We start from the raw sequence: 60,948 nt of genomic DNA, 5'->3' as shown, positions 1-60,948 counted from the left end.
CTTTAATGACTGACAAGCCATGCCAGCATGAAGCCTGCTTGTATAAGGAGCGAAACGTCATCTAGGACAAACTGAACAATTCGTTTCATGACCTGAGAATACAATGACCCTGAAGAAGGAGGACGTCCATTGACTTTATTTGTTGGATGAGATAGAAATGTTCCCATGACATTAGGTATTAGCACACTGAATGAGATTCAGTTCAATGATGTTATTTAAACAGAATTTCGCTTTAATAGATCGCTCAACATTAGACATCAGGGGAGCAAACACATTATCAATCAGGGAGGGTAGGTACATCCGTGATCGTATAGTGGTTAGTACTCTGTGTTATGGCTGCAGCAACCCCGGTTCAAATCCGGGTCATGGCACTTTACCCTTTAAACTGCCTTTTTTTCAAGCATAGTTCTTTTACACTTGAGGACTTAATTATTAACCCCCTAAGAACTTTTGAAAATTTCTGAAAAATCTGCCAAATGTTTGCAATAATCATGACATTCTCAGTAGTAAAACATTCTTCAGAAGCATTTTGGTACATTTTTTAGAGACCCTGAAATGCTCAGTCATGGAGTGTAGGACATTCTTTAGACTAAGCTTTGAGACCCCCTGGAAAGGCCTCCTTCCACCCCTCAAAAGTCACCAATAGGGCAGACCTTGGTTAGATTTGGATATGTGAACCCAAGATCCATTCATAAAGCTCAAATAGCTCAGTTGGGAGAGCGTCAGACTGAAGATCTGAAGGTCCTTGGTTCAACCCCATGTTTCAGCACAACTCTGTGAACTTCTCAATCAATTCTTGTTACTAATACACGTTCTGTGGCTCTTACAATATTGAAATGGTCTCCCTGACCTGCCAGCCTTGCTGGTGGAATCCTAGCAACAGTTGTTACAAACCTTTCCTCCATTTTCAATTTGGACAACCGTTACGTGGTTTAACTGTGTATCGTTCCTTAAGCCAATGTTTGGTCTTTAACTGACCCTTACATTGGGCTGTTTCAAACACAAATTTGTTGCCTTAGGGGTATTTTTTGGACTGTATAACTTGAAACTGAGAGTAATAAAGCTGGGGGATGAGTGTGAAGTGAGGGTGCATCCAACACACCTACAGCAAAAGATTAACCACAACTTTCATACAGATACACTGTCTAACAATTTATGTTTAAGGTATTGAGGTTAAACCTTCAGATGATCACATTTTAACGCTCTCCCACCAGAGCTTAAGTGGATGTGAGGAATGTTTTTGGATTTCAGTTTTTCAGATGAAATAGAGAAAAAACAATCGCTGTTGAAAACTATAAATGCAGTTAAAATAAAGGTTAAAATGACTGCTGCAGTGTGGCAAAGGGATGTCTCTGGAGAAGTGTAAGGAGGTTGGCATCAGTTGCCTGAATAGGGACTTGAACCCTGGACCCTCAGATTAAAAGTCTGATGCTCTGCCGACTGAGCTACCCAGGCCTTTATCAATGCTGATGTTCTCAACATCTGAGAGAACAGCAATATTGTCAATCTCAAGTGAAGGTGAATTAGTCAGCATGTTCAGTGACAAACTGGGAACTGTCAAAGCTCAAGCTCGCCAGTTGCTTGAATCCAAAGCTCATTTTTGACAGTTAGGCCAGTTTTACATCGTCATCAACAAAGAAGGTTTTTACCGAAAAAGAAGCTCCTCTCCGAAGTTGCCAACTCTGAGCTGGATTAGACTTAGACTTCCTTTTTATTGTCATTCAAATTTGAACTTTACAGTACAAATAAGAACGAAATTTCGTTGCATTAGCACTTGGTAGTGCAGGATAAAAAAAAAAAGCAATAAGGTGCAGATATAAATAAATAGATTACTGTACAGATAAATACATTGCACTTTTTCATATGCATCCAGGTTTATGGATGTATGTTATATTGTCTTTTTTATTCTAGCGAGTTAATCCATTTTGGGGGGAGTTGAGGTGATCATTTAATTATGATGCGTTCAAGAGTCTTACGGCCTGAGGGAAGAAGCTGTTACAGAACCTGGAGGTTCTGCTACGGAGGCTGCGGAACCTCTTCCTAGAGATCAGCAGTGAAAACAGTCCTTGGTGGGGGTGGGCGGAGTCTTTGCAGATTTTCTGAGCCCTGGTCAGGCAGTGGCTTTTTGCGATCTCCTGGATAGGAGGAAGAGGAGTCCTGATAAACTTTTCCGTCGTCATTGCAGGCTCCAGTCCGGACAGAGATTCAACTAGGATGCTCCCCAGAATTTTGCCAAAAGCATTTTTCTTCAGTTTTTAGTGGAGGTTAGCTGCAACAGGTAGAGCTGGTGAAGGCCCAGGCTGCAACAAATAGAAGGTCACTAGATTTTAAAGTCCAACATAAGCAGTCAGTAAAGCTCTGTTTTGGTAGTAAGCCTAATGTAAACTGTGTGTTCCTTTGGCGTAAGATGTGTACAATACACAAGCTGTACTGCAGTACATTTTTTGTTTACCTAGGGCTAGTGGTGCAATGGCTAACGCGTCTGACTACGGATCAGAAGATTCTAAGTTCAACTCCGGTTTAGCTCATTGGTTTTTGTTAGTTGAACTGAAACAAAATTCAGTGCCATTTCTTCTGGTATTTTTTTTTAAATTTAAAATAAATATGTACTAACTGGAACATGCATTTTTTTAATTTTTATTTTTGGGAATAGTTAACAGCTGTAATTGTGTATTGGTTAGTACTCTGTGTTGTGGCCGCAGCAACGCTTGTTCGAATCCGGGTCATAGCACTTTACCCTTTCTTCAAGCTGTTTTATGATGATTTTTGAAAAAAGAGGTATCTTGTTCCCTCTGGTAAGTGGTTGAACAAGATGTGAAACCAACCAGGTACTCTGGCAATATTAAAACTATCAATTGTATTTCATTACAATATTGGCCTTGATGCATAATTTAATATGACTGATGTGTGCTTTGTGCTGTTACTTTAAAACTTGGTAAAATTGCATTATAAGCTCAGTCAATCGATCAATACTTTCTTTCTTTTCTTTCTTTCTTTAGTTTATTTCGAACATGAACATACTTACAACATAATACATCAGACAATTTAATACCATTTCACATTACATCATGTCCGAAAAGGAGTAGGAAGAAGCTACATTTATTTCATCCTACACCTTTCCACTTCAGAGCGTTTACAAATATATACATTCATTTACTGACCTTTTTTATAGTAAAATAGTTAAATCACATCCGTGAATGAGTAATACGACAGTTTTGTAATATGTAATTAATTAATTCAGTCATTATTAGCATACTGAGATGAAGAATATTTTATTTTCAATAAGGTTGAAAGTCTTTCTTATAATTCTTCTTCTTTGTACTTTGTAAGCACTATTAATTTGAACAACCTCTTAAACTGGATCATATCAGTACAATGTTTAACTTCTTTACTTAATCCATTCCATAATTTATTTTCACATACTGATATGCTAAAGGTTCTAAGTGCTGTACGTGCATACAAATGTTTTAAATAAGATTTTCCCCTTAAGGTTACATTTCTCCTCTTTAATTGGTAAGAATTGTTGTACATTCTTTGGTAGCAAGTTATAGTTTGCTTTGTACATCATTTTAGCTGTTTGCAATTTTACCAAATCATCAAACTTTAATATTTGTCACTCAATAAATAAAGGGTTTGTATGTTCTCTATATCCAACAGTATGTATCAGTCTAATTGATCTTTTTTGTGACATGGTTAACGAAGGAAGTGTACTTTTATAGTTATTTCCCCATATTTCTTCACAATAACTCAGATATGGTGACACTAGCGAGCAGTAGAGAATAAGAAGTTATTTTTGGCCCAGGACGTATTTTGCTTTATTCATTATTGAAATGTTTTTTGCCACCTTACGTTGTATATTTTGTATATGAGATTTCCAGTTCATTTTATCATCCATTAATACTCCCCAAAATCTGGTTTCTTTTACCCTTTCAATGTCTACTCTACTCTGTCTATTTGTATTTGTGTATGAGGCCCTTTACTACTGATGTCAAATAGCATTATTTCAAAGATAGTCTGTTTTTGTCAAACCATTTTTTTTAATTTGTTCATTTCTTCTGTTATTATTTGTATTATCTTCTGTGTGTTCTCTCTGCTGAGCAGAAAGCAGTTGTGTCGTCTGCAAATAAAACTAATTAAGTCCTTTGTAACTTTACAAATGTCGTTTATATAAAGATTAAACAATTTTGGTCCCAGTATTGATCCCTGGTGTACACCACAAGGTATATCTAGCTGTGCTGACATATTTTCACCCATCTTCACATATTGCTTCCTGTTGGTTAAATAACTTCTTACTCAGTTCAAGACCAAACCTCTGATACCATATCGTTCTAATTTTTGTATTAAAATATCATGAATAATTGTGTCAAATGCTTTTGTTAAGTCCATGAATACTGTGGCCGCACATTCTTTACCATTTTTGCATTGGTAATATCCTCTGTTATTTTCATTAATACTATCGATGTTGAGATATTTGATCGGAATCCATATTGGTTCCCCACAAGTGTCCCACTTTTGTTGATGAATATATTTAATTGGCTATTGAATAGTTTTCCCATGATTTTGGAGAATTGTGGAAGTAATGAAACTGGTCTGTCTTTATTAAACTGGTGTATGCCTCCATTCCTATAAGTTGGTACGACTTTTGCCATTTTCATTTTGTCAGGGAATTTGCCGGTTAGAAATGACACATTGCTGATATATGTCAGAGGTTCTGAAATGTCTTCTATAACCTTTTTTATTGTTACCATATCTATTCCATGACAGTCGGTTGAGGTCTTAGATTTACAATTTTTTCCAATTTTGATTACTTCTTCTTTGGTCACCTTCTCAAGAAATATGGAATCGGGATTTCTGTCTATGATCTCACTCAAGTTCTCAACTGACCCATCATCTGCATTTGGAATTCTTTGTTCCATATGTTTTCTTATATTAACATAGTAATCATTAAAACCTTCAACTATTTGGTTCATATTGTCATTTTTTTATTTCCATCTAGAAAGTACTGGGGGTAATCATTCCTAGCACCATTTTAACGATGCTATTTAGGATGCTCCATGTAGCTCTCATGTTGTTTCTGTTCTTGTTTAATAATTGACTGTAGTATTTCTTCTTACATGTCCGTAGTATACCAAATAGCTTGTTTTTATATTTGTATATTTTATATTTTATATTTCTGCCTCTTTAGATCTCTGTATTATAAATATTTGAGATAATGTGTTTTTTTTGTAGCGAGCATTTTTCAGTCCTTTTGTCATCGATGGTTGGTTGTTCTTATTTTGCTTCTTACTAAGTTCTTTCCACGGACAATGTTTATCATAGAGTGTTAGAAAAGTGTTTAAAAAAATCCCATATACATCATCTACATCATCTTCATTGTATACATTGTCCCAAATTTGTTTCCTCAGATCCTTCTTGAAGGAAATCATTCCTTCCTCTGTGGATAGTCTTTGAAATATCTTTTTGTCAATGTTCTTCTTCCTGTAGTTCCCATCATAAATAGTAAAAACTGGCAGATGGTCGCTGATGTCGGTTGTAAACAGTCCACTTTTTGTATTATTATCAAAGACATTAGTAAAGATATTGTCAATAAGTGTAGCACTGTGACTTGCAATTCTGGTTGGCCTATTGATTTGAGAATACAAACTTTGTTGTCTTTGTTGTAAACAACAATAATACGTAACAACAACATTTTATGGAGCATAGTTCATCTACACTTGGAGACTTAATTATTAGTCTCCTAAGTTTTTTTTAACATTTCTGAAAAATCTGCCAAATGTTTGCAGTAAAACTTGTTAGCAGTAAAATTTACTTCATAAGCATTTTGTTTAATTTTTTAGAGACCCTGAAATGCTTAGTCATGGAGCGTAAGACATTCTTTTTGAGCTTCAGGGATTCAATTCCCTACTCTGCTAACCAATACTAGGCTCTGAGACCCTATGGAAAGGCCTCCTTCCAACCCTCGAAAGCATTTTGCTTAATTTTTTACGGCCCCTGAAATGCTCAGTCATGGAGCATAAGACATTCTTTTTTAGTTCCCGTGATTCAAGTACTTGTAATAGGCTCTAAAATCCCCATGCAAAGGCCTCTTTCCTGCCCTTAAAAGTCACCATTGATTGATTGATTGATACTTTTATTAGTAGATTGCACAGTACAGTACATATTCCGTACAATTGACCACTAAATGGTAACACCCGAATAAGTTTTTCAACTTGTTTAAGTCGGGGTCCACGCTAATCAATTCATGGTACAAATATATACTATCAACATAATACAGTCATCACACAGGTTAATCATCAAAGTATATACATTGAATTATTTACATTATTTACAATCCGGGGGGTGGGATGAGGAGCTTTGGTTGATATCAGAACTTCAGTCATCAACAATTGCATCAACAGAAAAATGTGGACATTGAAACAGTGTAGGTCTTACTTAGTAGGATATGTACAGCCAGCAGAGAACATAGTGAGTTCAGATAGCATAAGAACAAGTATATACATTAGAAATACATTTGAGTTGTTTATAATCCGGGGAGATGGGATGTGAATGGAGGAGGGTATTAGTAAAGTGTTGAAGTTGCCTGGAGGTGTTGTTTTAGAGCGGTTTTGAAGGAGGCTAGAGATGCACTTACTTTTACACCTGTTGGGAGTGCATTCCACATTGATGTGGCATAGAAAGAGAATGAGTTAAGACCTTTGTTAGATCGAAATCTGGGTTTAACGTGGTTTGTGGAGCTCCCCCTGGTGTTGTGGTTATTGCGGTCATTTACGTTAAGGAAGTAATTTGACATGTACTTCGGTATCAAGGAGGTGTAGCAGATTTTATAGACTAGGCTCAGTGCAAGTTGTTTCACTCTGTCGTCAACCCTGAGCCAGCCCACTTTGGAGAAGTGGGTTGGATTGAGGTGTGATCTGGGGTGGAGGTCTAAAAGTAACCGGATTAGCTTATTCTGGGATGTTTGGAGTCTAGATTTGAGGGTTTTGGGGGTGCTGGGGTACCAGGATGTGCAAGCGTAATCGAAGAATGGTTGAATGAGAGTTCCCGCTAGAATCCTCAAGGTGCTTTTGTTGACCAGAGAGGAGATTCTGTAGAGGAATCTCGTTCTTTGGTAAACCTTTTTGATCAACTTGGTTGCCATTTTATCACAGGAAAGATTAGCCTCTAGAATGGAACCTAGGTAGGTGATCTCATCCTTCCTGGTGATAACAATGTCACCCACTTTTATAGTGAAGTCACTGACCTTCTTAAGTTTGATATGGGACCCAAATAGGATGGATTCCGTTTTACCTAAGTGTATGGATAGCTTGTTGTCAGCGAGCCAGGTGCAAATATTGAGGAGTTCAGCACTGAGGATTTGTTCCACCGGTGACTTGTCCTTGCCGGATACCAGCAGGGCCGAGTCATCCGCATACAGGAACAATTCACAGTGGCATGCTGATGGCATGTCATTTACGTATATTAGGAGCAGTAAAGGTCCTAGTATACTGCCTTGGGGGACTCCACATCTTACTGAGAGGGGAGGGGATATGGTGCCGTTCACCACTACCACCTGTTTCCTCCCCTCCAAGTAAGATTGCATCCAGCTCGATGAGGTTTCGTCGAATCCGATTGTTCGGAGCTTATCCAACAGTATAGCGTGGTTAACGGCGTCAAAGGCCTTCTGAATGTCCAGCATGACCATGCCACAGTATTTTCCCGCGTCCACCTCATGTTTGATGTGGTCGGTCAGATAGAGAAGGCATGTGTCAACAGGGCAAACCTTGGTTACATTTGAAAAAGTTAACGCTATAAAGGATGTGTTGGCTGAAATAGCTCAGTTGGGAGAGCGTCAGACTGAAGATTTGAAGGTCCCTGGTTCAACCCCGGGTTTCAGCACAACTATGGGTTCTTCTTAACCACTTGGTTTTACTAAGGACACTTCTGTGGCTCTTACTCTACTGAAGTCATCGGCCAGCCTTGCTGGCGGGAATCCTGGCATCAGTAGTCATGTTTCTCGGACAACAGTTACGTTGTTTAACGGGATGGTCCCTTAAGCAAATATCTGGTCTTTAACTGAACCTTACATCAACTGCCATAGCCTGGATGTCTGCCCGCTTGATTCTGGCCTTGTTCTGGCTATATCCCGGGCTTAAGTTAGACTTAGCTCGGCTGTCAAACCGCTGCACCCTGGGTTTCTGGATTTAAAATCATCCCTCAGAACTGCTGGCACGGCTTGTCAGCTATGAGAGTGACTTAAATTTTCTTCTGGAACTTTCCCTTCACTTCTTCGATTCATACAGCTGTTAAGGTTCCTATTTTGTGTTCACCTCAAGTCACAAGACACAATTTTAATTCTTTATTGTTTGACTAACCATACTTCCAAATATCTCTGCTAAGGAGGGGCAGCAAAGTGGACATAAGCATATGAGTAGAGTGACCATCTTCAGAGAAATGCCAAACATTTTTAGACAACCAAACCTTCTCTCCGGCGCCTTTAGAACAAAACAACATTGGATGACTTCGCCCTTTAGAGGCCTACTGAAACCCACTACTACCGACCACGCAGTCTGATAGTTTATACATCAATGATGAAATATTAAAATTGCAACACATGCCAATACGGCCGGTTTAGTTTACTAAATTGCAATTTTAAAATTTCTCGCGAAGTGTCCTGTTGAATGATGACGCTTTTGTTGACGCGTGCTTGTGACGTTATTGGTTGTAGCGGACATTTTATCCCAGCCCCACTCACGGCTAAATGTCATCCGATTTAATCGCATAATTACACAGTATTCTGGACATCTGTGTTGCTGAATCTTTTGCAATTTGTTCAATTAATAATGGAGACTATAAAGAAGAATGCTGTTGGTGGAAGGCGGTGTATTGCAGCTGCCTTTAGCAACAAACACAGCCGGTGTTTCTTTGTTTGTTGTGAAGCTTTAATATGGAGCAGAGAGGTCCAGTGAACATGTTTCTCTACCACATGTCAACCGGCAGTTTTCGGTGAGAAAATTGTGGTAATAAGTCAGCTTTTACCAGAGACATGAGCGGAGCTTGCGCCCTCCTGCTGCTGTCAAAGAGGCAGCTGTGACTCTCTTGGCTTCCATCAGAGACACTGGCGGTCATCACACCTCTCCGACTTTCAGGTATGACTTTATAATCTCACTATAACACTAGTAACACAATAAGCTGATAAGGGATATTCCAGAATTATCCTAGTAAATGTGTCTAATAACATCTGAATCGCACCCACTACCCTTTCTTTTTTTTTTTTTTTATTATTCACTCTAACGGGCTTCACGGTGGCAGAGGGGTTAGTGCGTCTGCCTCACAATACGAAGGTCATGCAGTCCTGGGTTCAATCCCAGGCCCGGGATCTTTCTGTGTGGAGTTTGCATGTTCTCCCCGTGAATGCGTGGGTTCCCTCCGGGTACTCCGGCTTCCTCCCACTTCCAAAGACGTGCACCTGGGGATAGGTTGATTGGCAACACTAAATTGGCCCTAGTGTGTGAATGTGAGTGTGAATGTTGTCTGTCTATCTGTGTTGGCCCTGCGATGAGGTGGCGACTTGTCCAGGGTGTACCCCGCCTTCCGCCCGATTGTAGCTGAGATAGGCGCCAGCGCCCCCCACAACCCCAAAAGGGAATAAGCGGTAGAAAATGGATGGATGTATTCACTCTAACTTTCCTCATCCAAAAAGCTTTCATCCTTTCTCAAATTAATGGGGAAATCATCGCTTTCTCGGTCCGGATCGCTTTTGCTGCTGGTGGCTATGATTATAAACAATGTGAAGAAGTGAGGAGCTCTACAACCAGTGACGTCACGCGCACATTGTCTGCTACTTCCGGTACAGGCAAGGCTTTTTTATTAGCGACCAAAAGTTGCGAACTTTATCGTCGATGTTCTTTACTAAATCCTTTTATCAAAAATATGGCAATATGGAAAATTTATCAAGTATGACACATAGAATAGACCTTCTGTCCCCGTTTAAATAAGAAAATCTGATTTCAGTAGGCCTTTAAAACTTGTCCCTTTATCCGGATTCTTTTGCTGTCTTGCGGTAGTTGACCATGACCCACCAAACACAGCCCACCAGAGGACTTCACAAATGAAGGTAAAATACTTGTTTTTCTTTTGATTGATTGGTAATTCTAAAATATTTTGTTGTTGCCGTCTTGCACAAGAGTACAGCTAAGTATTATTGAGGGTATGCTAAATGTTTTAAGAATGTTTGTGTAGTAAGTTTGAACAAAGTAATACACCAACACACACACGGTTAGGAAAAAAGAATAAGTGTCCAACCAAGATGATATTCTAACTAAATGCAATAAGACCTAAACGGTAGGCCGGCATGCTAAAACCCCACCTGTCTTATAGACACAGGTATCCTTAGAGGCCAAGGTCCTAGCGGTAATGGTTTTGAACGGACGTCCTCAGGATGTCAGACATTATTTTTATTCTGTTTTGAATGACATCACATAAAAACGTAATGGTCTATCCCTCAAGGCGGATTTGTTCCAGCTACCTAGGATTTCAGCATGAGCAACGCCAGTCCTCCACTCTACCAACTGAGCTAGCAAAGGGTCTTATGAGACTCATACTTTAGAATTAAATTTATAGATAGAATAGAATAGAATAGAAAGTACTTTATTGATCCCTGGGGGAAATTCAGCGACACAATTCGCTCACAATAGACAATAATAATAATAAATAATATATAACATATATTATATATATAATATATGCACCTGGGGATAGTTTAATTGGCAACACTAAATGGTACCTTGTGTTTGAATGTGAATGTGAATGTTGTCTGTCTATCTATGTTGGCCCTGCGATGAGGTGGTGACTTGTCCAGGGTGTACCCCGCCTTCCGCCCGATTGTTGCCAAGATTGCCACCAGAGCCCCCCGCGACCCCAAAGGGAATAAGCGGTAGAAAATAGATGGATAGATGGATGGAGACAGATATTTCCCCACAACATTAGGTATTAGCACACTGAATGAGATGCTCTTACATGATGTCATTCAAACAGAATGTGGCTTGAACAAATCATTTAACATTAGACATCAGGAGACCAAAGCCATTATCAATCAGAGGATGTTGCTACAGCCGTGTTCGTATAGTGGTTAGTACTCTGTGTTGTGGCCGCAGCAACCCCGGTTCAAAACCGTGTCACAACACTTTACCCTTTCTTCAAACTGCCTTTTTTTGATGATGATTTTTGAAAAATAGGTATCTTGTTTCCCATGGTAAGTAGTTGAACAAGATGTGAAACCAACCAGGTACTCAAAATATATTTTGTGTTTCATTACAGTATTGGCTTTGATGCATGATTTGATATGACTGATGTGTGCTTTGTGCTGTTAGATTATCCCTTGGTAAAATTGCATTAGAAGCTCAGTCAATAGATCAACAGTTTATTGTCTTTGTTTTAAACAACATTAATATGCCAAATGTTTGCAATTATCATAACATTATTGGTAGTAAAACATTCTTCAGAAGCACTTCGCTTAATATTTTAGGGACCCTAATATGCTCAGTCATGGAGCGTAAGACATTCTTTTTGAGCTTCTGGGATTCAAGTACCTGTTCTGCTAACCAATATAAGGCTCTGAGACCCTATGGGAAGGCCTCCTTCCAGCCGTTAAAAGTCAGCAACAGGGCAGACTTTAGTTACATTTGAAAAAGTGAACCCAAAAGGAATTGGTATGGCTGGAATAGCTCAGTTGGGAGAGTGTCAGACTGAATATCTGAAGGTCCCTGGTACAACACAGGGTTTCAGCACAACCCTGTGTTCTTCTTTCTTGCTTGCTTTATCTATTAACCCTTTTGTGGCTCTTACAATACAAAAATGGTCTCCCTGCAGCCAGGGCCGCTGGATTTAAAATCATCCCTCAGAACTGCTGGCACGGCTTGTCAGCCATGTGATTGCCCTTAACTTTTGGACATTTCCCTTTACTTCCCACATTCATACAGCTGTAATGGTTGCTATTTTGTGTCAACCTCAAGACACAAAACATTATTTTGATTGTTTGTCTGAGTGAACATACTTCCAAATATCCCTGCCAAGGAGGGGCAACAAGGTGGACAAAAGCATATTAGATTTTAGATTAAAATTTAGATTTATTGGTCCCCGTTGGAGAAATTAATTTTCACTGCCGTACATTTAAACAGTAGACATTACACATCACAAACAAAAATAATCAATCAATCAATCAATGTTTACTTTTATAGCCCTAAATCACTAGTGTCTCAAAGGGCTGCACAAACCACCACGACATCCTCGGTAGGCCCACATAAGGGCAAGGAAAACTCACACCCAGTGGGACATTGGTGACAATAATGACCCAGTGGGACGTCGGTGACAATGATGACTATGAGAACCTTAGAGAGGAGGAAAGCAATGGATGTCGAGCGGATCTAACAGGATACTGTGAAAGTTCAATCCACAATGGATACAACACAGTCGCGAGAGTCCAGTCCAAAGAGGATCCAAGACACAGCAGCGAGAGTCCCGTTCACAGCGGAGCCAGCAGGAAACCATCCCAAGCGTAGGCGGACCAGCAGCGCAGAGATGTCCCCAGCCGATACACAGGCGAGCAATACATGGCCACCGGATCGGACCGGACCCCCTCCACACGGGAGAGTGGGACATAGAAGAAAAAGAAAAGAAACGGCAGATCAACTGGTCTAAAAAGGGAGTCTATTTAAAGGCTAGAGTATACAAATGAGTTTTAAGGTGAGACTTAAATGCTTCTACTGAGGTGGCATCGCGAACTGTTACCGGGAGGGTATTCCAGAGTACTGGAGCCCGAACGGAAAATGCTCTATAGCCCGCAGACTTTTTTTGGGCTTTGGGAATCACTAATAAGCCGGAGTCCTTTGAACGCAGATTTCTTGCCGGGACATATGGTACAATACAATCGGCAAGATAAGATGGAGCTAGACCGTGTAGTATTTTATACGTAAGTAGTAAAACCTTAAAGTCACATCTTAAGTGCACAGGAAGCCAGTGCAGGTGAGCCAGTACAGGCGTAATGTGATCAAACTTTCTTGTTCTTGTCAAAAGTCTAGCAGCCGCATTTTGTACCAACTGTAATCTTTTAATGCTAGACATGGGGAGACCCGAAAATAATACGTTACAGTAGTCGAGGCGAGACGTAACAAACGCATGGATAATGATCTCAGCGTCTTTAGTGGACAGAATGGAGCGAATTTTAGCGATGTTACGGAGATGAAAGAAGGCCGTTTTAGTAACGCTTTTAATGTGTGCCTCAAAGGAGAGAGTTGGGTCGAAGATAATACCCAGATTCTTTACCGTGTCGCCTTGTTTAATTGTTTGGTTGTCAAATGTTAGAGTTGTATTATTAAATAGAGTTCGGTGTCTAGCAGGACCGATAATCAGCATTTCCGTTTTTTTGGCGTTGAGTTGCAAAAAGTTAGCGGACATCCATTGTTTAATTTCATTAAGACACACCTCCAGCTGACTACAATCCGGCGTGCTGGTCAGCTTTAGGGGCATGTAGAGTTGGGTGTCATCAGCATAACAGTGAAAGCTAATACCGTATTTGCGTATGATGTCACCTAGCGGCAGCATGTAGATGCTGAAGAGTGCAGGGCCAAGGACCGAACCCTGGGGAACTCCACACGTTACCTTAACGTAGTCCGAGGTCACATTGTTATGGGAGACACACTGCATCCTATCAGTAAGATAAGAGTTAAACCAAGACAGGGCTAAGTCTGACATACCAATTCGTGTTTTGATACGTTCTAATAAAATATTATGATCGACGGTATCGAAAGCAGCGCTAAGATCGAGGAGCAGCAACATAGATGACGCATCAGAATCCATCGTTAGCAATAGATCATTAGTCATTTTTGCGAGGGCTGTCTCCGTGGAGTGATTTGCCCTGAAACCGGATTGAAAGGTTTCACATAGATTGTTAGACGCTAAGTGTTCATTTAACTGCTCCGCAACAATTTTTTCAAGGATTTTTGAAATAAAGGGAAGGTGAGACACCGGTCGGTAATTTACCATGAGGTCAGGATCGAGGTTAGGTCTTTTAAGAAGAGGATGAATAACCGCTTTTTTGAATGCTAGGGGAACAGTGCCCGAGGAGAGTGATAAGTTTATAATATTTAGCACTGATGGACCTAATAATACAAAGAGCTCCTTGATCAGTTTCCCAGGAAGAGGGTCAAGTAAACATGTTGTCTGTTTTATTCCATTTACACGTTGTAACAATTCCTCTAATGTTATTTCCTCAAAACGAGAGAAACTATTTTGGAGGGCAGTATCCGCCGTATATACAATCGTGTCAGTGTTAATAGAACCCCGTTGTAGCTGGGACGCATTGTCTTTAATCTCCTTTCTAATGACTTCAATTTTCTTACTAAAGAATTGCATAAAGTCATCAGCTGAGTGGGTTGAGCTACTGGAAGGAGTCCCTTGTTGGGTTAGCGATGCTACCGTACTAAACAAAAATTTAGGATCGTTTTTATTACGGTGGATGAGATTTGAGTAATATTTAGCTTTGGCTAAGGTAAGCATGCGTTTATAAGTTATTAAACCATCACTCCATGCTTGATGGTGCACCTCAAGTTTAGTCGTGCGCCATTTGCGTTCCAGCTTTCTACATAATAATTTCTGAGCTCTAAATAACAAAAAGACATCATACATGACCAACACATACAGGCTTGTGAGACAGGTCGGCCGGGCCTGCTGTTTAGGGCGGCTATAGCTGCAAAGATAAGGCTTTTCCCTGATGGTAGTGGGAAGATGTATTGGTGTAGTGCAGGAGTCACCAACGCGGTGCCCGCGGGCACCAGGTAGCCCGTAAGGACCAGATGAGTAGCCCGCTGGCCTATTCTAAAAATAGCTCAAATAGCAGCACTTACCAGTGAGCTGCCTCTATTTTTTAAATTTTATTTATTTACTAGCAAGCTGGTCTTGCTTTGCTCGACATTTTTAAGTCTAAGAGAGACAAAACTCAAATAGAATTTGAAAATCCAACAAAATATTTTAAAGACTTGGTCTTCACTTGTTTGAATAAATTCATTTATTTTTTTACTTTGCTTCTTATATCTTTCAGAAAGACAATTTTAGGGAAAAAAATACAACCTTAAAAATGATTTTCGGATTTTTAAACAAATATACTTTTTAACATTTTAAATTCCTTCCTCTTCTTTCCTGACAATTTAAATCAATGTTTATTTTTTTTTCACTGTAAAGAATAATAAATACAAATTTAATTTAATTCTTCATTTTAGCTTCTGTTTTTTCGACAAAGAATATTTGTGAAATATTTCCTCAAACTTATTATGATTAAAATTCCAAAAAAATATTCTGGCAAATCTAGAAAATCTGTAGAATCTTATTTCAAAGTCTTTTGAATTTCTTTAAAAAAAAAAAATTTCTGGAAAATCTAGAAGAAATAATGATTAGTCTTTGTTAGAAATATAGCTTGGTCCAATTTCTTGTATATTATAACAAAGTGCAGATTGGATTTTAACCTATTTCAAATCAATCTTAATCAGGAAAAATTACTAATGATGTTCCATAAATTATTTTTTTACTTTTTTCAAAAAGATTCGAATTAGCTAGTTTTTCTATTCATTTTTTTCGGTTGAATTTTGAATTTTAAAGAGTCGAAATTGAAGATAAACTATGTTTCAAAATTGTATTTTCATTTTTTGCGTGTTTTCTCCTCTTTTAAAGCGTTCAATTAAGTGTTTTTTTCATCATTTATTCTCTACAAAAAACCTTCCGTAAAAGGAAAAAAAATGTACAACGGAATGACAGACAGAAATAACAATTTTTAAATATATATATATATATATATATATGTATTTATTAAAAGTAAATTGAGCAAATTGGCTATTTCTGGCAATTTATTTAGTTGTGTATCAAACTGGTAGCCCTTCACATTAATCAGTACTGTTGGATTTGGTTGTCTTTTTATTTCCTCGTCAGATTTTGGAACAGCTAAAGTGTGAGCCTTTTACATAGACCTTGAATTTGGAATGTTGGAATGAAGACATAACATTCTGTTATCTCAACTGTCCAAGGTAGGGAGGAGAAGAAGAGGGACGGGTGAGAGTGAGTGAGGAGGGAGAAACTGCCATTTTAGGATTAGATCAATTTGGACCGAGCTTTGAAATGTTGTATCTAGATTGATCTCCCAAGGCGCTTTGGTAATAAAACATCAAAATGAGCAACCTCTGTCTCTGATTGATTTAAAACCAGCTTATGTGTCATCAAAGAACCTGGGGGCGTTGACCGAGGGAAGAACAGGTCCAAAACGCAACAATTTGAGGGCTCGTCCGGGGATGACACGCTGAAAATTGGACTGCTCTTGCAAACTTACGGACAGACTCACTTGGCCAACATGAAGGTAAGCAGTGCCTTTTTATAAAATCTGCATTAGGAGTCTGTCCAAAAGTCTTGTAAGTCAAACACTGTTATATACCACAGAGACAGAGTGCTGGTTTTGATAGGTTGGTTGCATTATTGCCCTGTCCGCCATTACACAATAGTTGTAAATAGTGGTCAACTCGCGTCATTGTGTTCGGACTATAGTGAGGTTCACCCTTGGTCGTGGGACGTCGCCAGGGGGCCAAAGGGTTGGTAACCCTTCAGACTACCGTGACGGGCTGCTTGACTGACGAGTAAGCAAATAGTTGGGTGTAGCTCACCCTGTTTGGGATTTGGTCTCCCCCAAAAGAGTAAAGGATTCGAACCCCTTCGTCGGGGACGAGTGACTCTGAGTAAACGGTTCGAAACCCGTTCGTCCGGGACCACATAAAGGGTTCAAACTTCGACATCTGGGATGATTGACTCAGGGTAACGGGTTCGAAACAAGTCGTCAGGAACGATAGATAAGTCGTCGGGGACGATAGATAAGTCGTCGGGGACGATAGATAAGTCGTCGGGGACGATAGACACTGAGACAAAAGAGACACAATGGCAAAGGAGTGTGACAGATAGGAACGTAATGGCGGCTGGGAGAATGTGATCAATCGTTACTGTTTAATGATCAATTGAATGTACTGTTGTCGACAAGAAAATTAACAAAGAGAAAAAAAAAAAGAAGAAAAAAGAGAGAAAATAAAATAGAGAACGTTTCTTGAAAGGGGTAAGAGGGTGTTTACAACACTCGTAAAGTAGTGAACTCAAACGTTTGGTAAATTAAGAAAAGTAACTCAAAGTTTTATGGTAAAGTGGAACAAAAAGAGAGAGCAAGAGAGGTTTGAAGGTGAAGAGAATGGATGGTGAAAACCTTACGTAAATGGTTTCTAGGAGAGGAGAATAGAAATAGAAACAGTCTGAAGAGTAAGGAAGAGATGGATACAGGATGTGGTTGGAAAATGAAAAAGCAAGTCAAAGTAAGGAAGAGAATGTGTCAAATGAAGGTATGATGGTGTTCGTGAGTCAGCGTATGCTGTTGGGGGTTCACTGCATTTGTTTGTTTGTATGGCTGGTTGTTAACTCCTAAAACTTAAATACATTTGTGTTTTATAGTTGTTCTTATAATACTTAGTTCAGAAATCATATGAGAGAGTGATCCATCTATTTAATTATCTTCCTCCGCTTATCAGAGGTTGGGTCGCGGGGGCAGCAACCGAAGCAGGTAGGCCCAGTGACTTCACTTACACAGGGCCAGTTTGTGAAGGTCAGAGTGAATGATAAATGTTGTTTGCAGTTACTAAGGGTTGATATGATACAGCTGCGCTTCTGGGTGAGCCATGAGATAAGAGTTGTCTTAGAAACAAGGGTATCTTTGAGCGTGTTCCGCCTTATCTCTTGGAATGTGCGTTCGCGCACACAAAAAGGTGTGTGTGTGTGTGTGTATGTGTGTGTGTGTGTGTGTGTGTCACATTGATAGTTTTAGACGAATGAGAATAAACACATGCCCTTATTTTGTAGAATATCACACACGACAGGAAGTCAGAATGCACAACTAACTAACTGATAGACACAAACGATAGTCACATTAACTTATAGATAAGCCAAAGCTTGTGCAGTTCAAAGGATTCTTAGATAATCTTTAGTTGATTTAGGAAAGCTACTTAAATATACATAAAGTAATGCGTATAAATCGTTGAAATAGGGGTATTGATTAACATTTAATGGGACAATTAATGTTGTGGTTTTAAAACGTGATATGCATAATTGGGCGAAGCAGGATGACGATGATAAGATGGATGACAGAATAACAAGGAAACGACTCCTTAATTTTCAAATCACTGTAGAAAAAATGTCAAAAGAACCGAAAGGTCAAAAATCAGCTAAAGTATATTCAGCAGTGGGTGACCTTCCTTTTGAGTTCCAGCAGGCGGAGAAAAGAATCCGCAACAGATGTGAGACCAGACAGATGGACTCGGATGGTTGACAACGCGGTGCTTCAAGGTCAATCCGGGGTGGAAACTGTTTCGCCTGTTACCAACCTGGTCACTGGATACAAGACTGTCCCAACATTTCCGAACAGGAAAGGTCCCGTCATGCCGCCAGGCAAACGCGGAGGCGTGGCAGAGGGCGCCCACAACAGAAGCCCCAGCAGGAAATGCAGACAGGCCCCATGCTGGACATAAGTGTCAACGGACAATGGTATCAGTTCGTGATTGACACTGGTGCCACCCACTCATCTCTGAATGCAAAGGTACCAAAGAAACTGTGTGATTCCCTTTTGAAGGTCGAAGGCTTCGCTGAGGTCACAAGAATGTTACCTGTCACCAAACCACTTCTGGTTCAAATTGCTGGACACACACTGAAGCACCCCTTCGTGGTCGACCTGAACACACCGTGCCTGCTTGGTAATGACCTGCTTTACAAACTGTGCCCTGACATTCAATATCGCACAGAAGGGACCTTCCTGGTGTTACCTGACGGTACGGCCACCAAGCTGCGGCACCACTATCAAGGCACCTCCATGAGCATGAGCTCATACCACAGCCTGGAGCACCAAACATGGCTGGCGCCTACTGAGTACCCCAACTCCTGCTGCAACTGTTCTATCAGTGAACACCCTGGCTGACTGAGCTGTTTCCGTGTGCACCACCACCCGACCCGCCATATGTTATGATCACAAGTAGACGACATATCAGGAGGCCTTTGACTCCTTTTTATATATCAATCAATCATATATATATATATATATATATATATATATAGTATATGTTGGAACTCAAGGTGTGGCTACTCACGTTGACATATCTTTGCAACAACTAGCATGGTATAAGATGGACACCAATGCAGTCCCACATTGTTCCCTTGCTCTCTGTCCCCCCTACGGAAACTAAAGACTTGGGTCCAATGATGAAACCACACAAATACCACATTATTAATTGTTTCAGTTGTCTGTTAAACACATAGCTATGGGCTGCACTTTGGACACTGCGGCTGTAGGCTACAAGGAGCTAGCAGCTACACAACAGCTGAGCTAAAACTACACATGACATTTAAGCATATCAAATAATTATAGTTGCTTATTACATGCACAAAGTAGTCAAGACAGAAGTCCAATAGAAAGTATTCGGTAACAAACGTGTCCGCATCATTCAACTTTCTACAACATGAGCTTGACTTAACGAATTAACGCGGCCACCAGGTGTGGTAGAATGTCAAAGTACTATTGCAAAAGCATCCGCCATAAGGTTAGTGTTTTTATAGTATTTGTGTCAATATAAATACAAGCATATTTTGTCGCCTTCACCAGGTTGAATAATTTACTTGACTATCAGCTAAACTTTTTCTTAGATGTTTCTGAAAGTAAAAGTATTACAAACACCTTTGATGTCCCTTCTTCAGAAACAGAAGTGGGAGGAGTTGAGGGTGGAATCAGACTCCTTACAACAAAATCTACAATCATCCGACTCTGACAATTTCCATAGTTTTAACATTTTTCAAGTAAAAACAAAGTCAAATCTAGAAGTGGTAATAAAAGCATTGACTAAAAAATATTTGTTATTTAGAGACCTGACATTCAAAGACCCATACTGATGATGGTATTGACAAGCTTCAATGTTGGCTTTGATTAGGAGAAGTTAGGAATTAGTTTGTTTAGGTTAGCAGGGTGGCTAAGTTTCCCAATGGTTACTCTCTTGGTTGTCACAACAGGAATGTAGAAGGTGCCATGATTGGATGTAGGCAAGACTGCTGTCAGGTTGAGGTAAGGGAGAAGTGGAGTAGTTTTTTGTTTTGTTTTTTTCTCATTTTTTTAGTGGGTAAAAAGATGTAACGAAACTTAATTTGAAAATAACGATGTTACACATCGATAGTGGTTTACTGGATTAATTTGGAATATGGAGGAGGTGAGGTAACATCTGGGTAAAGTTTGTAATTTCATTGATATGATCAATCAGGTACAAGGGAAAAGGTACTTGCTGACTTGCGTTGACAATTACAGTGGTTGGCCGGAAGCAACCACAACCTAAAAAGAGGATGCAAAATCAGTAATAAAAAGGATTGTTAATGACCTAATAGCTCGACATTGTTACCCCAAAAAGATTAAGTCAGAGAACGGCACCCATTTTGAAAATACTCACTTAGCTTTGGTCGAAAAGGATCTCGGACTAAAACACAGGTTTTGTTCCATGTACCATCCTCTTTTTAGGTAAGGTCGAGAGAATGAACCAGCATTAAAACAAATTGGCTAAAATCTGTGCACAGACCAAATTGAAGTGGGTTGACGCAGTACCATTGGCTTTAATGGCCACTCGAATGTCCATGAACAAAACTGGTCTTTCACCCTATGAACTGCACACAGATCAGCCCTTCCCAGGTCCAGCCACCCCCTGGAAGAAGGAATCAGCGTAAAACCAAACTGGTAAGTTGAGCAAATTCAGAATTATGTGCCAGTTCCTCTGTGCATATTTGAGGAGGACAGCCCGCCACACCAAATTCCCTTCCGCCGCTCGAGAGGGTCAAGGTCATTAACCGCAAGCGGACGGAGCCCAGGTGGACCGGTCCCTTTGAGGTCGTGGAACTGACGTCTCACTCCCTTCGGCTGGCAGATGTCACTGCCGACCCCCACTCGGTCCCCTTGCAGAACTTACACACATAGCCTCACAACCCAGAAGACGACGCCGAGAGAGATCTCCCCACGTTGAGCTGCCGTCTACCGTCGTGTAGATCTACCAGACCTGCTCAACTGCTGTTTCATATATCCAAAGCTATCATTATTTGAGATCAACCTATATACTTGATGTTGTATAATCTCTCTTACTTGCTTTTTTAGCATAACTATTGGTGTCGCTACAATAAGTGAAAAGTTTGATGTTTATCCCCGTTTAGTTATCTGAATTACTCTGATTTTGATGGACGAAAGGCAGGATGTTACACCCAGCAGTATATCCTGACAGATTGGTACTGAGGCTTGTTCTAAAGTCCTTGTGCCTCAGTCCTCCCTTCCTGACGACAGTGACTGACAAGTGTCTTAAAACATAAGGAGGACTTGAAATAGACTTGATCAAGGGGGACAGCAAGACTTATTTTTTTGATCTGTGCAGTGTGATTGATAGCGAGGGACATAGTAGCTATTACCGTGGTAGTAACCTCAATTTTTGATACGACGCAACTCTGAGCTATTAGTGTCGGAAGCAGAATACATACTCTAGGGTGTGGTGACCCTGGTGAAACCAGGTAACCCACTACACAGGGCATTGGAATCCCACTGGCCCCTAATATTACATCAAAACTACTCGGGAAGGGATGACCTTCCAGAGGAACTTTGATCATTCCCAGAACCCCATCGCCCTAACAAACGCCAATGTGGGTGTCATGCCCAATTGGCCCAGTCCGTTTTATGTTGTGTTAGGGGTTGAACAGACTGGTAAAGAATCTAAAGGGGATTATCAAAATTAATGTCCCCGAGAGGGCGCCAAAATATGGGTGACTGTATTGCTTGTTCCGCTAGAAGTCCTTTTCCCCACACTTACCCCGCCCCTTTTATGTTGACTGACACAAATGGCTCAAACTGGCTTATCTCCTTGCTTTCTGAACCCACGCCGCCAGGGTGCAATTTGTTGGATAGTGTGTACCCTCCTGTTGAGAATTTCACCCGCCTTCTTCCCTCTGTGGCCCAAAAGATGAATTATACGTGTTTTCAATTCACAGGACCCTCTTCGTCTCCCAACAAATTGGGTGACATTGACCCTTCCTGGTGCACCACACTGAGAGATGGCTCCAAAATAGGCCCTTGGGCACGGGCTGACATTCTGGTATTGTGGGGAACACAGATTGTACATTTGAATCCCGACGTCAGCCGTTGGGCTTTGTGCTATGGTTAGACTGGTGACCCCACTCACCCTAGTGGGTACCAAATTAACACCCCCTGTAACTCCTGTTTCATCGGCCTCTTTAACTTCCTGCCGACGCCGTCATGTTCTATCTAGGAGGAGTGTAAGGGGCTCCTTTGATTTGATGAGAAACCCTGGTGGTGTTTACTTTCAGGTAAAAGGGCAACCAAGAGGGGTCCCCAGACAATATAAATTGTGTTGTGAATCCTGTGCAGGTTTCGAGAACCTTCCTAACTTTGGTGCTAATTTCCCTCTGACTGCTACTAAAAATGTAGAACAAATTAACTATGTTTTTTATAATCTGTTAAGACTGACCAACCTGACTCGGGACGCTGTTGAGGGACTTGCTGAGCAACTTGCCCCTACCTCCCTCAAGGCCATCCAGGACCGCATAGCCCTTGACCGCATCCTAGCCAAGGAAGAATGTGTGTGTGCAATGTTTGGTGACCAATGCTGTACCTTCATTCCAAATAATACCGCCCCCGATGGCTCGGTCCAGAGGGCCTTAGAGGGCCTCCAATCCCTGTCTAGGGAACCTACTGAAGTGTCCGGAGTCTCTGACCCCTTCAAAGATTGGCTTCAAGGTGCCTTTGGCAGGTGGACTGACCTAATTAAGTCTGTCCTGGTCTCCCTTGCAGTTTTCGTGGCCACTCTAGCCACATGCGGTTGCTTCATCGCCCCATGTGCTAGGTCAATTTGCACCCGCATCATTGTTAGAGCCTTAGAAGGTCAACCCCACCCTGTTTCTGGGTTTGCTATGTCTTTGAAGGGGGTGAAGCAAAGTGATGACTTTCGAGAATTGTTAGTTTCCCTTTCAAACCCTGATGACTTTGACGTGGACCCCCTCCCTCTATCTAACTCCCAATTGTAACTATTATTTTATTTTAGTGCGAGCTTGCTAAAACTTCAATGTGAGGTAGGTGCTTTAGAAGTATTGTAGTTGTGTTGGGAGATCTTTTTTAGAAGATCTGAAGAGGGACTGTTGGATTTGGTTGTCTTTTTATTTCCTAGTCAGATTTAAGAACAGCTAAAGTGTGAGCCTTTTACATAGACCTTGAATTTGGAATGTTGGAATGAAGACATAACATTCTGTTATCTCAACTGTCCAAGGTAGGGAGGAGAAGAAGAGGGGCGGGTGAGAGTGAGTGAGGAGGGAGAAACTGCCATTTTAGGATTAGATCAATTCGGACCGAGCTTTGAAATGTTGTATCTAGATTGATCTCCCAAGGCGCTTTGGTAATAAAATATCAAAATGAGCAACCTCTGTCTCTGATTGATTTAAAACCAGCTTATGTGTCATCAAAGAACCTGGGGGCGTTGACCGAGGGAAAAACAGGTCCAAAACGCAACAGTACCAAGAAGTAGCTCTTGGTTTCAAAAAGGTTGGTGACCCCTGTTGTAATGGGTCAGTGATATCCTGGACTATTGTGTTTGCCAGTCGAATGATGGACCAGTGGTTTGGATCTGAGATTTTAGGTGTGGGTAGGCCAATGATTTTAGCTGCTATGTTTGTAATGCGTGTGAGTTTGGTCCGGTTGGTTACAGAAAGCATAGTGAAAAAAAATGTACAGAAGGCTGTGAACACTGCTTTGGTACAGTAATACCAGGAGGTGAGATGCAACGTATAGTACGGGATGGGAGTCCAGATACTGGAGGAGGAGATGCAGCAGGCAAGCCACAGCATCCTCTGTGCCCCTACTGGCCCTGTAGGCAAATTGGAGGGGGTCCAGGTGTGGGGTGACAACTGCAAGGATGATGTAGAGCAGCAGTTTCTCCAGGCACTTCATAATTTTGGATATAAGGGCTATGAGGCGGTAATGGTTGGTAATGGTTGAGTGCTGTGGGTCTGGATTTATTGGGTACTGGGATGATGGTTGCAGTTTGCCACAGTTTGGGTATTGTTGCAGTCCAGTAGCATTGACAGAAAAGAGAGTGTAGATGGGGGAGAGCTCCATGGCACAGTCCCTGATCACACTGGCTGGAATGCCAACAGGCCCTGGTGCCTTGCCTGGCTTGCAGCGGCTCAGCTGGCGCCATACTTTCTCCTCTGTGAAGGGGGCTTGTTTCTCTTGTCAGCCATGTGATTGCCCTTAACTTTTGGACCTTTCCCTTTACTTCCCAGATTCATACAGCTGTAATGGTTCCTATTTTGTATCAACCTCACGACACAAGACATTATTTTGGGATAATGTCTTGTGTCTGGTGGTGGGAGGGCTCTCAGCAGGTCCTGGCACTCTGGTGAGAAGTCCAAATTATCAAAATGGGTAAGAAATGTGTTTAGGTCTTTAGAGAGGGTTTCTGGGTCACTGACAGTGCATGATGTTTTTGGTCCGCATCCTGTCAGGGTTTTCACATTCTGAAAGGCCTGCTTGATGTTCATGCTGCTGAATTCGGTTTCCAGTTAGTTTTTATACTTCAGTTTAGCTCTAAGTACCTCATTTTTTAAATTCCTATTTGTTGCCTTGAGGCTGGCCCAGTCCTGTTGCCTGAAATATTTATGTTTTTCCCTCAGGCTCTGTTTTATTTGTGAGGTAATTCATGGTTTGAAGTTGGGATCAATATTTATTGTTTTGGTTGTTTTGGTTGTTTTTGTGAAGCCGATGCAGAATTTGATGTAGTCTGTAATGACAGGGATTCTGCCATTCAGACCACCATCAAAAATGGCCCAGTCAGTACAAGCTAAGGAGTATTGGAGTTGAGTGGTGGTGTCCTCCGTCCACTGGGGGGCACTGCTGCAGTGTGGTTTGTGGCGCTTTAGTTCCTGTTTGTATGACGTAAGTAAACAAAAGACGTTGCGGTCAGCGGCTCCGAGTGGAAAGTTTGAACGGGCAGGGAAGTATATGAGTCAAGTGACCGTCTTCCATTCTGTACAGTTTATTACTTATGCTCCTCTCATTTGCTGTACTTTTGTTTCCTAATGAGACAGCCCCCATAAGCTGCTGTGTGATTCCCCCACAGTTAAAACACTTGATCTGTTCATGACTTCCACATTGTCCATATTCATTCTGCCCTCCACACCTTCCACATCTCATCTTAGCATGACACACACTACTATGTGCCCAGAGTGTTGGCACTTGAAACGAGGTACTGGGGGTGGCACGTAAGGTCTTGTTTAAAAAATTAAAAACCCTATCATGATTCTTCCTGGGAGGACTTCCTCAACAAACTGTACTGGCACAGATTTGCTCTCCATCTTTTTTCCGTTTCTATATCTCATCATTCTCTTCATCATTGTGACAGTTCACCCTTTTCATTTTTGTTTTCAAATCTTCAAAATGTTCTCCTCTTGGGATTCCTGTCACGACTCCTCTGGCCCCCTTTCCTGCTCCCACTTACTTTATTTCATATATTATTTTATTGCACATCTTTTGCAGTCGAATTGTTTTTTTTATTTTGGTCTCCATTTTTACATTTAATCCAAATACTTCTATCCTTTAGCACTTTGGCCATCTCCACCTCTCCAATGTCCCCCTTTCATCCCTTAACCAGTGTCATCAAACTAATATCCTTTACGTCTTGATGTGACTTAAATTTATATATAATCTTGCAATTTTCTACCATAATCTTTTTCCTCCTTTCTACTCTTTTAGCGCTCAACTTTCCTTCATTACCTTCTCTCCCCTTCTTTCCTCTCCCCCCTCTAGTCCTATCCATGTCCATAGCTTCCTCATACCTCCCCTCCTTATCCCCTTCCATCACTTTTTAACCAGCTACCAGAAATCCATAGCTGGATAATGGAGAGGTTTTGTGAAATAAAAAATTAAAAACAATCGCCTAAAACCAAAAATAAAAAAAAACTAAATCTCCTCTGTTCTGTACATCATTGTCCAAGTGACATTATATTGTCATCTTCCTCTTTATGCCATTTCCTCAAGGTGACAGAAAAACATGATACAACTTGCCTGTCATGTGAGTCTACCATGTTGGCAAAATACAAACACACAATATATTTACATACATAACACATAAAACATGGATTTAAAAGTGAACAGTACCCATCCCTACCAGCAAGTGTTGTTGTACTGAAAACTCATTTACAAACACAACTTCATCACATCCAACACTCCACTGTGGAATTGTTGTTATATTAAAAAGAGAAACAAATCCATTTTTGTACAGCAATGGTTTGAAGAAGGCATGTGGTCGCTGATGCACGTATTGAGTGAGAAAAATGTTTTATTATTTGAAGATTTTATTAAGTATGACCTGCAAATAGACAACATATTTAAAAGCCCACTGAAACCCACTACTACCGACCACGCAGTCTGATAGTTTATACATCAATGATGAAATCTTAACATTGCAACACATGCCAATACTGCCGGTTTAAATGACTAAATTGCAATTTTAAATTTCCCTCGAAGTGTCCTGTTGAAAACGTCGCGGAATGATGACGCGTATGATGAAGCGTGCGCGTGACGTCACCGGTGGTAGCGGACATGTTCCTCCAGCACCGATCACGGCTAAAAGTAGTCTGTTTTTATCGCATAATTACACAGTATTCTGAAAATCTGTGTCGCTGAATCTTCTGCATTTTTTTCAATTAATAATGGAGACTACAAAAAGAAAGATGATGGTGGAAAGTGGTATATTGCAGCCGGCTGTAGCAACGCAAACGCAGCGGGTGTTTCTTTGTTTGTTAAGAAGCTTTAATATAGAACAGAGCGGTCAAGCAAACATGGTTCTTATCACATGTCAACCGGCAGGTTTCGGTGAGAAAATTGTGGTAATAAGTTGGCTCTTACCGTAAAACTGAGCGGAGCTTGTGTCGTTCCTCCAGCAGCTGTGAAAGGGGAACATTATCACCAGACCTATGTAAGCGTCAATATATACATTGATGTTGCAGAAAAAAGACCATATGTTTTTTTAACCGATTTCCGAACCCTAAAAGGGTGAATTTGGCGATTTAAATGCCTTTCAAATCTTCGCTGTCGGAGCGATGACCTTTCACCCGTGACGTCACATCGTGAAGCGACCCGCCATTTTCTCAAACACATTACACACACCAAGTCAAATCAGCTCTGTTATTTTCCTTTTTTCCAACTGTTTACCGTACCTTGGAGACATCATGCCTCGTCGATGTGTTGTCGGAGGGTGTAACAAGACGAAAAGAGACGGATTCAAGTTGCACCAGTGGTCAAAAGATGCGAAAGTCCCTCGTTTGTTCTGCACACTTTACCGACGACAGCTATGCTACGACAGAGATGGCAAGAATGTGTGGATATCCTGCGACACTCAAAGGAGATGCATTTCCAACGATAAAGTCAACGAAATCCCAAAGGTGAGTTTTGTTGATGTTATTGACTTATGTGGAGTGTGCTAATCACACATATTTGTTCACGGCAGGACTGCAAGCTAATCGATTCTAACATGCTATTTAGGCTAGCTGTATGTACACATTGAATCATTATGCCTCATTTGTAGCTATATTTGCATCCAGCCTTTCCCTCCACCCATATTTAATGCCAAACAAACACATACCAATCGTTGGTTAGAAGGTGATCGCCAAATTCGTCTGCGCTTCTTCCCGTGCCGCTGTCTGTCGTGATATGGCTCAAAAGCTTCAGTTTCTTCTTTAATTTCGTTTTCGGTACCTGCCTCCACATTCCATCGTTTCAATACAGGCGTAATCTGTTGAATCGCCTACGGCGCTGAAATCTGAGTCTGAATCCGAGCTACTATGATATACCTTTCTGTGCTATCCGCCATGTTTGTTCCTGGTGGCTTCACGCAGTGACGTCACAGGACAATAGACGGGTGGATATAGCGATGGTGTAAATAAGGCACTTTGAAGCCGTTTTTCGGGATATTGCGTGATGGGTAAAATTTTGAGAAAAACTTCGAAAAATAAAATAAGCCACCGGGAACTGATTTTTATTGGTTTTAACCCTTAAGAAATTGTGATAATGTTCCCCTTTAAAGAGGCAGCTGCGACTTTCTTGGCTCACCCGTGGCTTCCCTCAGAGACACTGGCGGTCACCACACCCTTCCGACTTTCAGGTATGACTATATAATCTCACTAAAACACTAGTAACACAATAAGCAGATAAGGGATTTTCCATAATTATCCTAGTAAATGTGTCTAATAACATCTGAATCACTCCTACTGCCCTCGTCTTTTTTTTCCTTCTATTCCTTCACTCTCACTATCTTCATCCACAAATCTTTCATCCTCGCTCAAATCAATGGGGAAATTGTCGCTTTCTCGGTCCGAATCGCTCTAGCTGCTGGTGGCCATGATTGTAAACAATGTGCGGATTTGAGGAGCTCTACAACCATTGACGTCACGCGCACATCATCTGCTACTTCCGGTAAAGGCAAGGCTTTTTAATTAGCGACCAAAAATTGCGAACTTTATTGTCAATGTTCTATGCTAAATCCTTTCAGCAAAAATACGGCAAAATCGCGAAATGATCAAGTATGACACATAGAATGGACCTGCTATCCCCGTTTAAATAAGAAAATCTCACTTCAGTAGGCCTTTAAAGGCTTTCTTTCAAAATATTCTAATTGCAGCATATCATCTTTTTTTAATTATTTACTATTTACTTTTTATTGGAAGAAAAAAAAAATCATACATTGGAAGTTTTCATTCTTCCAAAGGCAAAGGAGTTCATTTAGGAAAAAAGCCCCAAATTGACCACTTGAAATAATTTCTAGGATGTTGTTTTGCAATTGAAGACAAGACTTCATTCACAAATAGGGAAACAAAACAAACAGCTTATTTTATGAATGTATGCAAAGAAAATATGTGTGGGATGATGTACAACATTGGCTTTTGCCTGACACTCCAAACTTTGATTGATATTGATATTGTTTTGGGGATGTTAAAAAGAAAAACAACAATAAGAAATGTTTAAAACACAATAATGGGGGTTTTTGTTTTACCCACAAATGCAAGTTTGTAAAAACAAAACCATTCTATCACAAACAATTTCAGTTGTTTTCTCTCACTTTTATGTTGCATAAAGGTCTGGAGACATACATATAAAACAATCACAACACAATCATCATATTACAAAAGAGAACAATAAAGATCATTAATACAATGGATTATAGAGACCCAACAAATAGTTCATAAAGTCAAACATGTTTTAAATTGTATAAAAGACAACTGTTCAAATGATGTATAAAGTAAATAATAATATGCTTCCTGAAGTGGTCCAGAAGATGTTTCAGATGTGAACCAGTAAATATGTATATCATATAAGGGTGCTAATCCATGTCACACTTCAATATTTCAAATACCTATAAAAACTCAAATACAAATAAGTCTAAACATTTTCTGATGGATGTATATACACATAAAATGTTTACTGTATGTAAACTATGTATTGTAGTGTTTACTCTTTCTTCTTTTCAATTTTTAATAACAATACATATTGTTGCATATTAATGCATGTACACGACTGAAAAAAGCACTAATATAAAATATCTAATCCATAAATGTAGGAGCATATTAAAAAGATTGTTACACAAACAACAATGTCACACATGTTATATGTGCTGATGTTGTTAGAAAGTCAAAGTTAAAATTTTGACCGTTTATTTCAAATCCTGCAGTTTCATTTGCTGCTGCTGTTCTCACCAGCACACTTGTGTTTCTTACACTGGTACTTATAAGAGAATATTTCACCACACACACTGCAACTCAACACTTTCTCTCCTGAGTGTGTTCTCATGTGTGCTGCAAGGTTTGATCGATCACAAAAGCTTTTGTTGCAGATTGAACAGGAAAAAAGTTTTTCACCAGTGTGTGTTCTCATGTGTCTTTTCACATTCTGACTTTCTGTAAAACCTTTACCACAGATTGAACAGAAAAAAAGTTTTTCACCAGTGTGTGTTTTTTTGTGTACTTTCAAATACTGACTTTTTGTAAAACCTTTAACACAGATTGAACAGGTAAAATCTTTTTCACCAGTGTGCGATCTTGTGTGTCAATCCAAACGACATTCTGTGAAAGTTTTACCACGGATTGAACAACAAAAAGGTTTTTCACCAGTCTGCGTTCTCATGTGTACTTTTACAGACTGTCGACGTACAAAATCTTCACCACAAATTGAACAGGAAAAGGGCTTTTCTCCACTGTGTATTGTCATGTGTTCTTTCAAACTCTGACTGTGTGTAAAACCTTTACCACAGGTTGAACAGGAAAAAGGTTTTTCACCAGTGTGTGTTCTCATGTGTACTTTTAAATTGTGACTTTGTGCAAAACCTTTACTACAAAGTGAACAGGTGAAAGGTTTTTCTCCTGTGTGTGTTCTCATGTGTCTTTTCAAATGTTCATCTTCGACAAAACTTGAATTACACACAGAACAATTAAAAAGGTTTTCTCCAGTGTGTCTTTTCAGGTGTTTTTTCAAATCTCGACTTCGTGCATATCTCGAATCACACAAAGAACACAAAAACGTTTTTTCTCCTTTATGTGTTCTTGTGTGATCTTTCATATTGTCCTTCCTTGTAAAAGATAAGCCACAGATTGAACAAGAAAAAGGTTTATCTCCAGTGTGTGTTCTCATGTGTCTTTTCAGATGACTATGGTTTTTAAAGCTTTGGTCACAGTGAGAACATTTGAAGTGAGTGTTGTCAGTGTGACATAACTCTTTAGAGTCTTCATCATCAGTGTCAGGAGAGTGTGACGTTGTGTCCTCACTATCTGATAGTGGAGCTAAGAGCTTGTCTGCTTGTGATCCTCCACAGTGGTCTCCATCAGCTTCTGTTGTCATGTGTTGTGTTGAGCTGCTGCTTGGAGGCTCCCCCCCTTCCCTCTCCTCACTTTCAGCTTTGACCTCATCATCTTCAATCTCCGCAGGGACACCAGTCACTGGGAACTCCACCAGTCCTTCAAGATGATCTCCTTCCTGACTGATGCTGTGTTCCATCGCTTCCTCTTTAATGTGGGGGGTCAGTGAGTCTTCCTCTTCCTTTTTACAGGGAAGAGTCTGTGTCAAAGAGGAAAAGGTGACGCCAGAGGGTCCGTGGCACCTGGTCCTCCTCTTTGAAGGATCCTCCTTCACCATACTGAAGCTACAATCCTGTTTTGCAGGCAGAAGTTGTTCTTCACAGACGTCTGCAAGACACAAAATGAAAAACATGCTTGAGAAATGTCCAGATTGAGTCAGTAAGTTCACATGAACTTTAAAAAAACAAGATATTGTATGAATTGGCCTGAAAACAAACAACTGTTAGGGCTTGGCGAAAATGAGGACTCAGGTACAGAAAAATGACAATTGACTCTGACTTTATTTAGTTAGTTCTCTTTGCTATCTCTTGGACAGAGTGATTAAAACAAAGTGGCTACAAAATCTATCTATGATATATTCAAGCAACAAAGGATATGTAGCATAGGGCATACTTCAATAAACATAAAATCACTACATAAGGAGGAAAAGGGCAATAGCAGAAGTTCTATACGAGTCTAATAACAAGAAAAAACTACAATCTATGATTATCCACAAAAAGGTAAATCACTCATGCAGAGGAGTCGAGAAGCTATAAACAGAAGGTATGTTATAAATTGTTGAGAAGCCTGCAAACTAAAAGCGCTCCAGAAGGAGGAAAAAAGGAAGACAAGGCACTATGGAATTGATACAAAAAGACTTGACCGAAAAACTTTAGCAAAATAAAATCACTCTCTCAGAGGGAACAAAGAAATCAATAAATAAAGCGAGACAATACTTATCAAACTTGGTTCAAGGCTGTGGACAAGGCCGTGGACAAGGCCGTGGACAAGGCCGTGGACAAGGCCGTGGACAAGGCCGTGGACAAGGCCGTGGACAAGGCCGTGGACAAGGCCGTGGACAAGGCTGGAGGTACGTGGCAAGACGACATACTCTCGCAACAAGACAGGGGAAGACGAGGACTATATACACATGAGGGAGGGTGACACAGGTGGGCACAATCAGGCAATCAGGAGAGACATCATACCAGTGACACAGGAGGAAGGGCAAGTGCCCTGAAACGAGAGGAGGATTAGAATTTTCAAAATAAAACAGGTTTGCCAGACAACCCCAAAACAGGACTTCCCTCACCACGGTGTGACAACAAACTGCTCTTTACAACATTATTCACAGGAAAATAAGACCGCTTTTTACGAGGGGTGGACAATATGGCCTAAAATCTGTATTGCAATAAATTCCCTGCTGCCTGAGTGCAGCTGGGATAGGCTCCAGTTCCCCTTGTAATTTTAATGTCAGTTACTGATGTATACCGCTGATGGCGACCCATCAGCGTTCTTGTTCTGTAACCCTGTACACTGTTTGTGTAATCTTGAACAGGTTTGTGCTGAAAACAAAGTTTTGTTGTACTTGTGCAATGACATTAAAGACCTATCCTATCCTATAAACTTGGAGAAAAATTAGGTCGTTTACAGTGTAAATCTGTATTCTGTATTGTTGTCTCTGCTACGACGCTATCTTGTGGTCGTGTTCGCTCACTGCGAGTGCTGTGGGTTGAAAGAGTGTTTCCTTTTGCTTCGTCCCTTGAACCCGAAGTAAGGTTTCGTCATTGACGGCGTGGCGCAGTGGAAGAGTGGCCGTGCGCAACCCGAGCGTCCCTGGTTCAATTCCCACCTAGTACCAACTTCGTCACGTCCGTTGTGTCCTGAGCAAGACACTTCACCCTTGCTCCTGATGGGTGCTGGTTGGCGCCTTGCATGGCAGCTCCCTCCATCAGTGTTTGAATGTGTGTGTGAATGGGTAAATGTGGAAGTAGTGTCAAAGCGCTTTGAGTACCTTGAAGGTAGAAAAGCGCTATACAAGTACAACCCATTTATCATTTATTGATCTCAACAAGCAACGTTTGTAAGTGTAACCAGAATTTCCACTGGATGTGGAACGGCGAAGCCACGGCGACAGACTCATTCCGTTTTTTGTTATCAAGTCAATATTTCAGTTTTCACCACCTGGCTTTTATATATAGTGGTCGACACAACAAGGTGGTTCAATTGAGCTAAAATCTGCTCGTGTGGGACAGGAAGTCATGCATAAACACAAAATAAATAATCCTGTTCACTTTCAAAGTAGAATATTCTGTTTAAGGCGAATGGTATTCTACACTTTGAAAAGTTCTAATGGACATTAAGTCAACTTGTCAAAAGGTTTTCAGACCTAATTTCACTTCCTTGACAAACATGGACGATAACATGCTGATTCTAAAAGGTTCAAAATTAAAGAATGCTATAACAGGCATATCCTGGGCAGTTATGTGGGGGCCGGTATTACAGCTTTGTATTAAAATGACTATTTCCATCTCCAACATTAAAGTGAGTGTCGCTAACACTACTGCACACAGGAAAATGTGTTGAGGAGAATTGCAAATAGCCGAAACAAAGATTGTGAATGACTGAAAAGAGGCTCACTTTGTTCATGTAAGTTTACTGTGGAATAAACATAATCAGGTGCTGAGAACGATGCACAGAGTGAGACCTCTTAGTCCAGTTTAAAATCCACGGACCAAGAAGGAAACACACTGACATAGCAATATATTGATGATGGCAAAAATTAAGTTATTAGGTTTATTTTTGTTTATATGGGTCCCAGCCTACGATTGCATGACTATTTTAATGCCTCTTGTCATCGTACTTAATGCGTTTTAATACCATTTAAGGCCTTAATTTAGACAAAGTCCATTTAATGCCTTATAATGCTTTTTAATGATCCACAGAAACTCTGCTAAAGCTATTAAATTGAAAGTATCAAACAACAAAACGAGTGCTGATTACATTTTAACAAAAGAGAAGAATAAGTGATTATTACATTTTAACAGAAGTGTAAATAGAAACACGTTACATTAGAAAGTTCCTAAATAAAAATATTGTTCATGGAATTATTGACACATGTTTAGGATGTATTTACGATTTTTATGAGATTTTGACACAATTTAACACATTGTAAAGCCAGCGTTGCTCGGTTGGTAGAGCGGCCATGCCAGCAACTCGACGGTTCCAGATTTGATCCTAGTCACTGCCGTTGTGTCCTTGAGCAAGGTATTTTACCCACCTGCTCCCAGTGCCACCCACACTGGTTTAAATGTAATTTAGATAATAGGTTTCACTATGTAAAGCACTCTGAGTCACTAGAGAAAAGCGCTAAATAAATCTACTTCACTTCACTTAACAGGGAACCACACTTTTTTTTTGGGGCTGCCAAGAAAATACACATTTTTTTCTTTTTTATGCATTCCAAATAGTAAATAAATGCGATCAAAAGTCTGCTTACAATAAAGGCTATTAGAGTCACACGATTCTGACAACAAAGAACTTAAAAAAACATCCAAACACCTCCATTAAGGTTTTATGTACATGCAGTAGGTATATATTGGTAGGTTGGTAATGCATGGCATCCTGCCAGCTGCTATGCTGACAATTATTTTAGTAGTTTTCATTAAAGACAAGGCCGGTAAGGTAGGGATTATGGACAATTATCAACCTATCACCTGAGCCAGCATGCTATCTAAAGTACTGGAAAGTGTGATAATATACAGAATTGGGGATCTTACTTACACCGCAGACAACCAATTTGGCTTTTTAGAGAAGTACAGCACTACCTTGTGTATTTATGCTTTAAAAGAAGCAGTAGAAAAATACAGAGTGCAGAGCCCTACAATGTTAGTAAGGTTTATTGATGCATCTAAGGCATTTGACAGAGTCAACCACCTCAAACTCCAATCTGAAGCATAGGGGTGTTCTTGTTGCGATCTGCTGCTCAGATCTTCACGTGTTTGTTTTTTCATTCTCAGTCTGACCCGTTTATTTCCTGTTTTTGTCCATCACTATGGTTACACATCAGTCCACCTGTTAGTCTCGCCCCGCACACCTGCTACTAATTTTCACCCTCCTATTTAAGCTCACCTTTTCTGTTTACTCATTCTCGGATCCTAATTTGCCCACGCGCATCAGTGACGACTCTCATCATTCGTATGTATTTTCTCGCTAGCTCTCACGCCAAGCCACTTTATTGTCTAGCTTTCATGCTAAATGTTTTGTTTACTCTTTTGTGTCCTCGTACCAAGTTCTAGTTTTCCTTGTTTTATCCTAGCTTTCACGCTAGCGTCTTTTGTTTATTTTTTCTCTTTACACCAGTATTTTTGTTCATAGATTTTTGTTATTAAATACCCTTTATCTTACCTATGCTGTGTTCTGCTTCGACGCATCCACGGGAAAACCACACCGGCATTACAATGCCGAAGAAGAGTCTTCACAGTAGGATCCGAGCATTAAAAAGTTTTTCCGCGTCTGGCAACCACGAGGAGACCTTCGACGAAGGCACATGGAGGGTATTCCGAGCGATGGAGGCTGAAACTCTCCGATGCAATCCAGACGAAAGCATGATGTGGGACCTGGAGGGAAAACTGGTTCCGATCGATGCTTCCGGGAGCGGTGAGTTTCCCTCCCGCAGCGCTCGCGCTCGTCCGCGTAGGCGGAAGCCGCGAAGTATGGCTTCGTCGGGCGACAGAGACTTGCCCACTCCATGTCTCCCTCCTCACGAACACAGCAACCTACAGTCAGCACACAAGACCCCTACACCATTGTTTGGGGACCCAATAACACACTTTGCTAACAGTTTTACCGACTGGGCAAATTCCCAACTTGTGTCCCGCGCAGATGACGTCATTTCGTCGACGCCCCCCGGTAACGCAAGCCCGTCCTCCGATGATGACGTCTTCAACAAGGAATTTTTGGGGGAAGATTCGTTTTCTCAGCCATTTTCAAATGACAATAACATTAATAATAATATACAAAAGTATCAGGATATTTTTTCTTATTATTCTAGTCAACCTCAGTCACCTAGTTTTTCTTCTAACCCACCGTTTAAACCTCATTCTCTGCCCAAGTCCAAGGTTTTTTCTCCCTTTTCAAAGGGACACTCTGGACAATATAGAGGGGAGGGGTCTGCCCGCCTACAAACCTCCCACCACCCTCCCTTATGGTCAGTCCCTGACCACAGGGAACGGGTCTGGGATTCCCGTCTGGAGGGGGGGGCTATGGCCTATAGCTGTGTTGCGGAGGTAGGGCAGACGCTACCTGTTCTTAAAACTGCTAAACAAAAACCTCCATGTAGGCCACCTTTACCTGTTTTTCGGCCCGCTAAACGCTTAGCTCCTCCTAGTAGACCTCCTCTACCTGTGTTCTCCCCGGTCAAGTCACGCCCTCTTAGACCTCCTCCACCTGTGTTCCGTCTGTGCCCTAGTTCTAGTTTTAGTCACAGTCTCTCTCAGAGTTCGAGTCCCAGCCTTCTTCGTAGCCCATGCTCTAGTCCTACTCGTAGACCGACTTGTAGACTGAGTCGTAGTCCAAGTCCTGGTCCGAGTTTCCGTTCTGATTCTAGTTGTAGTCCTAGTCTTTCTCGTAGTCGTCGTAGTCCTAGTTCCACTCGTAGACTGATCCGTAGTCCGAGTCCTGTTTCGAGTCCGGTCCCGAGTCTTGTTTCTTGCCTTTGTAATATTAGTACTGATTCCCCTCGTGGTCTTAGTCCGAACCCTAGTCCTTACCCAAGTTCTTGTCCGAGCCCCAGTGTTACTGTAAGTCCTAGTCTTTGTCCTAGTCCTTGCCCGAGCACCAGTTTGATTGTTAGTCCCAGTCCTTGCCCAAGCCCTAGTTTGACCGTTTGTCCTAGTTCTTGCCCAAGCCCTGGTATGACTGTAAGTCCTGGTCATTGCCCAAGCCCTTCTCAAAGCACTAGTGTGATTGTAAGTCCTGGTCCTCTCTCAAGTCCTTGCCCGAGTCCTAGTGTTTGTCTTATCACTCATCATAGTCCTAGTCCTGCTCACAGCCAGTCCCCTAGTGCTCCTCGGCTGAAGCCGACACCTGCTCCTCGGCTGAAGCCGACACCTGCTCCCAGTCTGGTTCTCACACCAGCACATGACTCTGACCTGGTTTTCACGCCAGAATTAGACTCTGACCTGGTTTTCACGCCAGAATTAGACTCTGACCTGGTTTTCACGCCAGAATTAGACTCTGACCTGGTTTTCACGCCAGAATTAGACTCTGGCCTGGTTTTCACGCCAGAATTAGACTCTGGCCTGGTTTTCACGCCAGAATTAGACTCTGGCCTGGTTTTCACGCCAGAATTAGACTCTGGCCTGGTTTTCACGCCAGAATTAGACTCTGGCCTGGTTTTCACGCCAGAATTAGACTCTCGCCTGGTTTTCACACCAGAAAATGTTTCTAGCCTTGTTCTCACGCCAGCACAAACTCCAAGGCTGGAGCCCACTCCGGTACCAGCACCACGACAGGTACCGGTGCCAGCTCCGTGCCGCCAAGCACCGGTGCCAGCTCCGCGCCGCCAAGCACCGCCGACGACGGGGCTGGAGCCCACACCAGCGCCGACGACGGGGCTGGAGCCCACACCAGCGCCGACGACGGGGCTGGAACCCACACCAGCACCACCGACGACTACACCTGCATTCACGTCGATGACGACTCCTGCGGCTCCCAGGCCGCCTCCGACGACTCCTGCGGCTCCCAGGCCGCCTCCGACGACTCCTGCGGCTCCCAGGCCGCCTCCGACGACTCCTGCGGCTCCCAGGCCGCCTCCGACGACTCCTGCGGCTCCCAGGCCGCCTCCGACGCCTTCTTCGGCTGCAGCACCCGCATCATCCTCGCCAGCTGCACTCGGGCCTGCTTTGGCTGCAGTCCCCGCACCCTCGTCTGCTGCTTCCAAGCCTGCTGGGATTTCGGTGCTGAGGCGTCGACCACGGGCGTGGCCTCTGCGAGGTCATCCTCCTCGCCAGATACTCCCTCCTCCATGTCGGCCACGGATGTGGCCGTGCCCGGGTCGTCCGCCTCGCCGGGCACCTCATCCTGCGAGGCGGCCACTAATGTGGCCTTTTCGAGGTCGCCCGCCAAAACTTTTTCGGCAGCAGCGTTCCACCCGCCGCCGCCACATGATGTGTCCTCGGTGGATTCGGGGACATGCGATCTGGCGACCCTCCACCGTGGACTCCCTCCGCCCTCCCTTCGTTTGTGAACTTTCTGGTTTTGGGGAGGGGGTTCAAGTTTTGTTTGTTTTTTAAGACATCTGGTATCTGTCTTTTGTTGGGGGGGAATACTGTTGCGATCTGCTGCTCAGATCTTCACGTGTTTGTTTTTTCATTCTCAGTCTGACCCGTTTATTTCCTGTTTTTGTCCATCACTATGGTTACACATCAGTCCACCTGTTAGTCTCGCCCCGCACACCTGCTACTAATTTTCACCCTCCTATTTAAGCTCACCTTTTCTGTTTACTCATTCTCGGATCCTAATTTGCCCACGCGCATCAGTGACGACTCTCATCATTCGTATGTATTTTCTCGCTAGCTCTCACGCCAAGCCACTTTATTGTCTAGCTTTCATGCTAAATGTTTTGTTTACTCTTTTGTGTCCTCGTACCAAGTTCTAGTTTTCCTTGTTTTATCCTAGCTTTCACGCTAGCGTCTTTTGTTTATTTTTTCTCTTTACACCAGTATTTTTGTTCATAGATTTTTGTTATTAAATACCCTTTATCTTACCTATGCTGTGTTCTGCTTCGACGCATCCACGGGAAAACCACACCGGCATTACAATGCCGAAGAAGAGTCTTCACAGTTCTGGGTATATTCTGGCATATTGGTACGACAGGCAGATGAAGCAGGTAAAATGGGGGGAGTAGTTTATCCTCTCCCTTTAGAGTCGGCAATGGGGTACGGCTGGGTGGGCTTCTATCACCAGGCCTATTTAGCCTGTCTATGGATGACCTGTCAAGGCAGTGGGAGAATGCAGAACAGGATGCATCATGGGGAACACCTTAATCAACCACTTTATGTACGCTGATGATTTGGCCATTATATCTCCCAGTAGTGCAGGGTTCCACCAGCTTCTTAACATATGCTCAGACTATGGAGTAAAGTTTGACATCAAGTATAATGCCACAAAGAGTATGGTAATGATATTTAGGACCAAGAAGGATAAACATCTTCATTTCCCAGGTTTCTATTTGTCTGGTCAAACCCTGTATGTGTGCAACAATGTCAAATACTTAGGCCACATCATCAATGACAAGATGGGGGATGATGCAGACATGCTTAGACAGAGAAGAATGCTGTATGTCCAAGCCAATATGCTGGTGAGAAAATGTCATTACTGCTCTGATGAAGCGAAGGTGTACTTGTTTAGAGCTTACTGCACCCCTATGTACACAGCACCCCTCTGGGTGAGGTTCAAGAAAGAGAGATTGCGCAAACTCCGGGTTTCATGTAATGACTGTCTCAGAATCCTGCTCAGAAAGGCCAGGGGTAGTAGTGCCAGCAAGCTTTTCTGCGATTTAGGGATCAACTCCAGTTTTGAAGAATGTGTCATTAAAAATATTTTGGGTAATACAACTGTTGGTACTTTTTAATAAAAAACATAACTGTCAATTGATATAACCTATTAGTAGATCATCCATGACACGTACAACATTTCAAGTCCCAGACAGTGGGTGCCGGGACTTGATCACTGTCCAGCCAACCTGTGAATGGATTTGATGTTATATATATATATATATACATATATATATATATATATATATATATATATATATATATGTATATATATATATACATATATATATATATATGTATACATATGTATACATATGTATACATATATACATATATATATATATATATATACATATATATATATATATATATATATATATATATATGTAGGTGTGTGAAAAATCACAAGACTACTTCATCTCTACAGAACTGTTTCAATAAGGGTTCCCTCAATCATCAGGATATATATATATATATATATATATATATATATATTATGAGTTTGGGAAAATTGTATTTAATTTTAATGTAATTAATGTACTTATTTTTTTTTTTAAATCAATCCAACAAACCAATACACAGCAATACCATAACAATGCAATCCAATTCCAAAACCAAACCTGACCCAGCAACACTCAGAACTGCAATAAACAGAACAATTGAGAGTAGACACAAACACGACACAGAACAAACCAAAAGTAGTGAAACAAAAATGAATCTTATCAACAACAGTATCAATATTAGTTATAATTTCAGCATAGCAGTGATTAAAAATCCCTCATTGACATTATCATTAGACATTTATAAAAATAAAAAAAAGAACAATAGTTTCACAGTGGCTTACACTTGCATCGCATCTCATAAGCTTGACAACACACTGTGTCCAATGTCTTCACAAAGATAAAATAAGTCATATTTTTGGTTTGTTTAGTAGATAAAACAAATTTACATTATTGCAATCAGTTGATAAAACATTGTCCTTTACAATTATAAAAGCTTTAAAAAAAAATCTACTACTCTGCTAGCATGTCAGCAGACTGGGGTAGATCCTGCTGAAATCCTATGTATTGAATGAATACAGAATCCTTTTGAATCGGGAAAAAAAACGTTTTTGAATCGGGAATCGCGTCGAATCGAAAAAATAGATATATAATCGAATCGCGACCCCAAGAATCGATATTGAATTGAACCGTGGGACACCCAAAGATTCACAGCCCTAATATATATATATATATATATATATATATATATATATATATATATATATATATATATATATATATATATATATACACACACACACACAATCATAAGCATATATAGCATACTTAAGACAAGTAAATAACTTTGATTACAACAGAAGTGTCGTAAAAGTCACGTGTAAACAGACAGCCAATCAGGGTTTCTGTTCCACACAAAATATTTGTTTTATGTTGTTAACCATCTCAAAGAATCAGACCATTGCTCATAAAAAATATTTTATTCTACAAGGTCATATGCAAAGGATACAGCGCTAGTTTCAAATTGCTAGTATAAACAAAAATGTCTATCTTACAAAAGGTGTGCTTGATTATATTGTGTAGTGTACAAGTACAAGTAGTAGGACCGCTGGCACCACCATGGTGGAGACTTGTTTTGGAGACAGCAAGCCAGTGAAGGGGCACACTGACCCATAACATCATCATCACTTCTTAAATATTAGCAGAAGTACAAATTGATGTGTTAGTACACAACTAAACATATTAGTAAGAATCAATAATACACACAAACTGTTGTCTGGATGTTGTTTGCAGGATGTGTAACTAAGAAACATATTTATTTGTTTGCTATTGAAGAAATTGAAAAGTAACTAAAAGAGATTTGTTTTTTTTTTTGATTGGCAGTTAATAAAATAACAAAATTAAGTATGGGCGCATTTCAATGAAACTTTCAGAACATGTCAGAAATGGGATAAGGAACATGTCATTAAATGTTGGTGTTAATCCAGATCACCTTCTGGATCAAACAGATTTTTTTGGAGAGATTTGGCCTGGTGGAGGTCATGTAGCCTTTTTCTATTTTACTGCTGATATTCTCACCAGCACACTTGTGTTTGTTAAATTGGTACTCATGAAAGAATCTTTCATCACACACACTGCAACTCAAAATGTTTCCCCCATTGTGAATTTTCATGTGTTGTTTTAAATCTCGACTTCGAACAAAACTTGAATCACACACTGAACACGAAAAAGGTTTCACTCCAGTGTGTCTTCTCATGTGAGATTTCAATTGGTATCTCCTTGGTTATCATTTACCACAGAATGAACACGAATAAGGTTTTTCTCCAGTGTGTGTTCTTGTGTGATCCATCAAACTGACCTTCCTTGTAAAAGATGAGCCACAGATTGAACAATAAAAAGGTTTTTCTCCTGTGTGTGTTCTCATGTGTCTTTCCAAATGATCACCTCGGCCAAAACTTGAATTACACACAGAACACTTAAAAAGGTTCCCCCCAGCGTGTCTTTTAAGGTGTTTTTTCAAATCTCGACTTCGTGTATACTTCGAATCACATAAAAAACACGAAAAAGGTTTTTCTCCTGTGTGTGTTCTTGTGTGATCTTTCATATTGTCCTTCCTTGTAAAAGATAAGCCACTGATTGAACAAGAAAAATGTTTCTTTCCAGTGTGTGTTCTCATGTGTGTTTTCAGACGACAATGGTATTTAAAGGTTTTGTCACAGTGAGAACATTTGAAGTGAATGTTGTCAGTATGACATGTCTTATCATCTTTAGAGTCTTCATCATCAGTGTCAGGAGAGTGTGACGTTGTGTCCTCACTAACTGATAGTGGAGCTAAGAGCTTGTCTGCTTGTGATCCTCCACAGTGGTCTCCATCAGCTTCTGTTGTCATGTGTTGTGTTGAGCTGCTGCTTGGAGGCTCCGCCTCTCTCTTCTCCTCACTTTCACCTTTGACCTCATCATCTTCACTCTTCACAGGGACACCAGTCACTGGGAACTCCTCCAGACCTTCAGTATGATCTCCCTCCTGATTGATGCTGTCCTCCGCTGCTTCTTCTTTATTGTGGGAAGACTGTGGCTCAACCGCTTCCTTTTTAATGTGGGGGGCTGTGTTACCTCTTCTTCCTCTTTAATCTGGTTGGGCTGTGGTTCCTCCTCGTGCTCATAGAGATGATGTTCTTCATCGAGGTCTGCGGGACACCAGAAGACAAACACATGCTTTAGAAACGTCCATCTTTGCTCAGTCACATAAGACATTGTCCTTCACACATATAATTCCACAATCTCATCAGTTTCCAGCTGACCCATGAAGACCTTCAGGGAAATGCTTTCCAAGACCAAGGTCCAATCCACATCCTTAAAGTAATACCTGCACTCCGTACATCGTAAACGGCATGCGTGAAAATGTGCTGTTTGCTCTCTGAATAAGTCATACTCACACAAGAAATAATGTACTACATCCCAGTCAACTAGTGAGCAGCTCACCCTGCTGGTTGACAAGAATTAGGATGATTTTCCGCTTAATCTTTAGAGACGCTGGAAATTTTGTCCAAGATGTACACCGCATTCCGCCGAATGCAGTGACAAGCGGTAGAAAATGGATGGGTGGGATGAACTACAGTCAACATGTTGGTCAAATAAATGCCTGTTTTTCTTTCATTTAGACGAGTTCTGGGAAAATTATGGCCCGCGGCACATTAATTTAGGGAGGCATCAATACGATACGTTTTAAAATGACCGCCAAGTCTTGAACTGCAATGGTTGGAATCTGTGCTTTTTAGTGAAACACGGGTTATTACGGTCACGTCAAAGCTGCTCCCAGCAGATGAGGCAAGAAACAGAATTGGAAGGGTTTGTTTACCGCAGCCAGCTTGAGACGTCAGAGTCAGGGAGGGACACGGAAGCAGATTTCTATAGCAAAGTTCTGTTCTGTAGAAAAGTGATTTTTATTATATGAATCTGTGGGTGTTTTTTTTGTTCTTTGTGTTCATGTTTTGCCGTGTTCATTGCATATTTGTTCCATTTTGCTTTATTGTAAAAAAAAAAAATCGATTTCAAGACTGTCTTCTGAGAAATAAACAGGAGAGACGTTTGTGTTCTTAATATTCAGTGTTTTATCGTTCATAGTGAACACTACAAATCTCACATTATTATACTAATATGCATTCTCAGCGAAAAATCTTTAAAATTCTATTCGTTTTTTTGAGATGGTCTTTCATAATTTTTACACACTGTCAGTCATATTGTGAGTGTTTGTATGGTGTGTTAAGCTTTTGCGATCACAGATAACTGATTGCGAATACTGAGGCCCCGTCTACAGTAAGCTGGCTAACGTTATCCAGGCTATATCCCACCTAACCTTATCCTTAGCCACACACACACCATGCCACCATTTAAGAGCCCCTCCCTCCCTCCCTACGTCACAACATGACCTAGTGCGCATGTGCGGAAAAAAAAATGCGCGTGTCATATTTACCTCTGACCTGGAAGTGTATTCTTACCCTGTGTTTCAATGTAGCTTAGTGCCACATTTCTTTTAACAGTATATCTTACTTGCCTCGCAATCAGCAGCTGTTAGACTACCCTTGTTGTAGTGAATCACACCTGAGCCCTCATACATTAATCACACAGTATCTTTAATGGACATGTGAAAGTAAACAATGTGATAAATAACATTTTACGACAATCAATCTAGGGACCTAGATATCTGGTCAGGACAGTAACTGAAATTGGCAGTTGTACTTGACGGCCGCAACCACCTTATGTCTTCACAACAGTTATGGAGTACACAACTAGACGTTGAGTAATCACTCGACATACATCGTGGACAATAACCGATAGTCTGCTTTGCCAGTCCAAATGCATTTGCTGTTTTCCATAGTACTCCCTGGTCCACAGGAGCCCGCATTCTCGTTGTCTCCCCTTTGACAAATGTAGAAAGTTTTCCGCTAAGAAGAATCACAGCTGACCTGGACATTGGAAAGTTCTCTTGTCGTTCCTGTTGCACAACACACTCGTTGACAAACATGGCTGCCGTTCTCCCAGCCTTTATCCAAAACCATTGCTCAATTTTGCTCTGTTGCCATCTGAGATATGTTGTATCGGCAATAGCTGTAATCACGCGTTTCCTTCTTTTAACGTATTCACTTGTGATTTCCACAAGCGTTTGCAATAAAGCTGGCTGTGGCGCATACTTTCTGACCTCACTTCCTGTGTGGGGCGCTGTCTTTCTGGTGTCACTTCCTCTCCGAACTCAGTTTGTAAACGATCAATGAGTCCATACAAAACTAAGAACCAGAGATTCAAAAAATACACGACGCACTGACCCGTGTAAAAAATTATCCAAGGAGGGGGACCTTAAACGATGGGTTAGTGTGGCTGACACTGAGCTTAAGCAAAATAAGTATTGGTTTCAGGAGTTATCCGGCTTAATGTAGACAGGCTCTGACTTTGCCTGTGACCTTTGGAAAATTAATTGTGTCAAATATTTTAAGAAGTCCTGGCCTTTGACTGTTCAATGGAAGAACATATATATATATATATATATATATATATATATATGCAGACCTCAAATTTAACAACGGCAACCGCGTCAATTACTGCGACCACCCGTGTGACTTGCTGTAATGCCCGACTAGCTTTTAAGGCAAGAACATGCCGTGACCGCCCTTCACTTTTTACTTATTAATGGACTAGGAATGTAACGACAAACGGTATAATGATACACAGTGGGGAAATTCCAGACGTTTAGTAACACCGTTTACATTTTTAATTACCGAAAATACGTCATTTATCAATGCATTTTACACAACTGGAATATTGGAATACTGAAGCGCTGCAGTTTGGAACTGTTTGGCTCGGGAGACACGACGGTGACTTCATGGACTTTGCTTTGAAAATGTTCCATCCGAGTTTACGGAACCGATCTCTTCGTTTCAATTCATTTCAATTGCTTCTACTTCTGTGGAGTGTTGGTGTGTGATTAAGAGCGCAATGCTGTTGGAGGAGAACAATATTTGATGTTGCAGTTTCATTTTAAACATGTAGCTAGCGTCATTCTGTCAGCTGCTGGGACTGAGAGTTAGCATGCAGCAGGCGATGTGTCGGGAACGTTGTCACAACTTCTTTATAAAGTCTGTAGTTTGTTTACGGGGATGCTCACTTCTTCTTTAATTTAACTGCTTTCTTTGATAGTGTTCCAATAACATCAATACTAGCTAAAATGTTTTGTCATCTCATCAAACTGATGGCTGGCTGAGTTGTCAGTGTTGGATGTCAGAGGTATCACTCCTCTTTATTTTTGTTGGCCAAACTGTTGCACTGAAGTACGTGGTTGTTGTTGAAGAATAAAGCTTGTTTATTAAACTTAATCTTCATTAGCCAAACAGCTTTGTATTTTATATCGATATTAAAAAGTAAACTTATACGCTTCTGAGCCCCTGCTTCGAAAGAAAATAATATTTGCCTTGGTGCCTTAAAATATGAGCCCTTCGTTAAGGCAACACTTGGCTTGACCGTAAAAAACAAAAATTCCATGCCTCTATGTGTGTGTGTGTGTGTGTGTGTGTGTGTGTGTGTGTGTGTGTGTGTGTGTTTGTTAAACCACCAATAATAATAAGCTAGTCATTGATTTTTTGTTTTTACTTTAAGCAAGTTGTGTTGGCCCTGCGATGAGGTGGCGAGTTGTCTAGGGCAGTGGTTCTCAAATGGGGGTACGCGTACCCTTGGGGGTACTTGAAGGTATGCCAAGGGGTACGTGAGATTTTTTTTTTTAATATTCTAAAAATAGCAACAATTCAAAAATCATTTTATAAATATATTAATTAATAATACTTCAACAAAATATGAATGTAAGTTCATAAACTGTGAAAAGAAATGCAACAATGCAATATTCAGTGTTGACAGCTAGATTTTTTGTGGACATGTTCCATAAATATTGATGTTAAAGATTTATTTTTTTGTGAAGAAATGTTTAGAATTAAGTTCATGAATCCGGATGGATCTCTATTACAATCCCCAAAGAGGGCACTTTAAGTTGATGATTACTTCTATGTGTAGAAATCTTAATTTATAATTGAATCACTTGTTTATTTTTCAACAAGTTGTTAGTTATTTTTTTGTCTTTTTTCCGAATAGTTCAAGAAAGACCACTACAAATGAGCAATATTTTGCACTGTTAAACAATGTAATAAATCAGAAACTGATGACATAGTGCTGTATTTTACTTCTTTATCTCTTTTTTTCCAACCAAAAATGCTTTGCTCTGATTAGGGGGTACTTGAATTAAAACAATGTTCACAGGGGGTACATCGCTGAAAAAAGGTTGAGAACCACCGGTCTAGGGTGCACCCATGTGCAGCTGAGATAAACTCCAGCAACCTGAGCGACCCCGAACGGGACAAGCTGTAGGAAATGGATGGATGGAAGTTGCAAACAAGACACTTTAAGGTTTGCGGCCATTGTGATTATATTATATATTACTAATATAATTTTCTTGTTAAAAATCAAATAGAGAGTTAGTAAAGATGTGAGAGTAAGAAGTAAACAAACCTGTTCTGTGTAACACAATTTGATGTTTCTTGAAAACAGCGTCCAGTAGTCGATTGTTCTCCTCCTTTGTTCTAGAAAGTTCCGCCTCGTATTCAGCTATTGTTCTTTCTAACACTACAAATATTTCTTCAACGGCAGCAGTTAGTCGCTGATCCACCAACGCTCTCAACATTTGTAATGTAGACATTTTCACACAATCACAACACATTACTCTCACACTTGACCTCCACTTAGCGATGTGTTGATAACTTCTGCGTCTTCTGTTAGCAGCTAACAAGCTAAACTAACTAGCTAGCTAAGCTAATTAGCAATAAACGGGCACGAGAAGCAGCAAGTGCCTCTCACGCTCGGAGACGATTTTATCCCAGAATAAATAATTACATACCAATTTTATGACATTAATATTTACAAACTGGAGAGCAAATAATGACGCTTCTTATTTATTTCTAGGTCAATGTGCTTTCACGACAGTTAGCACACTTGACGTGACAAGACGGTACCACTCTGCTCTCGCGAGATGTGTCATGCGCAGGAGAGTCATAGGAACGTTGGAGTTTGTTTGCATATCAAGACAGACTGATATATACAAGGGCGTAGAATTGGGTAGGGACGCTAGGGACACGTCCCTACCAATATCCAGCCGCTATTAATAGTCACTATCAATACAAGCGCTGCCCGTAATGTTTAGTCAATGATTATGGCACAGAAAGGGTTAAATGTCGGTCTCTGCTAGAAGTCCCGCCTCAAACCTAAATATCGCTCCCTGATTGGTTGCCGCTTTCATGCTAACTTACGTGTGATTGGCGGTCCCCGCTGTCACTCCTCATTGTGGAAAAAACAGTCCCACCTATCCAGACGTTAGCTCCAAATTAGCACTGCATCTCGTCTTTTCCTCCGCTTTTTTTCCAGGTGAAAGTCAATGCTCAGTCCCCTCTACCATTGTTAACCCTCCCCGTAGGTGAAAGTTAACCTTAAACATGTGAATTCAACTACTTTAGTCTGTTTTTTAACATCGTAAAAACATCAGCTGTCTTTTACTACGGACTGCAACAGTCCGTTGTCATGGATACATGACAACAACTTCCATTCATACCAGTCATACGTGCCTGAGGCGGAGTGATAGCCTACGGTGTGATAAGGCTTTAGAATAGTAGCCGTGCTCAATATTTAAACCACGGTTGACAGCCAATCAGATCGCCGGATTTCACCTTTCCGTTTTATTTTTTGAAATTTTTTTAGTTTCATGTAACATATTTAAAGTACAAAAGCAGCAACAGAAAGAAGTAGATGAAGGGGAAAATTATGAGTGATTTAAACACAAGTTATGGAAAAGATTATTACAGTTCATTTATGTTTATTTACAATGTTGTATTGCATGAAAGTATTTCTGATGTTGTTGATGGACAGTAGGCTATGTTCATTGACAGTATGATGCACAGTTGCACTACAGCCCTACACTAAAGAGTAAAGATGAGAACTCTTCCAAGTTGTCTCCTTTGCTTTCATTTTAGTTACTTTACCTTATAACATCTGCATGACATGAAATTATGATTGCTAATGTAAAAAAAAAAAAAAGTAAACTTTCAGAGTGCTGCCTTGGAGCACTTTTGTGTCCCCACCAATCTCAAAATCAAACCTACTCCCTTGGATATATAGTAACCAATATATTTAACACCAAAATATTTTAATAATAAATATGTTAATACATATTATATAAAAAAAAATCATACATACATGCACATTTGCACATGTATACTTAATGTTTACATGTATGTAAACATTAATTATGGTTCAGGTTTCATGTCTGTGTACAGATCTGTGCGGTTTCATAAGGATTACCGTATTTTTTAATAAAGTTTATTTTGTATGTAATGGTTTATAATGACATTTTTATTGAAATACAGATGACACAAAAGAACCATGGTAAGTAAATGTGGCAAAACAAGTTGGCGGAAGTGACGTCGTTAACACGCATGCGTGGACTGATCGGGTGATAAGGCAAGATGGCGTCTGACGGAGAAGTCCTAACCACGGGCATTATATTTCTATATTCTTACATATATGTTGTTTAATAGAGTACACACGGTTAATAATTGTTTGTAGCCGGATACATTAGTCTGAGCGCACTTTGACACTTCTCCGGTTGGCTAACTTCATTTAAGTTAGTTTGCAGCTAGTTTAGCTGGCTAGTTAGCTTAGCTTGTTAGCTGCTAACAAAGAGACGCGGAAGTTATTTAAACATCACTAAGTAGGGAACTAATGTGAGTGTAAAGTGTTGTGATCGTGTGAAAATGTGCGAAAGAACATTGGCAAAGTACGAGGAGGAACTTTCTCGAACAAAAGAGGAGGACGAACGACAACATCAACTACTGGATGTTTAATACAAGAAACATCATCAAGTTGTGTTACACAGAACAGGTTTGTTTACTTCTTACTCTCACATCTTTACCTACTTTATATTTCATTATTAACACTATTCTTCAATATATTGTGTGTGAGAAGTTTGATCGTCTTGTGAGGATGATGTACATATATACGTCTAGTACTTGCAACCGTGTGGTTGTCGTTGTTCTGTTGAATTTAACTACCCGTAATAATAAGTTACCTATGCCAGTCCATTTGTAGAATAATCTTAAATCGATGCTTGTGCATAATCAGCAAATAAAAAAGATGTTAAATAAATATAAGCAGCAATAAAATATACTTCAAAAAGCTTTTACACACAGATAACATCCATCCATTTCCTACCGCTTGTCCCTTCCGGGTTTGCGAGGGGTGCTGGAGCCTATCTCAAGATCATTCGGGCAGAAGACAGGGAACATCTTGGACAAGTCGCCGCCTCGTCACAGGACCACCACAGATAGACAGACAACATTCACACTCACATTCACACACTAGGGCCCATTTAGTTTTGCCAATCAACCTATCCCCAGGTGCATGTCTTTGGAGGTACATGGAGGGAACCCACGCAGTCACTTGGGAGAACATGCAAAACTTCATACAGAAAGATCCCGAGCCCAGGACCGAACCCAGGACCTTTGCATTGTGAGGCACAGATGCCAGTGTTTCCATTTATAGGATTGGTACCTAACAGAACTACACCTAGGATTGGTTATCTGTATAATAAAACCATTATTGGACCCTGCAGTCTACATATAAACTCAAACATCAGTTTTCTCAGGGTGGAGTGGAAGGTGTTTATCCCTAAATCACAAAAAAGCTTGCTTGCACTACTACCCCTGGCCTTTCTGAGCAGGATTCTGAGACAGTCATTACATGCAACCTGGAGTTTGTGCAAGCTCTCTTTCTTGAACCTCACCTGGAAGGGTGCTGTGTACATAGGGGTGCAGTAAGCTCTAAACAAGTACACCTTTGCTTCATCAGAGCAGTAATGACATTTTCTCACCAGCGTATTGGCTTGGACATACAATATTCTTCTCTGTCCAAGTATGTCAGCATCATCCTCCATCTTGTCATTGATGATGCGGCCTAAGTGTTTGACATTGTTGCACACGGACAGGATTTGACCATACAAATAGAAACCTGGGAAATTAAGATGTTGATCCTTCTTGGTCCTACATATCATTACTATACTCTTTGTGGCATTATACTTGATGTCAAACTTGACTCCATAGTCTGAGCATATGTTAAGAAGCTGGTGGAACCCTGCACTACTGGGAGATATAACGGCCAAATCATCAGCGTACATAAAGTGGTTGATTAAGGTGTTCCCCATGATGCATCCTGTTCTGCATTCTCCCACTGCCTTGATAGATCATCCATAGACAGGCTAAAAGGCCTGGTGATAGAAGCCCACCCTGCTGTACCCCATTGCCAACTCTAAAGGGAGAGGATAAACTACTCCCCCATTTTACCTGCTTTGTCTGCCTGTCGTACCAATATGCCAGAATATACCCAGAACACCCCTACGCTTCAGATTGGTGAAAAGTTTGAGATGGTTGACTCTGTCAAATGCCTTAGATGCATCAATAAACCCTACCAACATTGTAGGGCCCTGCGCTCTGTATTTTCTACCGCTTCTTTTAAAGCATAAATACACAAGTCAGTGCTGTACTTGCTCTTAAAGCCAAAGATCCCCAACTCTGTATATTATCACACTTTCCAGTACTTTAGATAGCATGCTGACTCGGGCGATATGTCGATAATTGTCCATAGTCCCTACCTTACCAGCCTTGTCTTTAATGACAGGTACTAAAATAACTTCACAGCAGCTGGCAGGATGCCATGGATTACCAACCTACCAATATATACCTACTGCATGTACATAAAACCTTAATGGAGGTGTTTGGATGTTTTTTTAAGTTCTTTGTAGGCAGAATAGTGTGACTCTTATAGCCTCTATTGTAACCAGACTTTTGATCTTATTTATTTACTATTTAGAGTGCATAAAAAAGAAAAACAAAATGTGTGTTCTTGATAGGCAAAATACAAATAAAGTGTGGTTCCCTTTTAAGTGAAGTGAAGTATATTTATTAAACTAAGTTCTCTAGTGACTCAAGCGCTTTACATAGTGAAACCCATGATCTAAATTACATTTAAACCAGTGTGGGTGGCTCCGGGAGCAAGTGGGTAAAGTACCTTGCTCAAGGAAACAACGGCAGTGACTAGGATAAAACCTGGAACCGTCGAGTTGCTGGCACAGCCGCTCTACCAACCGAGCCACGCTGGCCTTAGAATGTATTAAATTCTATCAAAATCTTATAAAAATTGTAAATACATCCTAGAAATGTCTCAATAATTCCATGAACAATAATTTTATTTAGGAACTTTCTAATGTAACGTGTTTCTATCTACACTTCTGTTAAAATGTAATAATCACTTATTCTTCTCTTTTTTTGAAAAGAAATAAGCACTTGTTTTGTTGTTTGATACTTTAAATTTAAGCGCTTTAGCAGTGTTTCTGTGGATCATTAAAAGCATAAAAAATAATTCAATGGACTTTGCCTAAATTAAGGCCTTAAATGGTATTAAAAGGCATGAAATACGATGTCCAAAGGCATTAAATTATGCATGTAATCATAGGCCGGGACCGATATAAATGAAAATAAACCTTATAACTTAATTCTTGCCGTCATCAATATATTGCTATGTCCGTCTGTTTCCTTTGTGGTTTCTGGATTTTAAACTGGACTAAGAGGTCGTACTCTGTGCATTTCTCTCAGCACCTGAGCATGTTTATTCCACAGTAGACTTACATGAATGAAGTGAACTTCATTCACAATCTTTGTTTGGGCTACTTGCAATTCTCCTCCACACGTTTTCCTGTCTGCAGTAGTGTTAGCGACACTCACTTTAATGTTGGGGATATAAATAGTCATTTTAATACAACGCTGTAATACAGGCCCCCATATAACTATCCAGGATATGCCTGTTTTATGATTCTTAAGTTTTAGACATTTTAGAATTAGCATGTTTTTGTCCATTTGTGGAAAGGAGGTGAAATTAGGTCTGAAAACCTTTTGACAAGTTGGCTTCATGTCCATTAGGACTTTTCAAAGTGTAAAATACCATCCGCCTTAAACAGGATAATTTATTTTGAAAGTAAACTAGATCATTCCTGTCCCACACGAGCATATTTTAGCTCAATTGAACCACCAAGTTGTGTCGACAACTAAATATAGAAGCCAGGCAGTGGAAACTAACACATTGACTTGAAAACCAAACACAGAACGAGTCTGTCGCTGTGGCTCCGCCGTTCCACATCCATTGGAAATCCCTGGTTACACTTACAAACGTTGCTTGGCGAGATAAACGAATAAACAATACTTAGGGTTCAAGGCACAAAGCAAAAAGAAATACAATTTCAACCCACAGCACTCGCACTGAGTGAACTCAACCACACGACGGCGCCATAGCAGAGACAACAATACAGAATACAGATTTACAATCTGAACGACCTAATGTTTTCTCCAAGTTTATACATCAGTAACCGACATTAAAATCACATGGGGCGCTTGAGCCTATCCCAGCTGCACTTAAGTGGAAGGGAATTCATCACAATATAGATTTTAGGCCATATCGCCCACCCCTCGTAAAAAGTAGTTCCCCTGTGAATAATGTTGTAAAGAGCAGTGTTTTTGTTTTCAGGGCAACTCATTAAATAACTTGTTTTTTTTTTTTAAGTTCATGTGAACTTACGGACTGAATCTGGACATTTTTTAAGCATGTTTATCATTTTGTGTCCTGCAGATGTCGGTGAAGAAGAACTTCTGCCTGAAAAACAGGAGTGTAGCTTCAGGATGGTGAAGGAGGATCCATCAACAAGGAAGACCAGGTGCCACGGACCCTCTGGCGTTTCCTTTTCCTCTTTGACACAGACCCTTCCCTGTAAAAAGGAAAAGGAAGACTCACTGATGCCCCACATTAAAGAGGAAGAGGAGGAACACAGCATCAGTAAGCCTAAATGGTTGGTGGAGTCCCCAGTGACTGGTGTCCCTGTGAAGAGTGAAGATGATGAGGTCAAAGGTGAAAGTGAGGAGAAGAGAGAGGCGGAGCCTCCAAACAGCAGCTCAACACAACACATGACAACAGAAGCTGATGGAGACCACTGTGGAGGATCACAAGCAGAAGTGCTCTTAGCTCCACTATCAGATAGTGAGGACACAACGTCACACTCTCCTGACACTGATGATGAAGACTCTAAAGATGATAAGACATGTCACACTGACAACACACACTTCACATGTTCTCTCTGTGACAAAACCTTTAAATACCATCATCTTCTGAAAACACACATGAGAAGACACACTGGAGAAAAAACATTTATATGTTCAATCTGTAGTAAAGGTTTTGTAGAAAGTCGGTATTTGAACGTACACATGAGAACACACACTGGTGAAAAAACTTTTTCCTGTTCAATTTGTGGTAAAGGTTTTGTTGTCAGTCACAATTTGAAAGTGCACATGGGAACACATACTAGTGAAAAACGTTTTTCCTGTTCAACCTGTGGTAAAGGTTTTACACAAAATCTATATTTGAAAAGACACATAGTAAGACACACTGGAAAAAATACTTTTTCTTGTTCAACCTGTGGTAAAGGATTTACACAAAGTCATGATTTGAAAGTACACATGAGAACACACACTGGTGAAAAACCCTTTTCCTGTTCAACCTGTGGTAAAGGATTTACACTAAGTCATGATTTGAAAGTACACATGAGAACACACACTGGTGAAAAACCTTTTTCTTGTTCAATCTGTGGTAAAGGTTTTACACAAAGTCAGAGTTTGAAAAGACACATAAGAACACACACTGGTGAAAAATCATATTCCTGTTCAATCTGCAACAGAAGCTTTTGTGACCGATCAAAGCTTGTAGCACACATGAGAAGACACACAGGAGAGAAAGTGTTGAGTTGCAGTGTGTGTGGTGAAAAATTCTCTTATAAGTACCAGTGTGAGAAACACAAGTGTGCTGGTGAGAACAGCAGCAGCAAATGAAACTGCAGGATTTGAAATAAACTGTCAAGACTTTAATTTTGACTTTCTAACAACATCAGCACATATAACATGTGTGACATTGTTGTTTGTGTAACACAATGTTTTTAACATGCTTTTATTTTTATACGCCATTTTTTTCAGCCCATTGCATGCAATAATATGCAACATTGTGTACTTTTATATTTACATATATTATTACAAGAGGAACAGTTTTACTCAAAAGGTCAGTAAATCCAAAACAGTACAAAACATGTGATACATGAGAATTAGATTTAGTGTACATATATTTTATACAAAATAATCTCCTTTTAAAATGTGTGACTGTATGTGTAACATTGTTGTTTGTGTAACACTATTTTAAAATGTTTCTACATTTATAGATTATATATTTTGTATTTGTGTGTTTTTTTAGTAAAGTACATACATTAATATGCAACATTGTGTACTTTTATTCAAAATTGAACAGAACAATTTGACTGAAAAGGTGAGAGTAAACAGTACAAGACATATTTTACATACATTAAAATAAATGTAAGTGTATATATATTCATCATACAATATTAGACTTATTCATTATAGTGTTTTTTTTATAGGTGTTTGAAATATTGAAGTGTGACATATTTTTATTTCCAATTATTAATCATCCCATAGATAAGCACCTTTATATGATATACATATGTACTGGTTCACATCTGAAACATCTTCTGGACCACTTCAGGAAGTATATCATTATTTACTTTAAACATCATTTGAACAGTTGTCTTTTATACCATTTTAAAATGCGTGACTATTAATTATTTGTTGGGTCTCTACAAGTCCATTTTATTAGTTATTTTTATTACTCTTTTGTAATATGATGATTGTGTTGTTATTGTTTTAAATGTATGTCCCGAGACCTTCATGCAATATAAAAGTGAGAGAAAATTACTGAATGTTTGTGGAAGGATTGTTTTGTTTTTATAAACTTACATTTGTGGATAAAACCAAAACCCTCAATATTGTGTTTTAAAAATGTTTTATGTTTAACATCCCCAAAACAATACTGTATCAATTTCAGAAAACAAGTGTGGTGTGTCAGGCAAAAGCCAATATTGTACATTCCCAGAGATATTTACTGTGCATACATTCATAAAATAAACTATGTATTTTGTTTCCCTATCACAGAACAAACAAGTGTTGTCTTCAATTGCAAAAAAACATCTTAAAAATGATTTTAAGTGGTCTATTCAATGTTTTTTTCTTAAATAAACTCCTTTGCTTTTGGAAGAATAGAAATGTTCAAGTTATTTGTCATTTCATTTTTTTTGTTGTTGTTCCAGAGAAAATACAGCAAATAAGAAATAGTCAATAATTGTCTGATTTCAGAGTTTCAAATCTGTAATATTGTGTCCATCCACCAAAAAGCCCAGAACGTTTAGAAAATAGTTCTGAAAAACATTATATACCGTATTTAGAATATTTTGAACCAAAACCTTTAATTGAAAAAAAAATATTCGTGCATTTGCAGGTTGTACTTGATGAAATCTTAAAATATTATAATACTTTTATCACTCAATAAATGCATCAACGATCAAATGCCTTTTTCAAACCACCCAGACTTTGAAATAAGGGACATCTCGCGAGTGGTCGGAACATTTTGGGTGTCCCCTATAAAATTTGGGTGTTCCCTATTTCAGTCCAGGCCAGACAAAATGCCCAAATGCCTAGAAAAAACAACTTTACACCTCCACTAGACCACTGCTGCACTTACTGTAAGTCCTATTCATACCATAATCACAAGAAAATTGTATTCTTCAGCCATACATTTATTTTTTTAAATGTACAAAACATTTGGTATGGGTGCTGGATCAAAAAAGGAACACTTACAAGAACAAGAAAGAAAGAAAGGTCCGCACACACCGCCACAGCAGTGTGAAAAAGAGCGCCTGCTCGAAACGTCATACTTAAATAAAATAAATCCTGATCAATGTAAAATGTGCAAAACTGAACATTTGCAGTTTCTTCAAAAACATTTGCTATTAAACAGCTGGCACACAAGGACCAAACAGAAAAGTTGATAATATGGATGTTAACAATATCCATGTGAATGTCCATATAAGACGAAAGACAATGCCCATAAATGTTCTTCATGGAGTGTTAGGGCCAGGGGACGTCCTGGTGACACTTCTGATTGATAATAAAGAAAAGAAGAACAATAGGAAAAACATATTAGGAGTATGTTAGAAGCACAGCCTGTGGTGGAAAAAAACAATAATAAAATATAAAAAAAATACACACATATATATATATATATATATATATATATATATATATATATATATATATATATATATGTATATAAACATTTTTAATGCTGCTTTTATTTATTTATTTATTAGATGCCTTTAACTGAATATGCTCGAGCACATGTATATATAAATAAAAATACAATAAAAAGTTTAGTCACTCACCTATTTCTTTCTCCAGGGAAACTTTCTGCCACAAAAAGCGGTCCTAGTGCCCTCCATGTATCCTAACCGAAATTAAACAAACAAACAAAAAAGACGAACGACGAAGCCAAGTTGGAAGTGGTCCATGGAAAGGTTGATAGCGCGACCTCCTGTACTGTAGAATGTAGTATGGACCATAGGACAGGACGAAGAAGTCCCGTTAAGAAGCTGTGGAGGCCTAAGATGCTCTACTAGTCTGCCGGAAATCCAAAGAAGACGAAGGAGTAAAAAGCAAAATGGCGTTTGACAGAGAAGGCCTAAACGTGGCCACTGGCCATTATTGTTTCTCTATTTGTATTTAGTGCATACATTGTTGAGACGCATTTTTAGTGCCGTCTCACCCGGGCCGGGAGCAGGAAAACAATTCGAGGAGGCAGGAGTTGAGTCAAGTAGAAGTATTTTATTTAACGCAGTCTGCAGAGAGCGGAGATCGTTTAGTACACTTGAACAGTAGTACCAGGAAAACCCAAAGCGATCTGTCTGAGAGTTTGTTGTACAGCAGCTACATACCCTGTGCCAGTAGTTATCTGATTGGTCAGTCTACTGACTGACGTCAGTTGCTATCTGTCTCGTGTCTAGGAACCTCCCTTGGTCTCCTGTTAAGTTGGTTGTTGCTCAAACATCTGTTTCCTGTTAGTGCAGTGTTTGGCACACTGAGCCAAATTGAGGTCAGGACGTTTGCTTTGTACACTCATTAATCCCCCTTTTGATCTCTATTAAAGAGATCACAAATCAAAACATTAAACACATCACCTACGATGACAACTAAAGGGATGCTGAGTCCCAACAGGGGTTTCCAGTTACCGTATAACATATTAGCAAGCAGTGAACTCTTTTGTGACGAGCAAATCTATATCTCATGTAGTCCGGGGTAGGGTTACTCCCTCGACAGTTTTATACCTTCTAATATCTCGGTCACACAACTCTTTAGCAATAGCACGTTTGTAAAAATTGATTAATGTACACCAGTTACTTGAAAATTCGACTAAGTACTAATACTTAGTGGCACCTTGAACTTGAGTTGTACCCGTGATGGACAGATGTATCAGGGCCTAAAGAAAGACCATGAGTACCCCAAACCAACAGAGAATAAGGAGGTCGATGGTTGTCACGATCTTCTTGGTCCCTCGACGAATCTGGTTGGTGGTTTGGCACACCACGTGTAGGAGAGGAGCACTATTTCACCTCCTCCCACAGGGATTTTGGGTAGACTACCTCACCCTGATGCCACCAGGGGATTATTCTGCCCCTTGTTGATTGGTGGTCTTCTCCCGTTGTTGTTGTTCACGTAACTCGGTACGTGTCCCTCTCAACGTGTGTGCAGGGGCGTCCGCCGCTACACACTGGCTCCAGTGGAACCACGTGTCTCCCTTGCCGTTCAGCCGAACAGCATGCGAGGTGCGTTCAGTCACTCGATATGGACCCGTCCACCTGGGTTCGGTCCACTTTCGCTTGAGCACCTTCAGTAGGACCCACTCTGTGCTTGGTGGAGTCGCTGTGTCTTCCTTGTTTCTCTACCCCACCTGCTTGGCATACTCTGCAACAAGGGTTTGTAAAGCATGGAAATACTGCGTGTGGGTTAATGACTGATCATCACCTTTGATTCCAATAAGCTTGGACTGGGGCCCTGGAAACCTCCTGCCTGTGGTCAGCTCAAAGGGAGTAAAGGCCGTGCTTTGGTTTATTGAGCTTCGAACAGACATGAGGGCAAGGGGTAGCGCATCTAGCCAATTCATTTTGGTCTGTGCACAGATTTTTGCCAATTTAGATTTGAGTGTTTGGTTCATTCTTTCAACCTTTCCTTGGGATTGTGGGTGGTAGACCGAACTAAACCTGTGTTTCAACCCCAGTATTTCTTCAACCTTTTGCAGATCATGGTTTTTGAAATGTGTACCATTATCTGATCGGATTTTCTCAGGAAAACCATGTCTGGGGATATACTGGTTTACCAAAAACTTCACCACTGTCTTACTGTCTTCCCTTTTTGTAGGGAGTACCTCTGGCCAACCTGAATACGCATCCTCACATACCAACATATACCTGTACCCTTTTACTGATTTCACCATATCTGTGTAATCTATGATGATTTCTTTCCCTGTTTTCGTCTCGAGAGGGAAACGTCCAGGATGCGGTCTGACTGTTGGTCGTGCATTATACATGGTGCATTCAGGGCAAGTATGTACATGATATTTACACATATCTTTCAAAAATGAGTGCCACCAATTTTCGAGGTTTCTCTGCATCTGTGCAGCCCCGACATGTCCCACTCCGTGCGCCTCAGTTAGTGCTATGTTTTTTATTCCAGGTGGTAGCACAATCCGGCCATCCAGACTTCACCACAAATCGTCGGTTTTTGTGCAGCCTCTGGCCAGCCATAGTGATTTCTCCTCCGGTAAAGTTTTACTCTGTTCCGTTTTTACATGTACAAGTTCCCTATCGGTATCTGGGGTTGTCTCAGTGTCAGAGCAGAGCATCATCATATTATGTACATATCCGGCTGCTTTTTTCGCAGCTGCATCAGCCGCATCATTTCCTATTTTCGCGTGCGAGTGTGTTTTCTCATGACCCTTACATTTGATTACGGCTACCTTTTGTGGTAACATCAGTGCTTCCGCTAGTTCTTTCATCTCTGCCTCATGCTTAATGGGTTTGTTGGACGCCGTAAGGTATCCTGTTCTTTGCCATTGTGGCAATTCTATGTGTACCGCCCCTATTGCATAAGCTGAGTCAGTGTAAATGTTGATTACCTGGTCCTCTCCTGCTTTCAACGCTTTGATTACAGCAATTATTTCTGCTCTCTGTGCTGACTGGGGTCCCTCAATTTTGTCTGCAACAACTGTTTTTACGCCTGATTCTGTTTTTTCCACTACAGCATAGGCTGAGATTAGGCCTTGTTTTTCATGTCGGAAACAACACCCATCTGTGTACAAGTTTCTTCCTCCCTCAAATGATTCTGCTTGTAAGTCTGGTCTGACTTTTTCCTCTTTCTGAACCTTGTCTGCACATAGATGTGGTGTACCTGTACCCATTTGGTCTGCCATGTTAACCCCCTCATGTGTGAATGTCAGGTTTGGCGCTTCTAGTACTTTCGCTAGTCGCCTCTGTCTGAGCGCTGTGAGCGTGAATGTTGCAGAATTGACGTATGCCACAACGCTGTGAGTGGTTAGAACGTGCAGTGGGTGGTCCATGACAATGTGTGCTGTTTTTTGTATGATTTTTGCTATTCCCGCGACATGTTGTGTGCACATTGAGTGACGTTTTTCCATGCTGTCGAGCATCGTACTGATGTGCATCAATATTTTCCTCTCTCCCCCTTTTTTCTGGAACAGCACACCGTTGACACAGTGTGATGTACCAGAAACATCAAGATAGAAGGTGGAGGAGTAGTTGGGGATCGCAAGTTCAGCCGCATGGGAAAGTTGCTGTTTGAGGGATATAAACGAAACCTCAGCTTCCGTAGTCCAATTAAGCTGTGCAGACAGTTTTCGCATGCCGTGTTCGCGAACGAGGTCCCGAAGGGATGACGTAAGGCCTGTGTAGTTAGCGACATAATTCCTGCTGTAGCCCGTAAGCCCAAGGAAAGAAAGCATGTCTTTAACTGTTTGGGGTTTAGGGTGGTGTAGGATCGTGTCCCTGTGTTCTGGTGATAAACCGGACCCTTCCTGTGAGATCTGTCTGCCTAAGAAGGAAACGACATTCCGGACTACCTGTAGTTTGGACTTACTGGCCTTAAGAAGTGACATCAAAGGTGTTTATAATACTTTTACTTTCAGAAACATCTAAGAAAAAGTTTAGCTGATAGTCAGGTAATTATTCAACCTGGTGAAGGCGACAAAATATGCTTATATTTATGTTGACACGAATGCTAGAAAAACACCAACCTTATGGCGGATGCTTT

General features: G+C 40.5%; 2 protein-coding genes, 1 long non-coding RNA gene and 3 other non-coding genes across 6 annotated transcripts; 3 read left to right on the top strand and 3 right to left on the bottom strand.

Moving 5' to 3' along the window:
• Nucleotides 1-696: 696 nt before the first annotated feature.
• trnaf-gaa (transfer RNA phenylalanine (anticodon GAA)) lies at nucleotides 697-769 on the top strand. The gene has a single exon. It is a non-coding gene; the product is annotated as a tRNA-Phe (tRNA).
• Nucleotides 770-1,382: 613 nt separating this feature from the next.
• Nucleotides 1,383-1,455, bottom strand: trnak-uuu (transfer RNA lysine (anticodon UUU)). Its single transcript has one exon. It is a non-coding gene; the product is annotated as a tRNA-Lys (tRNA).
• A 6,347-nt stretch (nucleotides 1,456-7,802) lies between these two features.
• Nucleotides 7,803-7,875, top strand: trnaf-gaa (transfer RNA phenylalanine (anticodon GAA)). The gene has a single exon. It is a non-coding gene; the product is annotated as a tRNA-Phe (tRNA).
• A 21,137-nt stretch (nucleotides 7,876-29,012) lies between these two features.
• On the bottom strand, nucleotides 29,013-31,340 carry LOC133545484 (gastrula zinc finger protein XlCGF17.1-like). Its single transcript, XM_061891126.1, has one exon. The coding sequence runs from the start codon at nucleotides 31,295-31,297 to the stop codon at nucleotides 30,215-30,217; it is 1,083 nt and encodes a 360-aa protein (XP_061747110.1). The 5' UTR covers nucleotides 31,298-31,340; the 3' UTR covers nucleotides 29,013-30,214.
• Nucleotides 31,341-41,019: 9,679 nt separating this feature from the next.
• LOC133545510 (uncharacterized) lies at nucleotides 41,020-47,620 on the bottom strand. The gene is made up of 2 exons (XR_009804856.1): nucleotides 47,102-47,620; nucleotides 41,020-42,741 (listed from the first exon to the last, which is right to left on the bottom strand). It is a non-coding gene; the product is annotated as an uncharacterized LOC133545510 (long non-coding RNA).
• Nucleotides 47,621-49,062: 1,442 nt separating this feature from the next.
• LOC133545472 (oocyte zinc finger protein XlCOF6.1-like) lies at nucleotides 49,063-55,843 on the top strand. The gene is made up of 2 exons (XM_061891101.1): nucleotides 49,063-49,519; nucleotides 53,312-55,843. Exon 2 carries the CDS (start codon nucleotides 53,362-53,364, stop codon nucleotides 54,559-54,561), a length of 1,200 nt encoding a protein of 399 aa, XP_061747085.1. The 5' UTR covers nucleotides 49,063-49,519; nucleotides 53,312-53,361; the 3' UTR covers nucleotides 54,562-55,843.
• The last annotated feature ends 5,105 nt before the right edge of the window (nucleotides 55,844-60,948 follow it).

Source organism: Nerophis ophidion, linkage group LG28 (genome assembly GCF_033978795.1).
Source record: "Nerophis ophidion isolate RoL-2023_Sa linkage group LG28, RoL_Noph_v1.0, whole genome shotgun sequence".
NCBI classification, from domain to species: domain Eukaryota; kingdom Metazoa; phylum Chordata; class Actinopteri; order Syngnathiformes; family Syngnathidae; genus Nerophis; species Nerophis ophidion.
The sequence above is the reverse complement of the archived record's forward strand: the minus strand, read 5'-3'. Positions and strand labels throughout refer to the sequence as shown.

What these genes read in the sequence shown, in the direction of transcription:
- LOC133545484 (XM_061891126.1), bottom strand. Translation starts at nt 31,297, where the DNA reads ATGGTGAAGGAGGATCCTTCAAAGAGGAGGACCAGGTGCCACGGACCC.
- LOC133545472 (XM_061891101.1), top strand. Translation starts at nt 53,362, where the DNA reads ATGGTGAAGGAGGATCCATCAACAAGGAAGACCAGGTGCCACGGACCC.